At 34.5% G+C, this 72,089-nt stretch overlaps 1 protein-coding gene and 2 non-coding genes across 3 annotated transcripts; 1 reads left to right on the top strand and 2 right to left on the bottom strand.

The window, feature by feature from the left end:
• Positions 1 to 25,060: 25,060 nt before the first annotated feature.
• On the bottom strand, positions 25,061 to 25,167 carry LOC127089645 (small nucleolar RNA R71). Its single transcript, XR_007791213.1, has one exon. It is a non-coding gene; the product is annotated as a small nucleolar RNA R71 (small nucleolar RNA).
• A 2,976-nt stretch (positions 25,168 to 28,143) lies between these two features.
• On the bottom strand, positions 28,144 to 28,250 carry LOC127088849 (small nucleolar RNA R71). The gene has a single exon (XR_007790663.1). It is a non-coding gene; the product is annotated as a small nucleolar RNA R71 (small nucleolar RNA).
• Positions 28,251 to 52,985: 24,735 nt separating this feature from the next.
• Positions 52,986 to 53,963, top strand: LOC127082617 (uncharacterized). The gene has a single exon (XM_051022844.1). The coding sequence runs from the start codon at positions 52,986 to 52,988 to the stop codon at positions 53,961 to 53,963; it is 978 nt and encodes a 325-aa protein (XP_050878801.1).
• The last annotated feature ends 18,126 nt before the right edge of the window (positions 53,964 to 72,089 follow it).

The following is a 72,089-nucleotide window of genomic DNA, read 5'->3' as shown; positions in this document are numbered from 1 at the left end:
TAGTGCCTAAACAATAAAAATCTAAGAACTATGTGCAATGTCTTCATTGCACACAACTCCACAACGGAAGATCATGATAAACAGCATCCCTTGAAACATCCATAAACAACTTCTCTTAGATTCAAACTTCAAGAATTACCTGAAAAATAATAACAATAATTGGATGAGATAATAATCTCAGTGAGTTCTCCTATCCTATGGGTCCACTCGGCTCTACAGGGTTCCTACTCGATTCTAACTCAAGTATTCACCTTCCGTTACTTGTGCATCACCCGCACCTTGTAACTAGGAATTGAGTAACAGAGGGATAAACGCAATATATGGAAACATGTCACTTGAGTGCATCCACTCAACAAATCACTATTCGGATTCACGCAACATCGATCCCCAACCGGACCTACGTTTAGGCCAAGGCTTGGTTCACGCATGCCCATATGATTCGACTTTCACGGTGGATATCAGGTTCCCATATGGGACTCGAACCCACTTTTAAGAACCATCCCTCGTATGGTACTCGAACCCACTTTTAAGAACCATCACTTGTATGGGACTCGAACCCACGTTGAGTATCTTTCACCATATGGGACTCGAACCCACTTTTAAGAGCCATCACTCGTATGGGACTCGAACCCACGTTGAGTATCTTTCACCATATGAGACTCTAACCCACTTAGGTGTCCACCTTTTCCCGATGTCTGTCATGGTTGGGATTGAAACCCAATTGAGGCGCGAATCATTGGTGCCACATCCCCACTTACCATTTTACATAGCCTTGAAGTGGTATGTGCATAATCACAACTAATTCCGAATACGTGATTAGGTCTCAATAACAAATAGGACTTTCGGAGCAACGCTCCTCACCAAAATAGGTCTTTTGGAACAAATGTTCCTCACCAAAAATATCAAACAATCCTCATGATATCATATCAATTCTCATGGCATCATAACATGATCCATTCTCATACATGAATCACACATGTTCCATACAAAGCATATTGATTCACTTACCAAGTGAATACTTGTCCATGATACACACTTAGGTACCGTTGCGTCCAAGAATCACCGTATACTCATTTCCATAACCTAGATTATCTTTCTAAGTTATTAATCAAGTTATTCTCCTAGGTTTCCTCACTCATCTTTGTAAGGTTTTTAATCATGTTATTTCACCTTCAACATAACAACAATATTTAACTTTCATCATAATATAATTCATAGCATTTATAAATCACATAATATTTTATAACATGGAACAATAATAATAGCCCTTTACGTTATCTTTCTAACGCATCCGTCCGTGTCCAAAATGGAGTTATAACCCTCAATTAATTCATTAATCTATCTTAATCAAGATTTAGATTAACATTTATCCATTGCATAAGTATTCAACAACAACATCCTTAGCCTAGTGGTAAGACTTGTATCATACCAAGGAGGTCCCTAATTCAAACTCCATTGGTGACATATTTTAATTCATCAAATGTGAAAAATTCCAACTTCTTCAAAAACAGAAAGTTTAAACAATCGATTGATGCAAGGGACCAATCGAGGTTCCTTCAAGGATTTCTTCAACATAACATTTTTACCTTTCATTTTCACATAACATGATTCTTCAACAACAATCAACATTCAAGGATTTCTCAACCTCATAAACACATGTTCATAACAACAACAACCATGTTCAATCACAACAACACCATAATCATAGAAAACATGGTTAACTCATGATTCATGGAATATTTCATGAATAACTTATATTGTTATGAATTCATGTGATTAACCTCCATAACTTCAACAACAAAACACATGATCAAACACTCAAGAATTACAACTTCAACAACAACAACATGATATCAACACATAGCATGGATGAGAAGTATGAACACAACAAGTTCATCACAAATTCACACAAATCCTAACCCCCCAAACATATGTTATTTTCCCCCAAATGCTAAATCTATCTAAGAACTCACCTTGAAGATGAAAGTTATGAAATGGAGATGAAGTTGGTGATGATGAAGATGAGATGATGGTGGTGATGAACATGATCTTCATGAGCTTTTCCATCTTCTTCCTTCCTTCCTCTTCTTCCTTCCTTCCTCTTCTTCTCTTCTTCCTCTTTCTCTTTTCCTCTTTTCCTCTTTTTCCTCTTTCTTTCTTTTCTTTTTCTAATATCTCTCTTTCTCTCTTACCTACTTCTTCTTATCCTTTTCTTTCTCTTTCTCTTACAACCACACAAATATATATAACATATAATAATATATATATATATATATATATATATATATATATATATATATATATATATATATATATATATATATATATATATATATATTATAATATTAGGTAGTAATATAAAATATCTCAATTGATATTTCATATTCCAATATCAATTGACCAATTATTAATGTTATCAAAAATGTCCTCTCTTGTATTTATTAATATTGCTTTGTCCCTTTTTATTAATAATTAATCTCTTCAGAGTTCACTAGTTACTCTATTGGTCCCAATTGATAACACTTAGAGCACATAGGAGCTCTAATTATTACAATTGATAATAGATAGAGTACATAGAAACTCAATTGGTCTTAACTGACAACTAATTAAGCATTTTAAGGGAATATGGGATATTACAAATTCCTAATCCTCATGAAAATGTTGTGTTTTTTTCTTTTATGATATTGAAGTTGTTAATCGTGTTTTTTCCTCTTGCCCGATTAGTCGTGTGGTTTGGAGAATATGGTTAACCATAGCTAACCAACAAAAGCCCTCTTAAAACTTAAGACGGTCTTGTTTATGAATGAAACAAATCTTTCGCACCACAAAGCAAAAAAAAAGCACAAGTCACTCAAATCTTACGAAAAATTATTTATTATTTATTGAAGTATATAATTAATTGAAGAGAAATGAAGAAATCTAGAAATGAAAAAAACAAATATGGCGACAGACAACGGTTGCCGGAGTAGTAGTGATTACTGAAATATAGCAATAATGGTGAAAATAGACGAGGAAAGGGGAAACGACGGAGGAAAGGAGAATAACCAAGGGGGGAAGTCCTTCAGGAACCCAAACTTTGATCCCTAACATGAAGAACTTTGTGTTCAATTAATTAAAAAAGTATAGCCCTCACTATATTTTTACTTTTAAATTAAATTAAATTATATTTCCACTCATATATCCTTATCAACCGAGGGAAAACATAATTCAGTTTTGTCTATAAAAGTACTACATTAATTAACTTTTCTCTAAACCTAACTCATCTCCAAAACATAATTTGTTATGTCAAGTAGGGTTGGAAATGAGTCAGGTCGAGTCGAACTCGCCTCAGCTTGGCTCGACTCATAAAGAATTGGTTCAGCTCAAATCTCGATTCGAGTTCGACACGAAATTTTTTTAAGCTCAAACTCGACTCGTTATAAGTTCATGAACAATTTAGTTCAACTCATTAGGTTCATCTTGTTAGGTTCAAATCACTTGCTTCACAGACTTAAAAGTCATTTTTAAGTCTATATATATATATATATATATATATATATATATATATATATATATATATATATATATATATATATATATATATATATATATATATATATATTTATTTATTTATTTATTTGATAGTTTAAATTAATATTTTTTTAAAAGAAATAAAATAAAAGTTATCAAATTGGAATTTAACTTTGTCTCAAAAATATACTTATTCAAAAACTACACAACTTTCAAGAGATTCATTTGAAAGTCTAATTCAAAAACTACTCAATTGGAGTTTAAATTTGTCTCAAAAATCCATAACTTCATATAAATATTTAGAAACCTTATAAATTTAATGAAATAATACACCAAAAGTTATTAGAAATTGATGCATTTTCATCACAGAATGATTGCACCACTTGCAACCTTCTTTACACATGTTATTTTCACAAATGTCACAGTGCCTGCAACAAGGATGACTCTAAATGAGATTATCAACTTTGGAATAATCTTTAAACCTACTCTTAAAGACAATACAATCCTTCTCATATATAATCGAGTTGACTCATGAACCTAACGTGTCGAACTATATATAGTTCAAGTTCAGCTCATTTAGTTAATGAATTTAATTTTTCACCCATATTCAACTCATTTGGTTCATGAGCCTAGTTCAACGATTTAATTGTCGAACCGAGTTTCGAACTATTTTCGAGATGGTTCGGTTTATTTCCAACCCTGATGTCAAGTAATGTTGTTATTGTTTCACTTTCACAAATTGTTGTTATTGTTTCACTTTCACAAATTGGAATCTTAAAAATTTTGGTTTGAGTATTAATGTCAAGATTCACTTTACCAATAAATGGATATGCTTGAAATTTGACATTAATATTCAAAGTTAAAATTTTTATAACAGTAAAAAATTGAGAAGATATTGCAAACAATAAAGTAATTAGTGAATGGTAAAAAGGTTAAAAAGGAAAACATTACATGTTACTTAGGGAAAATGTCCTTATTTTATTTTATTTTTTAATTTAAGTCATCTAAATATTTTTTAATTTTTATTTCATTCACCAATTTGATTTTGCAATATAAGTCATCTATTACCTCAATTAGTTTATTCACGGATGAGAAATATCCTTATTTTATTTTAATTTAAAAAAGAAATAACTTATTATCTCGGTGAGCATAAAAATTCGAGGAGAAAAGTAATTCACTTTTGTCTATAAATGAATCTTTGTTGTCAATTTATAAAGTAACAACTATTAAGATATTTCTAACACATCAATCCACATGAAACATCAATGGTCTGCATGAGACCCTCATTAGCCAATTAGAACATGAATGCACAAAGATATATCTTGATGCAAAGCACTGAAAGGAAAATAGTGATTCATAGCAATTAGAATGAAAACACTGAAATGAAAATTTAAGGAAGTGTGAAAATAATCTCAGGGATGAATTGCAAGAGAAGACAAAAGTTTTAAGTTTAAGTTGGTTTCTTACAAAGTCTCTTATCTTGTACTTCCTAACGTTATTTTCTTCATCTAACCTTCATTATTTTTATACTAGAAACAAATACATGCAAAAACTACTACAAATAATACATTTCATGACAAAACTTTTACCTCACCCAACAAAAAACAAAGATAAAATGGCAAGGCGCGCCATGTTTAATTTTTAAAAAAATGAATACAACATATTTCCTCGGTTTCTAAATATAACTAGTGGGAAAAATAATTCAGGACATGCTTCGAATCCCAACAACAATAGTTTTTATTTTTATTTCTTTAAAAATGTTACCTATATTTTTATTTTATTTTTTATTTTTAACTTAATGATTTATTCATTCGGTTATATTTAATAACTGAGAGATTAGATAATCAGATTTTACTATAAAAGTACTCGCTAATAAGATTTTTCCCTAAACCTAACTTATATGTAGTCGCTCCAAACTTGTATGCATCATACTTTGGGATGGATTGCAAGACAGAAAAAATCTTCAATGTTCTTCTATCTTGAACAAAACATTTATCTCCTCTTGTGATCCAGCCTAACATAATGGTGTTGATGTTGTTATTGTATTTTTGGAATAACCTTCTTATGTTGTCAATTTAAGAAAATATACCTTAAATTATTGTTTTCCTCGGTTGACAACATTGAGAAATTTATTCCTAAACATGTTGTAAATTGCAAGCACGTGTATCTTGCTCTCTTTCTTATGAAAGCTTTTTCCATGAAAACATGTGCTCAAGTTAATGAAATCTTTGAAAAAATCTCTAGAATGGATTGTAAGTGCAGAAAAAAAATTCTCTTGGTAGGAGCAGATAACTTATCAGAAATTTGATGCATGTAAATCATTGAACTTGAAAAGAATGTGCACAAAGGGTATACAATAAAATCTAGATAACAACAAAGATTTGTTGTTCTCCAAGAATAACTTGAAAAGATTTGTTGTCCTCTAAGGATCCATTGTCAAAATTTGGATTTGTTTAAACAATTTATTTTAATATTTTGTGTAAACAATGTAATTTAAAATAAATAAAAAATAAGCAATGTGATGCTTAGGATAGAACATATTTTATTGTATTTTTTATTTAAAAAGAAAGATATTTTACCTCAGTTTTGAGTAATAAACACTGTAATTAGTGATCTTCGTGAAACCTAAAGACATTATAAAAGTATTATGAATATTAAAAATTGATAATGAAACATTTGACAAGAAGATTTTGAAACTTAAAGAAATATTTATTGTATTTGGAAAAATTTATCTATGATGGATTGCAAGAGCCTAAAATCATTTAGGTTCAAGGTTTATATTCTTAAATAATCATATAATTGAATATTTATTTTATTTATCTAACTTTTTTTTATATCAGAAACAAATGAAATCAAAAGTCATAGTTAATATATTTCATCCAACATTTGATGTTCCCCGAAATCAATGAGATGAGGACCCCCAATATTTGTTCTTCCCCAAAATATCTAGGATTTATTCTTTATCGACAACGATGACGATGAATCAAATTAAATTTATTATATAATATTATGTGTAAACAATGTAATATTCTATGTAAATAATGTAATGAGTATTTAAAAATATATATATGTTTTTCTTTGGTTTTGATCATAAACCGAGAGATATGTGATGCTAGTTTTGGAAACATAAAAAAGTTATTGTTGGAGATCGTACCAATGACAATTTTAACTATCACCTTAGTAATTCTAAAACCGAGAGGTATAATGGACAATTTTCACGACGCCCTTCTTTACCTCGCCTCTGTAATTGAGGTTAAATCAACTTTGCGTCTAAAATTAAATTTGTTTTTATAGTAGTGAAACTATTGAGCTTGATAAACATATAGGTGTGCAATAAAACTTAGAATTTGAATTTCAACAACTTCAATCGCATGATAATGAAGAAGATTTAGAATTTATCAATAAATTATAACTTCGTAGATTGAAACTAAATTAATGTTAAATTAAGATATATATATATATAAATATAAGCACATATTTAAGTAAACAATATAGTATATATAGTAGCATATTTTTTAAAAAATACAAAAAAATATTGTTGTCATGATCGGTACAACTTTTCTTCTCTAGTAAAATTTAAAGATTGTAAATTTGAAGTCTTTTGAAAAAATACAAAATAAATACACTTTATAAACCAAGTTTCTAAAAACAAGAAACAAATGATTTTGATACACAATATTTATTTAAAAAATTGCCTGAAACTTTAAATATTTAATTTTTAGAAGATGCTATTTATGTAAGTATAAGTTAAAGTTCCAGAGTCAATTAAGAAATAATATGTACATCTTTTATCTTCTTTAAATCGAGAAATATTTTAATATTTATGCTCAGTTTAGTAAAAATAGTTGTTATTTGATAAAATAGTTTATAGTTTATAATTTACTGTTGATAGTAGATAAATTAATTAAAGTGTTTAGTAAAATTAGCGGTTAACTAAATGTTAAATATAAAACGAAAATTCTTAATTAATAATAAAATATAAATTAAAATACTCAAAATTTAGTAATTTTTTTTTTTAATGTAAATATCTTTTATATACTATTTTCATACGATACAATACATCACCAAAATACAATGAAACAATGAAGCAAAACCAAATGGATCCTTATTTCTTAGAATTTGATACATAGGTGGAGTGTGGTAGCGTAATATGTGGGGATAGGGACATATCAGATCATAGAGTGGTGTGGCTGAAATTAAATTTTACAAACTGGGGGCAAAACCTATTAAGGTTTTTAATTGTTGGTATTGCTACTCATAATCTGATGGAGAGATTTAAAGTTTTAAGGGAGAGATTGAGGTGGTGGAATAAGTGTCTATTTGGGTGGGTGGATTTGAAAATTGAGGAAGAGGTTGGAATGCTTAATGAGATAGAGGCGGGGCTTGATATTATTACAAGTGTGATGTCTAAGGAAGATTTAAAATTAAGGAGTGTAACTCAAGCTAAAATTTGAAGTAATCTCCATATCAAAGAAAGTATCATCAAGCAGAAATCAATAGTTAAATGGCCAAATGAGGGTGACCTGAATACAAGATTTTTTCATTCCATGTTAATAGCTAGAATTAGGCATAATACAATATCGTTTGTAAAGTCTGGTACAGAGTTGGTGGAGAATGTTGGTAGGGTAAAAAGTATCATTAAGGAATTTTTTGATGCAACATTCAAGAAAGTTGGTGGGTTGAAGCCAAAATTGAATATGTCTCTCTTGCCTAAACTTTCTGCATACGAGAATGATGGCGCCCAGATTGAGTAAGTTGGTGGGTGCATATATAAGGTGGTTTCGAAGCTGATGGTGGCCAGGTTGAGTAAGGTTATTTGGAGATTGGTCTCAAATTATCAAAATGCGTTTATCCCAGGTATGCAGTTACTGAATGGTGTTTTGGTGTGCAATGAGTTGACTGATCTTGTGAAAAGGAAGAATCGTAGTTGTATGCTTTTCAAGGTCGACTTTGCTTAAGCATACGACTGTGTGGAGTGGGATTTTTTATTACAGGTTCTATTTGTGATGAACTTCTCTGATAAATGGCTGCAATGGATTAGAGGAGGTCCTCCAACTATAACCAGTCTATTAACGTGAATGGTGGTACTACAAGTGATTTCAAGGCCTCAAGGGGCCTTAGACAAGGGGATCCCTTGTCCCCCTTCTTATTTTCTTTGGTGGCTGAAGGTTTGGCTCTGCTGGTGAGAAATGCGAAAAACAAACATATTTTGAATGGGTTTAACTTAAATGAGGATGAATCCATCAACCTAATCCAATTCGCTGAAGACACTATATTAGGTTGTGACAGCTCGTGGTCGAATTTATGGGGTATCAAATCTATTTTAAGGGTTTTTATTTAATCTCAGGGCTCAAAATTAATTTTTGGAAAAGTTGTCTGTTTGGTGTAGGTTTTGAGGATTCTCTTATGAAAGTCACGACTCAATTCTTGGCCTATAAATCTAGAAGGATCTCGTTCAAATTCCTTGGGTTGAATGTTGGTGGGAACCATAGACGTGTGGAATTTTGGAATCATGTCATTGCTTGTTTCAGGTCTAGGCTCTCAAAATGAAAAGGAAGATTTCTCTCAATTGAGGGGAGAGTCACCCTCGTTAATGTTGTGCTCACCAACCTTCTGGTTCACCACCTTTCATTCTACTTCGAATGACAAGATAGGAATGGCATGGATTTGTTGTAATCAATTTGCAAGCCCAAGGAGTTTGATGGGTTGGGCATAAAGGAAGTGGGAGTTTTTAACAAGGAGTTGATTACGAAATGGCTTTGAAGATTCATCCACGAACCAAATGCTATCTGGAATGCGATACTTGAATCAAGGTATGGATGCTTAAAGAGTAGGATACTATTGAAGAGGGACCTAAGGAGAGTTATCCTTGAATCTTTGTGGTGGAGGGATGTGGTGGATCTGGCAGATATGAAGGAGGAAGAAGGATTTCTAAGGCAACTATCGTGTAAAGTTGGTGATTGATCCTTTGTGTCTTTTTGGAAAGGAGAATGTGCACCTCTCTCTCTCTCTCTCTCTCTCTCTCTCTCTCTCTCTCTCTCTCTCTCTCTCTCTCTCTCTCTCTCTCTCTCTCTCTCTCTCTCTCTCTCTCTCTCTCTCTCTCTCTCTCTCTCTCTCTCTCTCTCTCTCTCTCTCTCTCTCTCTCTCTCTCTCTCTCTCTCTCTCTCTCTATATATATATATATATATATATATATATATATATATATATATATATATATATATATATATATATATATATATATATATATATATATGAATGACATTGAATAAAAAAGTTGAAAAGGACAAATGAAATGGTTGATTTCATAATTCAATAAAGAAAATAATTGAAAAGAAGAAAAGTTTTTAGGTATGGCAGGGAAAGAGAAACCCCAAACAAACAACAAACAAAACAGACATAGGGACAAGAGCATATGCATTTTGAACATTAATTAACAAAATGAAATTAAGAAGCATGATATTATAAGCTGTGGAACCTGCAACAACGTGGGTTGCAGAGAACATTATGTTCAGACTTCAGACTATTATTTCATCACCCTAATCATTTATATATATTCGCCACTTCATTTCAAATTATTTATTCAATTTATATTCATATTTTTTAAATTTTGGTTTTGCCGACGTACTTATTGTTTAAGTATTCTAAATGAAAATTATTTTAAAATATTAAATATTTTAATTTTCAGTATAGTATTTGATGTGCTATAGCTCCTTGTATTTTAAAAAGTTCGAATCTATCTGAAATAATTGTAAAATGACAATTGTTTTTTGTTTTAATTAATAAATATTTTTCCTAATACAATTTTTTAATTTTAAAAATTATATATCATATCTATATTTTTTTATAAATCTAACTAAGTTTCAATTTGTATTTAGTTTCTACAAATATATCAATTTGTATTTTAATACTTTTATTTTTATTTTGATCTTTATAATTATTTATTTATTTATTTTGTTTTGGTATTTTTCTTTTACTTTAGTCTTTATAAAATTAATTTATATTAAAATTAATTTATGTAATAGATAGAATATTTAGTTTTTGTCTGTATAGTATTGATATTAATTTATATTAAAAGTGTTAGTTAGATGACCAAAAATTGTTTGTTCAACATTTAATCTCTGATAATATTTTTATTATAAAAAATAATAATATTTTTTTATTTAAAATTATTAATATATGTACTATATTTACTCACTATAGGAGAAAGCATGTACAAACATGGCTGGTTGGAATTCGTTCTCTAGTGATTGTGTAAGGATCTGATAGTGCATGTCCTTCACTTTTTTATAATAGATATGGATAGATTCTGCTTCGGTTTGATTCATTTCTATATACAAAACTAAAAAACAAAAACACACAAGAGCCTCATACATATACATATATAGATTAGTTTGGACGGCTATGTCTTATGTCAATTTTTTATTCCAGCTCTGACACTCTAAAATCTCATTTGACTAGGGTAAACATGAGAGACTTGGTTAAACATCGAATCTGCGTAAAATAGTTATAGTTTAATTATGATAAAATAAATAAAAGTTTTATTTAATTATAATTTAATTTTTATAAATTTAAAATTATATATAATAGTTTATCTTGCACACCCTCAAAAATGGTTATATCAAAAATGGTTATATTAATCTAAAATGTCTGAATATAAGTCGGTTATGTTTGTTTAAAAGTTATAATTTCTGTAATGTGCACAATCAAAGTAATTTTGTATTATGTGTAGGTATTTTTCATTGTTATATTTATAAATCTCATTTAATTGTGGGAAATTTATTTTATCTTTTAAAATACTAGATTTTTTTTATATTTTCAAAATTAGTAATCAACAAAAAAAACTTTTAAAATACTAATTAGTAACATAAACACACAATATTAAAAATTAAAACATATTCAAAATTACATAATTTTAAAATATATATATATATATATATATATATATATATATATATATATATATATATATATATATATATATATATATAAATATTTTTATAAAAAACTATTTAAAATAGTTTTAATTTCATTTTTTGAAATTTTGATATTCAAAAAAAAATTTATGATTTTTTTTTTAAATAGTAAAAGTTTTTTAAACTCAGTTTTTCTAAATTAAAAAAATAATAAAATTATATAAATATATATTATTGAAGATTAAAACATGCTCAAAATTACATAATGTTTTTTAAAAATATATATCTAAACAAATATTTTTATAAAAATTATTTAAAATAATTTTAAATTTGAGTGAGTTTTTGAAAATTTGATACTCAATAAAATTATAATAAAATAAAAGAATATCTAAATAACATTTTAAAAAAAACTATTCAAACAAATCTTTTATTTGAATTTTTTATAAAGTTCTTTATAAAATGTTTTTAAGAAAAATATGTAACACTAAAAAATTTTTTTTTTTTTATAAAATGAAACAAATGGGACCTATATTTGGTCAAAATAATATACTATAATAGTTGTCTTCTCTCATACTCATGTTAAAATATTGTGAGATATAGTTAAACATTTGTTTTAAAGAGTAAGAGTTTACCGGAAGTCGTGAATTGTTTGAGGTTAGTTTATGTATTGTAACATTTTCATATTATATTATTCGTCATTTAACAACTATTATAATTTTTCCTCTTATTATGGAGTTTCCTTGTTCCTGTATTATGATTATGTTCTTTACTTTTAAAATGCTTTTCTTAACAACTAATATGAGTTCTTTTAGTTGGATATAGGAATACGTGTTCTTAGTATGTTATGTGATTGAAACTTTGTTTGATAATTCGCATAAAAAAAGAATGATACAAGTTCCATTGCAAAGTTTGGCCAAGAGAAGTTTGATGGAAGATTTTTGTTGGCTTTTGGAAAATTCAAGGCAAGAATGTGTTTATACAATAAGAATTATGCAAGCTGTTGGTTAGCATATGAGTGTTGATTAACATTGGTACAATTTGTATTTTAAAATTAGTGGTTGAAGAACTTCTTTCTAACGTGGAAGTTGCACTATAAGTTTTAGTCTGATATTTGACATGTAAAAATTATTAAAGTGATTTAGCTTCAATTGAAATATATCTTTTATGGTAGAACATGATAGTTTTTCGAACTATATTTGTTGTTGGAGATAATGCAAAATTTCTTGGTGTAGTTTAACTTCAAGTAAATATATTTTTGAACTATGATACTCTTTATGATGGATCATGATAGTTCTTTGAACTATGTTACAAGATGCATCGGCCATAAATACTTTAATCTTATATTTTGTTTTCTTTCTCTTATATTCATGTATTAGAGTATTATGAGATGTAGTTATACATTTGCTTTAGAGAGTGTTCATGTACTAAGAATCGTGAGATGATGATAGTCTATGTGTGGTAAAAATGTCCACATAGTATTATTTATGGGTTATTACTTGACAATTATAATTTTTTTTCTCTTACTTTAGAGATTCACATTAAGTCTTTACGTTAAAATTGTGTTCTTTATTTTCTCGGTGTTTATTTTTTCGAACACATAAGTACCATGATTACCTCTAAAGACTAATGACTTTTTCTTTGACTTTATAACTTGTATCATATTAATTATTTATAATAAAATACTTTTTTTTTTATTATGTATGTTCTATTTGACACATCAACTCCATTTAAACCATATCATCTCATAATCTTATGCGTCACTTCCAAAAATTCATTTTCATTTATCTTCTTTATCTATTTGACACATCTACTCCACTCCATTTTAGCCACATCATGTCATAGTCCTATGTGACACCTCTAAAAACTCATTTTTATTTTTTAAAAGATCAACTACAATAATTCTACTCTATTGGAGGTAATGAATTCGAACCTTCACAAAGACGAAAAAAAATCATATTTAAAATAAAATGGTCTAACAAACTAATCATTACTTCAGATATGTATATTACACTAAGAGTTACTTCAACAAAGAATATTCTCTAAAATTTCAAAAGTTAAAAGAGATGTTGAAATTCAAGCACAATAAAATATTATATTTTCCTAAAATTAAAGCAATATTTCATTTATCTTCTTTATCTATTTGACACATCTACATCATCTCATAGTCCTATGTGTTAGCTCCAAAAACTCATTTTCATTTTTCAAAAGACCAACTACAATAATTCTACTCTATTGAAGGTCACGGATTCGAACCTTCGCAAAGACGAAAAAATCATATTTAGAAAAAAATGGTCTAACAAACTAATCATTACTCCATATATATATATATATATATATATATATATATATATATATATATATATATATATATATATATATATATATATATATATATATATATATATATATATATATATATATATATTACTCCAAAAGTTACTTCAACTAAGAATATTCTCTCAAATTTCAAAAATTAAAAGAGATGTTGAAATTCAAACACAATAAAATATTATGTTTTCCTGAAATTAAAGCAATATTTCATTTATCTTCTTTATCTATTTGACACATTTAGGTCACATCATCTCATAGTCTTATGTCCAAAAACTAATTTTCATTTTTCAAAAGACCAACTACAATAATTCTACTCTGTTGAAGGTCACGGGTTCAAACCTTCACAAAGATGAAAAAATCATATTTAGAACAAAATGGTATAACAAACTAACCATTACTCCATATATGTATATTACATTAAGAGTTACTTCATTTAAGCCGCATCATCTCATAGTCCAATGTGTTGCCTCCAAAAACTCATTTTCATTTTTCAAAAGACCAACTACAATAATTCTATTCTATTGGAGGTCACGGGTTTGAACCTTCGAAAAGACGAAAAAAATCATATTTAGAATAAAATGGTCTAACAAACTAATCATTACTCGAGATATGTATATTATACTAAGAGTTACTTCAACCAAGAATATTCTCTCAAATTTCAAAAGTTAAAAGAAATGTTGAAATTCAAACACAATAAAATATTATGTTTTCGTGAAATTAAAGCAATCTTTCATTTATCTTCTTTATCTATTTGACACATCTACTTGATTTAAGCCACATCATCTCATAGTCCTATGTGTTACCTCCAAAAATTAATTTTCATTTTTCAAAAGATCAACTACAATAATTCTACTCTATTGGAGGTCACGGGTTCGAACCTTCGCAAGATGAAAAAAATCATATTTATAACCTAATGCTCTAATAAACTAATCATTACTCCATATATGTATATTACACTAAGAGTTACTTCAACTAAGAATATTCTCTCAAATTTCAAAAAGTAAAAGAGATGTTGAAATTCAAACACAATAAAATATTATGTTTTCCTGAAATTAAAACAATCTTTTATATATATATATATATATATATATATATATATATATATATATATATATATATATATATATATATATATATATATATATATTAAAATAGATCCCCCTCCTAACAACCCGTCCCATTCTTTATCTATTTGACACATCTGCTCCATTTAAACCACATCATCTCATAGTCCTATGTGTTACCTTCAAAAATTCATTTTCATTTTTGAAAAGATCAACTACAATAATTCTACTCTATTGGAGGTCTCAATTTCAAATCTTCGCAAAGATGAAAAAAACCATATTTAGAACAAAATGGTCTACAAACTAATCATTACTCCATATATGTATATTACACTAAGAGTTACTTCAACTAAGAATATTCTCTCAAATTTTAAAAACTAAAAGAGAGGTTGAAATTCAAACACAATAAAATATTATGTTTATATATATATATATATATATATATATATATATATATATATATATATATATATATATATATATATATATATATATATATATATATATATATATATATATATATATATATCCTGAAACAAATATTTTTAATCTTAAAATGATTCTCACATAAATTTTAAAGATAAGTTTCTATGAGTTGATCTTAAAATACAGTAGAGAATGCAACAATATTTTACCGTTTTTATAGAGTTTACTACTACATTTTTCATATAATACCAAATAATAAATTAGAGACAAATAAAAAGATTCTTGATTTCTTGCATATGAGAATACAGAGTTTTCCAAAATATAAGTTATAGTTTAGTCTTTTCTTTTATAATATTGACCGTAGAGAGTATAGTAAAAACGACAATAATAATGTTTAAGAAAAAACACTCATTTTTAAACTAATATGACAACAACATCAAATAATTTTTTTACAATATTAATAAAATTTAAAATAATTAATTAAAAATCCATTAAACTAATATAGAAACAAGAATTTTCAATCCTTTATTCGTCAGATAACTAAAGTTTGACAACACCGACATAAATTTTATAAAGTTATTGAAAATTTTATTTGATGATAATTATAAATAAGTTTTTAATTTTATTTAACACCAAAAAAAAAACATATATTTAACAACATAAAATTAAATATCTAAATCAAAGATAAGTAAAAAAAAGACACAAGAATTAAAACAAAACAAAAAAACTTTTTTGTAGTTATTTATGTTTGCAAAACTAAATTACATATGTCTTTCTCAATTTACAAGTATGTATTTTTCTTTTAAGTAAAATGCATCTTTCTATATGTAATTAATTCATATAATTATCTCAATTATAATTCACAATATATTATTATAATATAAATTTAATATTCATATTTTAAAAAAATAAAATTTTCACATATTTAAAATTCAATAAAAAGTGAATAATTTAATTTACATCGTACGGGTCTTAATCTAGTTATAATATTATTTTTAAAGTATTTTTAGTCAATTTTTATTGTTAAATGTGACCAAAGTAATGCATATAAATTGTTATATGAGTAGATTAGTGATGATATCTCACGGTTATGGATATGAGATATTAAATCTTCATATATATATATATATATATATATATATATATATATGAATTAATTACATATAGAAAGATGCATATATATATGTTTTTATTTTTGGTGTTAAATAAAATTAAAAACTTATTTATAATTATTATCAAATAAAGTTTTCAATAACTTTATAAAATTTATGTCGGTGTTGTCAAACTTTAGTTATCTGACGAATAAAGGATTGAAAATTCTCTAATCCTTCTAAAATAATAAAGACACTGAATAATGTTGGTGCAAAGGTAGAATAAAAGATGAATATTCTATTAAGAGAATGACGGCTACAAAACATGATAAAAGTTACAATGATTGTCACCCTATTTATAAGCTAAAACTAGGGTTACTAGAATATAATAAAATACTAAAATACCCTCTAACAAACTTAGGGGCTAAGAAAATAATACAATTTAAATATGAATTAAATCTAATAAAATCTAATACCATCCCTTAATTCATATTCCATCAAAACTTGTAACACCAATTCCATCCCTTAATATGAGAAATTGGTCAGTCTTGATAGCTTTCGTCAGAACATCTGCCAACTGCTTCTGAGTGCTGCAGTGTACAACTTCTAACACTCCCCCCTGAACTTGATGTCTCAGAAAATGATACTTGGTCTCAATGTGCTTGCTTCTCCCATGCAACACTGGGTTTCTGGCAAGATTGATTGCAGACTTGTTGTCAATCATCAGCTTCAGAGGTTTGTTTACTTTAATCTTCAGATCCTGCAATAGATTCAGAATCCACACAGCTTGGCATGCAGTAACAGCACCTGCAATATATTCAGCTTCACAAGTTGACAACGCCACAACAGGTTGCTTCTTGGAACACCAAGAAATGGGACCTCCCAGAAATTTGAATAAGTACCCAGACGTACTTCTTCTGTCAACTCTGTCTCCACACCAATCAGAATCTGAATAACTCAGAAGTTCTGACTCATCCTTTCTTCCAGAAGGAAATAATACTCCATACTTCAGAGTTCCCTTGATATACCTCAGAATCCTGACAGCAGCTTGGTAATGGGACCACTTAGGTTTACTCATGAACCTACTAACCATCCCAACTGAATAGCAAATATCAGGTCTGGTATTGCACAAATACCTCAGAGAATCAACCAACTGTTTGAAGGTTGTAGCATCCACATCCTTTCCATCAGAGTCAGAATCCAATTTCTGATTTGTATCAGAAGGTGTGACAGCAATCTTACAATTCTCCAATTCAAATCTCTTCAGAAGTTCTAATTCATACTTGAGCTGATGCAAAATAATACCTTTCTCAGAGTATCTGAATTCCATCCCTAGAAAGTATGTCATTTTGCCTAGATCAGTCATTTCGAATTCATTCATCAGAACTTTCTTGAACTTGACTATCTCCTGTTCAGAACTTCCAGTCAGCAGTATATCATCAACATATAAACATACCAGAGTCATATTTCCTTCAGAAGTATGCTGAACATAGACACCGTACTCCATCTCACATTTCTGAAAGCCTTGCCTCTTGAAAAATGAATCAATCTTCAGATTCCAAGCTCTGGGCGCTTGTTTCAATCCATATAGAGCTTTGTATAATCTGTACACCATCCCTTCCTGATTCTTTTTCACAAATCCAGGAGGTTGTGACACGTAAACTTCTTCTTCTAATGGACCGTTCAGAAATGCAGATTTTATATCTAAATGTATCAGAGGCCAATTCCTGTTAGCAGCTATTGCAATCACCATTCTGATTGTTTCATGTCTTGCTACAGGTGCAAACACTTCAGAGTAATCCAACCCAGGTTTCTGTAGAAATCCTCTGGCTACCAATCTTGCTTTATGTTTGCCAATTGAACCATCTGGCTTTAACTTCTGCTTGAAAACCCATCTGACGCTGATGGCTTTCTTGTCTTTTGGAAGTTCTGTCAGGTTCCAAGTCTTGTTTCTCTCTATAGCATCAAGTTCTTCTTTCATGGCCTTCAGCCAGAGCTTCTGCTTAAGAGCCTCTTCTGTACTTATGGGTTCAGAGTCTACTAACATGGCATACTGAATAACTTCTCCTTCAGAGTCTACTTCAGTGTCTTGCAGCATGTCAAATTCTGCATATCTTCTGGGGATGTTTCTGATTCTTTGTGGTCTCTGAACTTGTTCAGAGTCTTGAGCTTCAGAGTTTCTAGCTTCAGATGGTTGACTTCCTCCAGAGCTTTGACCATCTTCAAGGGCTGACATATTTCCAGAGTCTGAATTGCCACCAGAATCTGGATTACCATCAGAGTCTGGGTCATCAGAGTCTGAATCATCAGAGTCACCTTCATCTTCTGAGTCTTCTCCAGAGTCAGAATCATTATCAGAATCAGAATCAATGTCTTCAGAAATTCTTAACTCTGACCTTTCTTCAGAGGTTCTAACATCAGAATTAGATTGAGACTTATCCCAATTCCAAACTTCTGATTCCTTCACAATCACATCTCTACTGAATTCAATTTTATTGGTTTCTGGACAATAGAGCTTGTATGCACCTGTACTGTGGTACCCTATCAGAATCATCACTTTGCTTCTATCATCCAGCTTCTGTCTTCTGGCTTCTGGAACATGTTTATAGCAAACAGAACCAAACACCTTCAGATGACTAACACTTTGCTTATCTCCAGTCCACTTCTGTATTGGAACTATTTCCTTCAACTTCTTCGTAGGACATCGGTTGAGTACATACGTTGCAGTGGCAACAGCTTCTCCCCAGAGCTTCTGAGGAAGCTTCTTCTCCTTTAGCATGCTTCTCACCATATCAAGCAAAGTGCGGTTTCTTCTTTCAGCAAGACCATTGTGTTGAGGGGTATAAGGAGCAGTAACCTCATGCTCAATTCCATTCTCCTCACAGAACTTCTGGAACTCTTTGGAGTTATACTCACCTCCACCGTCAGTTCTAAGAATCTTCAACTTCTGACCACTCTGATTCTCAGCCTTCATTCTGAACTTCTTGAATTCATCAAACACCTCGTGTTTAAACTTAATAAGGGATACCCATGTCATTCTTGTGAATTCATCAACAAATAACACAAAGTATTTATTCCCTCCAATCGATGCTACTGGAAATGGACCACACACATCAGAATGTACAACTCCCAAGGCATGTTTTGCTCTTGGAGCAGTTTCTGACGCAAATGGCAATCGTGGTTGTTTTCCTTCCATGCAAACTTTGCATGACTTTTTAGGCTTCTTAATTGCAGGAATTCCATGTACCAACTTCTTTGAATTCAAATGTTTTAAGCTTCTGAAATTCAAATGACCAAATCTTCTGTGCCACAGCTCACTCTCCTTCTCAGCACTTGTTGCACTAAGACATTCTGAGTCTGCAGTTCTGACATTCACCTTGAATGTTCTATTCCTTCCCTGTTCTGACTCCATAATCAACTTCTGATTGCAGTCATACAGCTTCAGAAGATTGTCCTTCATGGTAACTGAAAAACCTTTCTCAATTAATTGTCCCACACTCATCAGATTGCTTCTGATGCCAGGTACATACCACACGTTCTGAATCAATGCTGTTTTCCCATTGTTCAGAATCACTCTGACATTTCCCATACCTTCTGCATTAAGATATTTGTCATCAGCACATCTGATCTTTGTCCTCTTTTCAGAGTCAAAGTCAACCAGCCATTTCTTGTTTCCAGTAAGATGATTTGAACAACCAGTGTCCATATACCACCAGTCTATCAGATCCATATCATCAGATTCAGAGGCCATCAATAGCACAGATTCGTCATCAGAACTTCTGGCTATATTTGCTTCTTCTGATTTTCTCTCCTTGTTTGACCAACAGTCTCTAGCAAAGTGACCAAACTTCTTACAACAGTAACATTGGATCTTCTTCTTGTCATACTTCTCTTTTCCCTTCTGAGCATTCTTTTGTCTATCAAAGGTTGAGCTTTCTGACTTCTGACCACCATCAGATCTTCTCCTGGCTTCTGACTGCTTTTGATACCTCCTATCAGAAGTTGCTTTCAGAGCCTGCTGCTCTACTTCCCTTTCAGAAGTTCTCTCAGTCAAACGCAACTCTTGGGCTTCTAGACTGCTCTGCAGCTCTTCAATTCTCATGGTGCTCAGATCTTTGGAATGTTCTATTGCTACCACAATGTAATCAAATTGAGAGGTAAGGGATCTCAATACCTTCTCCATGATTGTTTCTTCAGAAAGAGTTTCTCCACACGCTTTCATCTCATTAGTGATCAGAATCACTCTGGAGATGTATTCAGAAACTTTCTCATTATTCTTCATGTTGAGATTCTCATATTGCTTTCTCAAGGACTGAAGCTTCACCTTCTTCACTGATGCGTCACCACCATAACATCTAACCAGTGTGTCCCACGCAGCCTTTGATGTCGTTGAATCTGCAATCTTCTCAAACACATTTACATCAACACATTGATGAATGAAGAACAATGCTTTTTGATCCTTCTTCCTTACTTCCTTCTGCGCATTTTTCTGTTCATCCGTCGCATCTGCTGCTACCGGAACATAACCATCAGTGACAAGATCTAGAACATCTTGAGCACCGAACAGTACACGCATTTGGATCATCCAACGATTCCAGTTTTTACCGTCAAATACTGGAAGTTTGGTGTTCATGTTGCCGTTTCCGTTCATCTTTCTACCTTGCACAGTACACTCAGATTTCTCACACAGTGTTTCCCAACCCACAGAATTAAAATTCTGATCAGATTTTGTTCAAGATTCAACACGAATCTAAGAATCAAAATCAAACACACAAGACCTCACGTTCACTCGTGTTTCCCGTGTTTCCCGTGTTTCCCAGTGAATCCGAACCGGAGCTCTAGATACCAATTGTTGGTGCAAAGGTAGAATAAAAGATGAATATTCTATTAAGAGAATGACGGCTACAAAACATGATAAAAGTTACAATGATTGTCACCCTATTTATAAGCTAAAACTAGGGTTACTAGAATATAATAAAATACTAAAATACCCTCTAACAAACTTAGGGGCTAAGAAAATAATACAATTTAAATATGAATTAAATCTAATAAAATCTAATAAATAATAGAGTATTACAACAAAAATACAAGGACTCAATGAAATATGACACACACAAGACTTTCCAAAATCTCTGATCTTCAAACTAGGAGAACCATCTCCTTAAATAGAAATAATCATTGACTCGAAAAGCGCCATATGGTTTAATCCAAAAACCACCTGAATCCTAAAATTTCAAAATAAATCTTCTTTAATAAAAACATATCTAAATCTTTTATTTAAAATCAAACTAAATATTATTCTGCCAAAATTATAATTTAATAAAATATTTACTAAAGTGATTTGAATTGAAATAGTATCCTTTCCAAAAATAGCAAATCATATCTTCTTAAATAAAATCAAATTCAAAGAAATTATGCACATTCATTCTTGATGAGAGCATGCAACAAATATGAACTTCAACAATTTTAAAAGCAATAGAGGAATAACATTCACCATATCAAAGCAAATATGACAAACATAACCAAAATGTTCTTATCTCCCCCTATTTGCCTCAAAATAAACAAAGGTTGAAGTTCTTATTCACAATAACAAACCGGCCATAGTAGGGAAAACAAATTCGACCAAAGTAGAACCAACAAAATCCATCCAAATAGAACAAAAACAAAACAATAAATTATCAGAACAACAAGTCACTAGGACAAACTAAAAGAGACGTCATCTGAATTAGTGACATACATATCCTCACTGCCAACTTCCTCATCAGCAGCTTGCGGACTCAACATTTTTATAAGGCTTTCACACACGCCTTTTCGCATAGTCGAAGTGATAATGATCTCTTGCAAAACTTTGGCTTCATTAATGAGTTCCTTGAGAATGTGATTTCTCACAGGCCCATACATAGTTTTCACATGAAGCATTTACTCATCAACAGCTAAATCGGATTCATCAATAAAAGGAACATTTGGATTTATCAATAAGGTCACTATTTTGACCATATAATATTCCACAAATTAAGGATGGAAAACAAATAGGAAGTTTCACAACATATGATTTAGCATGTTTCACTACTTGCTCAAACACATTTCACTAAAATCAAAGGCAACCCTAGGACTTATTTGATAAAGAAGTCCATCAAGACTTAGGGTAATACATGATCTGTGGGAGGATGGAGCCGAATTAGCTACGCCTATCTTGTACAATATTTAATATTTAATGCTCATATTAGAGGAAACCAACAAACCTTTAGTAGGCCATTCTTTTTAGACATTGTCGGTTATTTCTCTTACAACAATATTTAAGGAAGGAATGTGATCTGATGTGATCAATCTTCATTTTCCTATTTATTCATTGATAATTTCATTGTAAAATTAAAATAAGTGACCCTTCACATGCCCATTTATGTACTCAACACTTCCAATATCATTGAGTTATTTGGTCAGATTCATAATGAATTCCTTAACCAACTTCAGATAAAATTATCAATTGCATTCTTTACCTTATTTTAGTGTGTTTTGTTCACAGTTTTTAGGTAGTTAAACCATGTTTTTGTGTGTGTTTACTTTCATATTTGTGTTTTTTATGGATTTCAGGTAAAAAGAATGAATTGTGTCAAAATAGAGCTAAAACAGATCAAAATGCACGAAGGTTGCTCAAGAGAAGGGTTTATGGTACAAAAATCAAAGCCCATTACGACCAGATCGTAATGAAAATTATTGGTCATAATGGAGCCCTCATACATAAAAATAACCAACATTACCACCTACAAGCAATGGTCTTTACTGGACATAACGTGCATTACCACCTGCCTGCAATGGTCATTACTAGTTGTAATGCATCAGAGGCCAGCCTCCGATTCCATTTTTAATGTTATTGTTTTGATGGCCCTTCAATATTTTAGTGTTTCAGTTGTTTGTCTTTATCATCAAGGCCTCTTAACACAACTTAAAGACATCCTTAATTGATTTTAGGACTATAAATAGTTATGTATCTATGAGAAAATGGACCAAGTCATTTTAGATACTAGCACTCTTATTTTTATTCTATTTTTCTGCACTTTATTTTATGAAAGCTCTAGTTTGTTGTTGTTTTGTAAAGTATCTCTGGAGCATTTGGTACAGTAAGTTTCACTACAATTCCAGGTTTTTATTTTTTTTATACTGTTATTATGTTCATGTTCATGTCTATCCGTATGTATAATTTTACCTTTTCCATGCTTGAGTAGAACTTTAGGACTTAGGACATGAGGGTTGTATAGAAAATAGACCTCATGTTCCCTGATTTAAGTTATATAACGAGAAATACATGTTTGTTTCAATTTCTGTTTTTAAATGATTAACTTTCCTACAAAAGTGAGAACGAGTTAGGCTACTATTTTGAACAATTGTATTTGAGGCGACGAAAGCGTCTCAAACTAATAGAGAAAAGCTTTACCATTTAAAAGAAAAGAATAGATGTTTCTAAAGGATTCTAAAAGAACAAGATATAATGCGAAAACTCATTTGTTCATAATACCGTAATACGCTCACGAAAGTAAAACATTTTGAGTAATTTCTATATTTTTGTGCAAATTAATGATTCTCGTTATTAGCTGAATTCAAAAATTGCATGAGTAAAACAAATTGACTCATATCTCTGTTTACCAAATTTCACTTTATGATATTATTTTTATGCACTTAACGGATGTCTCAATAAAAGTAGAGTCAACTTCAGATATCAACCGAAGAATTGAAAGGTGAAGGTTTATATCCAAACTTAAAAACTAGACGAATAGATTGGTAACCTATTTGAGAAGGCACATATAAATGCAAATATATATTCTTTAAGGATACATTTGTATGCTTCGAAATAAGGTATAACCTATATTTTTCTATTATTTCTTTGAAAATTTATTGTCAAAACAGAGTTGAGAGAATTGATTTATTTGGTTTGTAATATAGATAGAATTCACAGTTCTAAGTCTTTCTTTATAATTTATATTTTAAGAAAAACCAAAATTTTAATTTTTTCACAAACAAAACTCAAACATTGATCGTCTTAGATAAACACTGATACGATATAAAATGGTACTCAAATTCTGGTCTCTATGGACGATACTTATTTTACTACTTTGATATTGTCGTACACTTGCGGCGTGTCAAGTTTTTGACGCCATTTTCGGGGACCAATTTTTCTGTATAGTTATTTTGTTATTTCACCATATAGAATAAGAAAAAATTCCTATTTTTTTTTAACTATCATTTTTGGTTGTATACGAAGAACCCGTAGTTTAGGGAACCTCACCGAACTGATAAACAAAATCAAGCATTATTTTCACGAAAGAAAATAATTAAAGCAATTAGCAATGGTGGCCGAAAATGACAACCACATACTAAAATGGTACATTGTACCCTTGAATGAAGAAATGCATTTGAGTACCGCTCATTCTGCCATAGCGGCTAATAAATTTGAATTGAATCCTTCATTGTTGCCTACAATATAGCAAAACCAATTTTCTATTTTGCCAAAGAACATATCAAATTTGCATATCTCGATATTTATGGAACTATGTGATACTCTAAAATATAATAGAGTAGACCCATTTTCTATTCGACTTAGAATTTTCCCGTTCTCCCTTAAGGGACAGAGCCAGAGCATGGTTGTAGTCCATTCCATCCAATTCCATAACGACGTAAGTTCAAAAATGTGTTCTTGACCATATACTTCTCACCAAGTAAAGTTGAGCAACTAAGGAACCATATCACATACTTTAGGCAGACGGATGGAAAATCACTTCTCGAGGCATGGGAGCATTTCAAGGAGATGATGCAAAAATATCTGCACCATGGACTCTGAAAGTGGATTGTAGTCCTTACTTTATACAATGGTTTTCTATACACGACGAGAATGACCCTAGACGATGTTATGGAAGGGGCCTTTGTGAATAAGCCTTACGATGAGACATATTGTAACACCCCGAATTCAATTAATTAATTTAATTTAATTGCATTTTATTTAAATTATTAAGTGAATTATATGCTTTTAGTTAATTTTTGGTGAATATGTGTGTAGTATATGACATCTGGTTAGGTTGGTGAGAGTGATAGAATTAATTAGAATTTTAATTAATTTTATAATCAGGAGAATAATTGAAATACTATAAATATTAGAAATAATAATTGATTAATATTATTTTGGTAAAAATTAGATTTAATTATAAGATAAATAATAAAATAAGGTAGTAAAGGCCAAATGGGGATTGAGAAAATAAGTTAGGATATGATAGGAACAACCTAAATGAGGGAAATGGGTTTTCTATTGAGAAGGGAGAAGTGTGGTAAGTTGAGTTTTCACTGATCATGAAATTGAGTTTGGGGAAAAAAGAGGCAAAGACTTGAAAGAGATTAGGGCTTTAAGGAGGAAGAAGGAAACCACCACTATTGAAAAGCTTTTTATGGAAATTCAGGTAAGGGGGGACTACTTTGTATATTGGTATAATTTATGAAGGATAGAGATCATCACCCTCCTCTAGGTTTTCTCTATTATTGTGTTTTTGAAAAGCTTGATGTATGATTATGAGAAATTGATAATGGTGATGATTCTTGATGTGTGACTATTTAATCTTGATGTAATGATTGCATAAATTAGCATGTGAAATCTGATTTTGGTATTATTATTGTTGATGTTATGTTGGTGATTGATCACACTAAATCACACTGTGTATTTGACTCGGATTGCACATGTTTTTTAGGTCTTTATTATCATTTTGCTTGTGTTATGCTTTCTTTTGTGTTGTTTTAAGGTATTTAGCTCTTTCAGGACCTTTTTAGAAGAAACGAAGCAAAAAGATCAAAAATTAGGGTTTTCGGCAAATGTTGTACTCGTGGCGTTCTGCACAGTGGCCTCCATAGGAGAAGTCATGACGCATCAACCTTCAACCAGGAGGAAACTGCCACGATCCCACGAACTTCCCCATTTACTCACATGGCGGGCGCCATGGAGGGGTGGCGGGCGCCACCTTTGAACTCCACGTTCCCACTAAAGAGAAGTTGAAGGGCACCCTGGTATTTGCATGCTGTTGAGTTCCTCTATAAATAGGTCGTTCTAGTTCACTTCCAAGACATCCAACTTAGTTTAAAACACTAAGACTATAATACAATCTGTAAAAGCGGTAATCCGTCACATCAAGGGGTTATCGCACCTTAGTGTAATTGAGTTGGAGCACTTTGATTTTGCTGTCATCTTTATTTTCAAAGTCAAAGGTTTATTTACTTCCTTGTACCAGATTTAAAGCCTCCGTTTGGAGCAGGTTCTAATTTAATGGCCTTTTTATTTTACTTGCCGTGCCTTACTTTATTTAATTCCTTGTCATGCTTTACTTTATTTAATTTCCTGCCATTGTCTTTACTTTATTTAATTTTCTCGCCATTATCTCTATTGCTCGTTTTAATTGTTTTACACGCTTTACTTGTTCTTCACGCCTTACATTTTAAACTTCTTTTCATCATGTTCAATATCGTTGAATTTGTTTGTATTATCATGTCTGGCTAAATCTTTCAAAGGTTAGAATGTGAGGATCGCGGTTAACGAGATGTTTCACATATTGCATCTGTAGAAATGTTTTAGGGGCTGTTTTGATTTTTAATTCGAGTTTTCTGAAACAAACTTGGTTAGTTTTAACTACTCAAGGAGTGCGAAAGTACCCTGGCTTAGTTAACTAGGAATTTTTATCACTTTAAGGAAAAACGATTTTTGAAACTGTTTTTGGACGCGTTGATAGATTTAAAATCAGGAAACTCGTTGGGTAAACTTTCCGAATAAAAACCACTTTTCAACTAAGCTTACGAGTCTTATTTCTTAAAAATAGGTTTACTACTTTAGCATTATGCGCACCTTTTATAAGTGACAATAAAAGGCCTTAATTTAAGGGTAAAATCGGTTCTGAATACGCGAAAGCGACAATTCCTGTTAAATGGATTCTTTTCAAGAGTAGAAAATATTGTCCCATAAGTAGTTCTATTTAGACAATCAAAGCATCGTTTAACTGACGTGAAATACATTCAAGCCTATCTTTATCTGCACTATATTTATCATTTTCTTTATTTACTGTTATTTTGCAACATCAATATCTCATTTGTACCGCCTTAGATAAACATCGTAACAATAGTAATCGATAATTGACGATTTGGTCTCTGTGGGATCGATATTCTTTTATATTACTCTGACGCAATTCGTGCACTTGCGAATAGAGCGTTCAAGTTTTGGCGCCTTTGTCGGGGACCAACTTTGTCAAATTTCGTACCCTATTGTTACACCGTCTAGACTAAGGCATTATTAGCCGGTAAATGCTAAGAACCCATAGTATCGGAAATTTAGTAGATCCTTTAGCGGAACCCGAACGTTACACTCGTACACGCCTCTTACTCATCCGAATTAAGAAAGCTATGGCCGAGAATCGCAACCGGAGACCTCTTAAGGAATTTGCCCAACCCTCTGACGAGGAGCCTAGTTCTAGTATAGTAAGCCCCCTCATTCCTGCCAATAATTTTGAACTAAAACCATCTTTACTGCAATTAGTGCAATAGAACCAATTCGCGGGTCTCGCTATTGAGAACCCAAATCAACATTTAAAAGTCTTTATCCAATTGGCCGACACCTTTAAATCCAACGGTGCTTCACCTGATGCGATTCGTTTAAGATTATTTCCTTTCTCCCTCAGGGATAGAGCATGTTTATGGTTAGATTCACTTCCAGCTAACTCAATAACTATCTGGGAAGACCTTAGGAGAGTATTCCTTGCTAGATATTTTCCCCGTAGTAAGACTGCTGTTCTTCGAAACCAAATAACTAGATTTACTCAAAACCAAGGAGAATCACTTTTTGAAGCTTGTGAGAGATACAAAGAGCTGTTAAGAGTCTGTCCACACCATGGCCTAGAACAATGGCTGATCGTTCATACCTTCTACAATGGACTCCATTATAACACAAAGATGAGCATCGACGCTGGCGCTGGTGGTGCGTTGATGAACAAACCTTACCCTGAAGCTTATGACCTAATTGAGGATATGGCCCAAAACCATTACTAATGGGGAACTGAACGAGCATCAGTAGAGAAAAAGGAGACCCAAGGTAGAATACATGAGATAAGTTCTATGGACATGATGCAAGCGAAAATGGACGCTTTAGCCCTTAAGGTCGAACATATTTCTACAAACTCTAACACCGTAGCGGTAGTCCACATAGAGTGTGAACTTTGTGGATCTAAAGGACACGAATCAGTGGAATGTAACCTTTTGAATGACCTGAACACCGACCAAGTGAATTACGCCCAAGGTAACCCATTTTCAAACACTTACAACCCTGTATGGAAGAATCACCCGAATTTTTCCTATAAAAACCAGAACCCTATCCAAAATTTTGTACCTCAAAGACCACAAGGTTTTCAAGCCCCAAAACCAAATCAACCTATGCAAGTTGTGCCCCAGAAGCCTAACCTTGAGAAGATCATGGAGAACTTTATATCAGGCCAGACTCAGCAAAATAAAGAATTCCTAAACCATAACATTCACGTAAATGAACTGATAACGCAATTAGGGACTAAGGTTGATTAGATAATTACTCACAATAAGATGCTTGAAACCCAGATCTCACATGTAGCACTAAACCAAGCCCCACAAACTACACATGTAGGACAATTCCCTGGACAACCTCAACTCAACCCTCGAGGGCAAGCTAACGCTCTCACATTACGAAGTGGGACCGCTTACGAAGGGCCTTATAACCCATCAATGAGCGAGTCCAAAGCTTCTAAAGAAAATATACCTACCAACCAAGGAAATGAACCAGTGGAACCCGAAAAACAAACCGACCAAGAAGGAGAAGCCAAGGATAAAACTTACAAACCACCAGCCCCGTACAAACCACCAATACCATATCCGCAAAGACTTAAACAAACCAAAATCGATAACCAATACCAAAAGTTTATAAAAGTAATAGAGAAGCTTCATGTAGAGATTCCTTTCACCGAAGCCATCACCCAAATTCCATCTTACGCCAAATTTCTCAAAGACATCTTAACCAACAAGCGTAGGCTTGACGATCCCAAACCCTTGGAATGCAACTTTATTTCCGAGAATAAACTTGCTAAGAAGGAGAAAGACCTTGGGAGTTTTTCCATACCTTGCATTCTAGGGAGTCATGTGATCGACAAAGCTTTCCTAGACTTAGGCGCTAGTGTTAGTTTAATGCCCTTAGCTGTGTGTAAAAGGTTAAACTTAGGAGAATTACAACCAACTAAGATGTCCCTCCAATTAGCCGATAGATCTGTTAAGTATCCTGTAGGCATATTAGAAGACATCCCCGTTAGGATCGGTCAACTTTATATCCCGACAGACTTTGTGGTCATGGATATCAAGGAAGACGACGATATCCCTATCCTTTTAGGTAGACCATTTTTATCAACAGCCGGAGCTATAATAGATGTTAAAAGAGGAAAATTAACTTTCGAAGTAGGAGATGAAAAGATAGAGTTTATTCTTTCAAAGTTCCTGATGGCACCAATCATAGGAGACGCACGTTACGCGATTGATATCATAGATGAATGCATAAGGGAATTTGATCAAGAAGAACCTATGTTCAAACCATTTTCAGACCCAAATGAAAAAGATGACGAGCGAAAGGAAACGGAACCTCACACTAACGAATGTTTGGCCGTTACTCCAGACCTTTCACCAAACTCTCAAAAACCAGCTCAAGAACTTAAGGAATTGCCCAAGAACCTAAGTTACGAGTTTTTGGATAAAGAAATAAACCGTCCAGTAATAGTTAGTGCCACCTTAAACCTAGACGAGACAAACCAACTCTTGAATGTTTTACGAAGATACCCCTCTGCCTTAGGATACAACATCTCTGATTTAAAAGGTATAAGCCCATCCGTGTGTATGCACAGGATCTCGCTAGAGGAGGATTCAAAACCTTCTAGAGAACATCAGAGAAGAATCAACCCTATGATGAGTGAGGTGGTAAAGAAGGAAGTCCTTAAACTGCTAGAAGCTGGTATAATCTATCAGATCTCCGATAGTAAATGGGTAAGTCCTGTACATGTGGAACCCAAAAAAGGAGGCATCATAGTCATGCAGAACGATAATGGCGAGCATTTGGCTAAACGTATAGAAGGCGGATGGCGTATGTGCATAGATTATAGGAAACTCAATAAGGAAACTAGGAAAGACCATTTCCCCCTTCCATTCATAGATCAAATGCTTGAGCGTCTTGCCAGACACTTTTACTTTTATTATCTGGATGGATATTCTGGATTTTTCCAAATACCCATACACCCCGAGGATCAAGAGAAAACAACCTTCACCTGTCCTTACGAAACATTTGCTTACAGACGAATGTCGTTTGGACTCTGCAATGCCCCAGCTACTTTCCGATGTTGTATGATGTCAATCTTCGCAGATTATCTCGACGGAATTATGGAAGTGTTCATGGATGATTTCTCGGTATATGGGTTTGACTTTGAGAACTGCCTCATTAATCTTGAGAAAATCCTAGAAAGATGCGTAGAAGTTAACCTTGTATTAAACAGGGAGAAGTGCCACTTTATGGTTAAAGAAAGCATAGTGTTAGGACATATAATATCTGAAAGAGGCATTGAGGTCGACAAAGCAAAGATAGAAGTGATAGAAAACCTTAACCCTCCTAAGACTGTTAGAGAAGTCCGAAGTTTTCTTGGACACGCCGGTTTTTACCGACGCTTTATCAAAGATTTCTGTAAAATAACAAAACCCCTGACCGACCTTCTGATGAAAGACGTTGAATTCATTTTCGATGAAAAATGTATCGAAGCCTTTAATCATTTAAAACAAGCGCTAATTTCAGCACCCATTTTACAAACTCCGGATTGGACTCAACCTTTTGAAATAATGTGTGATGCTAGCGATTTCGCTGTAGGAGCTGTTTTAGGATAAAGAAAAAATAAGAAATTACATGTGATATATTACGCTAGTAGAACCCTAGATGCCGCTCAACTCAATTATACGACAACAGAGAAGGAACTCCTAGTTGTAGTTTTTGCAATTGATAAATTTAGGTCTTATCTTGTCGGATCTAAGATTATAGTCTATACAGACCATGTCGCTATCCGTTACCTTCTAAGCAAAAAGGATGCGAAACCTAGGTTACTCAGATGAATCCTTTTGCTACAAGAGTTCGACTTAGATATCCGAGACAAAAAAGGAATAGAAAACGTAGTTGCTGACCATCTTTCCAGACTAGAGCATTTGAAGCCAGACCATTTACCTATAAATGATGATTTCACCTATGACAGATTGATAGCTAAGTTAGATACCGTTCCCCCTGAACCTGATAGAGACAACTTTGGAACAGTTTCAAAGATTAGCAGAGTACCATGGTACGTTGATTTTGTGAATTATCTAGTCGCTGATATCATACCACCTGACCTCAATTATCAACAAAAGAAGAAGTTCTTTAAAGATGTAAGACATTTCTATTAGGACGAACCACTCCTTTTTAAAAGGGGAACAAATAATATCTTTCGACGTTGCGTCCCGGAAGAAAAAGTCAGAAATATCATAGAGCATTGTCACTCTTCACCCTATGGTGGACATTCAAGCACATCTAAGACATACGCTAAGATCCTTCAAGCTGGTCTTTATTGGCCAACACTATGGTGTGATGTCCATACTTATATTGTCCAATGTGACCGGTGCCAGGGCGCTGGAAACATCTAAAGACGCGACGAAATACCTTTGAAGAATATCCAAGAAGTGGAATTATTTGATGTTTGGGATATTGATTTCATGGGACCTTTTCCATCTTCGATGGGAAAAAAGTATATTTTGGTAGCCGTCGACTATGTGTCCAAATGGATAGAAGCTATAGCCTCACCCACTAACGACACAAGAGTAGTCATCAAGTTGTTTAAAAACAATATTTTCCCCAGATTTGGAGTACCACGACTTGTCATAAGTGGTGGTGGATCACATTTTTAATCCAGGATATTCGATAAACTCTTAAGAAAGTATGGAGTAAAACACAGAGTAGCAACACCATATCATCCCCAGACTAATGGTCAAGTAGAAGTATCAAACAGAGAGATTAAGCAAATCTTGGAAAAAACTGTTTCAATATCCAGAAAAGATTGGTCTGAAAAGCTAACAGAAGGATTGTGGGCTGACAGAACTGCTTACAAAACCCCTATTGGAACTACACCATACCAGTTAGTCTATGGAAAGTCATGCCACTTACCTTTTGAACTTAAGCACAAAGCATATTGGGCCATCAAGACCCTGAATTTGGATTACCTAGCATCTGGCGAGAAGCGAATCCTCGATATCCACAAATTGGAGGAACTCCTCCAGAACGCTTACGAGAATGCCATTATATACAAAGAAAGAACCAAATCATGGCATGATAAAAGGATTGTGAAAAAGGACTTTAATATAGGCGACTCTGTTCTCCTTTTCAATTCCAGATTATGACTTTTTCCAGGTAAGCTGCGTTCGAGATGGACAAGCCCCTTTAAGGTTTCCAAAATCCTCAAATCTGGAGCAGTTGAAATCCGGAACAATTCCTGTAACCCGTTTGTGGTAAATGGACTAAGACTGAAGCAATACCAAGGAGGTGACATCCCCACAGAATTCCCTGGCCATACTCTGATCGATCCTCCGGTTCCTACCTCAGAGATATAAAGTTCAAATCGTCAAGCTAACGACGTTAAACAAGCGCTGCATGGGAGGCAACCCATGCTTTCTTTTTCCTTTACTTCACTATTTCGATTTATATTTTCATATGTTATATATATATATATATATATATATATATATATATATATATATATATATATATATATATATATATATATATATATATATATATATATATATATATATATATATATATATATATATATATATATATATATATGTTTAGACACCAGATTGCAGAACTCCGAGGATCCGAAGTTGAGGAGACTCCATTATTCCCTGGACATTGATGATATCACCGATCGAGAGATGCCGTTTGCTTTACTTATTTCCCATTATTAGACTTATTATTTATGCTTGTTTTTCTTTTCTTTTTGACTTTATGCTTGCTTTTCCTTTCCTAGCATCTCTCGATCCGTGACTTATTACTAACTATTCATATATATATATATATATATATATATATATATATATATATATATATATATATATATATATATATATATATATATTACTATTATTATGTTTTTATTTTCTTTTTACTTCACTTTATTTTTTTATTTTATCATTTATCAAACTTAATCAAAATAAAAAAGGCAGCATATTATGGAAGCCTATGTACACCCCCTTTGCAAAATAAGGAAAAAGTTGAAGCCCAAGAACAAGAAATAAGCCCGGCCCAAACACCAAATCCGGCATCATGGCGGGCGCCATGGGGTCTGTATCATTTACGGGACAGAACCCCTAAATTCCCCATTTTTGCCTTCTTCAACCTCTCAAAACCCATTTTTTCCTCCTTCCACCTCCATTGAAGTCCACGAAAATTTCCAACATCATCATTCTAACTCCAACCCATTATCATTCCCAAACTTCACTCATCAATTTCCTCCACCAAAAACCCATTACAATCCCATTTTTACTTCCTTACCATAAAAACCCATTTTTTCTTCACTCACCATCAATGACTGGAATAGAATTCCACAATATCATCCTTCGCGGAGGGAAACCCGGAGAGTGTCAGAACAAAATTTTATAGAAGTTGCAAACACAGAAAATTCTCGCCACCAAGTATGTAGATGAGGACTGTTTGTATACTTTAGGGACGTATCATAGTTTTTTTCATATGCTAGATAATTTAGGACTGCATGAGATTTTTTCTAATAAGGAACCCACCTATGATAGGCTGACCAGGGAATTTCTAAGTTCCCTAATTTACACCGTTCATCCTGGCACTGCTAGCGCGGTTGGTACCATATGTTTTAGAATGTTCAACATTGAATATGAGTACACTACCGACGCCTTAGCAGGTTTGTTAGGAATGCCTTACAGAGAGGGTGCCATTTGTGAGACACCCTTAGATACAGAGTGGGCACTCAAAGCATTTAACTTTTGGAATAGATTATCGAATGTGGGTGCCACTTCTTTTGAAGGAATTTTAGCCTCCACTATTCATAACCCGGCCATCCGTATTTTTCTATATCTTTTGGCATGTACTATTTTTGGTCGGGAAAATTCTAATAAAGTAAATGCTCGCGAGTTGCTATTTTTACAAGGTTGCCTTACTAATCGAAGGATCAATCCTGCTCCTTTTATGCGTGCACATATGTCCGCCATTTTGAAAAAAGGAGGAACCATTTCTTTTGGTGGATTAATTACTTCTATTACTAGAGCACTAAATCTCAATGATGAGTTAGCTACCTTAGAACCGCTCCCTCACCGCACCATTAACTTGAAATTTTTGAAGGATATGAAATTGTGCAAGGTGCGGCGAGCAGGAGGTTATAACCTCATGATCCATGGTGTAGCTATACTGAGTGTTATTTTACCTTACTCTCAGTGTACAGATGTACGACATGCAAGGAACTGGACATATGATCTCGATGCTCCTCCTTTTACAGGTCCTTTGCCACCTAATGTCCCTATGGACGATGGGCAAGGGATCGATGATGAGTATGACCGGCGCGACCAGTCCCCTGCTCATGATATTCCTACACACACTGCATCACCTGCACACATTACACCTTCTTCTTCTGAAAATTTTGCAGGTACCACTCCCGATTTTTACATCATTGAGGAGATGTGGCGCGAGCACCTGGCTCGGGAAGAAAGGCGTGACGCCCTTCTAAACACCACAAACCAACAATTGACTGATAATATGAGTTTTATGGTAGCCTCCCAGCAACGCACAGAGCAAGCACATCGGACTATCACGGAGTCCTTGCTTGCGATCACTAATGAGCAACATCGCCAACAACAGGCTAATGAGCGGCACTTCGCACTTATCGAGGCCAACTAGGGGTATCTCTTAGGTCGCTCTAGGAAGCTGCAGGAAGGTCTTAGCCATCATAGCAGGAGTCGTCGACCCAGGAATCCTGACCAGGACGGTGACGGTACCGGTGATCAACCTTAGTTCTCTCTCTTTCAGGTTACTCCTACCCTATCTCATATCGAAACATTGAGGATAATGTTCGGTTTAAGTGTGGGAGGAGATTTTTATCGTTTTCCTTTATTTTCAGTATGTTTTGTGTGTTTTAGTTGTTTGCTTTTCTTTCAATAAAATAACATGTGTTTGACGAATTATCTGTGTGGTGTATCCGTACTTCTCCCATTTCTTTAGCCTTACCAAAAATTTTGTGAGCAAAGAAAACATTGTATTTTGAATATTCAGGCTATAAGACAGGTTTATGACATGATGTAGAAGACTTGGGAAAACTTTTTCTAAAAATCGATATCGTCTTGACACCGTAGGCTTCATGATTATAAGAGTCGATCCCGATACCCCATATGCTGTGGCCCTAATTTTTGTTCCAAATAAGTCCTTAAGTAGTTTATCCTTGCAGTCAGCTCCGGCTTAAGCATGCTCTACATAGGGGACTAATGAAAATAAGTGAATGATCATACAAATTTCTGCTTTGTTCTCTAGTTGTATGAAATTCCGGGCTAGGTGACTCTCACACGGTCATTTAACCCAACAAAATAAAGAGGTTTGTGAAACATGCAGAAGAAAAATAAAAAGGATATATGCCTATTGTTGGTTGGTTCAGAGGTATCTGGTGCTGAACTTGGTAGGATGGATTATGATCCAATCCCCCATAACTACACTAGGGTTAATTAAAGGGGCTACACCAACTTATGTACCAGAGCCCCATGCTTAAGATCATAATCACTAACCGGTCACCTTACTATGAGTATGTACGGATAACGGGCTTAATGTGATTGCACCTGAATGAAAAGGACTTGAAGAAGATGAAAAGAAGGCCTAGGTATGGTGGGGTGATATGGATTAATTTGTATAGGAACGAAGCCTATGACCACATTTGCAGAAAGTGTCACTACAATATCCTTGAATGAACTTATAAGCCTTTTTAGCCTTGAATTAACTCTGGTTGATACAGTTTTTCTTGCATGAGCTACAAAGAGTTTTGCTTGAGGATAAGCAAAGGTTTAAGTGTGGGAGAATTTGATCACACTAAATCACACCATGTATTTGACTCGGATTGCACATGTTTTTTAGGTCTTTATTATCATTTTGCTTGTGTTATGCTTTCTTTTGTGTTGTTTTCAGGTATTTAGCTCTTTCAGGACCTTTTTAGAAGAAATGAAGCAAAAAGACCAAAAATTAGGGTTTTCGGCAAATATTGTACTCGTGGCGTTCTACACAACGACCGCCATAGGAGAAGCCATGACACATCAGCCTTCAACCAGGAGGAAACTGCCACGATCCCATGAACTTCCCCATTTACTCACATGGCGGGAGCCATGGAGGGGTGGTGGGCGCCACCTTTGAACTCCACGTTCCCACTAAAGAGAAGTTAAAGGGTACCCTGGTCTTTGCATGCTGTTGAGTTCCTCTATAAATAGGTCGTTCTAGTTCCCTTCCAAGACATCCAACTTAGTTTACAACACTAAGACTATAATACCATCTGTAAAAGTGGTAATCCATCACATCGAGGGGTTATCGCACCTTAGTGTAATTGAGTTGGAGCACTTTGATTTTGCTGTCATCTTTATTTTCAAAGTCGAAGGTTTATTTACTTCCTTGTACCAGATTTAAAGCCTCCATTTGGACCAGGTTCTAATTTAATTGCCTTTTTATTTTACTTGCCGTGCCTTAATTTAATTAATTCCTTGTCATGCTTTACTTTATTTAATTTCCTGCCATTGTCTTTACTTTATTTAATTTTCTCGCCATTATCTTTATTGCTCATTTTAATTGTTTTACACGCTTTACTTGTTCTTCACGCCTTACATTCTAAACTTCTTTTCATCATGTTGAATATCGTTGAATTTGTTTGTATTATCATGTCTGGATAAATCTTTCAAAGGTTAGAATGTGAGGATCGCGGTTAATGAGATGTTTTACATATTGCATCTGTAGAAATGTTTTAGGGGTTGTTTTGATTTTTAATTCGAGTTTTCTGAAACAAACTTGGTTAGTTTTAACTACTCAAAGAGTGCGAAAGCACCCTGGCTTAGTTAACTAGGAATTTTTATCACTTTAAGGAAAAACTATTTTTGAAACTGTTTTCGGACGCGTTGATAGATTTAAAATCAGGAAACTCCTTGGTTAAACTTTCCGAATCAAAATCACTTTTCAACTAAGCTTACGAGTCTTATTTCTTAAAAATATGTTTACTACTTTAGCGTTCTGCGCACCTTTTATAAGTGACAATAAAATGCCTTAATTTAAGGGTAAACTCGGTTCTAAATACGCGAAAGCGAGAGTTCCTGTTAAATGGATTCTTTTCAAGAGTAGAAAATATTGTCCCATAAGTAGTTCTATTTAGACAATCGAAGCATCGTTTAACTGACGTGAAATACATTCAAGCCTATCTTTATCTGCATTGTATTTATCATTTTCTTTATTTACTGTTATTTTGCGACATCAATATCTCATTTGTACCACCTTAGATAAACATCGTAACAATAGTAATCGATAGATTGATGATTTGGTCTCTGTGGGATCGATATTCTTTTATATTACTCTGACGTGATTCGTGCACTTGCGAATAGAGCGATCAATGACGATGAACATGAATGTGATTTTCATAATGCATTGTTGGCAATGTTAAATTGGTTAAATTAGATGTTAATTGTTAGTTTTAGGATGTAATACATTAGATAATTGATATGAGGTGTTACATTTTTGAAATAAGTTGTTATAGCATGTTAGGGTGTGTTTGGGTGGTATTTTTGAAAAAATATCTTATGTCAATCAATTGCACCATAATGTCAATCAATTGACCCTTCTAAATTTTTGAAAAGTTGAAAGCAGTTATTGATTAATTGGGAGAATCAATCGATTGCATCAAGCCAATATGTGAAAAATAAAAGAAAAAATGTATAGGAAAGTGAGAACAATCGATTAATACTGTTAAAAAACATGAAAAATAGGTCTGGGAGTGAGAATAATCGATTGATGGTCCCTTTCAATCGATTGCACATATGTAATTTTAGTCAAATAATATTTTGATCATAACTTGAGATTCACGACTCCGTTTGAGGCGAGGTTCGAAGTTTTAGAATGCTAACACGTAACAATTTTCCCCAATAATGGTTTAGGGAGATGAATGTGAATTAATGATATTAATATAATGTTTTCTTTAGGTGCAATGTTGTGAATGTGTAATTCATTCAAGATGATTTGTTATGATGATTAATGATTAATTATGTGGAGAGTACATAATCGTTGTTTATTATGGTGGTAGTTTTGAAGGGGGAGTATGTCGTTGCTATGTTGCATGTTGTTTATGGTTTGAAGGGGGATCATAAACATGTTGTTCTTATTGTTGAATAAATTATATGTCATACATAATTTATGTTGTTGTTGTGAAAGAGGCGAGTTACGAGTCAAGAAAGGTGAATGAGTAACTTGTCCAGAGTATAGAAGGGTGGACTTGGAGCTTACCTTCATTTATTTATCGTTATATTGTATTTTAGTAGTTTAGTACTATGATCTTGTAACACCGGGGACGAGACGATTTTGTTATGTTTTGAGTTAGTGTCGAATTGTGATGTTAAAGTTTAATACTTTATTTGAGAGTTTAATTTGAATTTGTTATCATGTTAATTTCTGTTGCATCTTGTTAAATGTTTTTGAAAGTTTTGTTGGTTGGTGTTTGAGCTGGTTGGCCCGTCCGACCAGGTTTTGTAATTTTTATTTATTTCCTAGCATGCGACATGGGTGTGAAACACTATCAGTGTCGTTTGTTTTTCTAATCGCTTACTAGCATGAGCGTGATTGAAATAAGTAAGAGACTCCCACTTCTATTAAGTGTTACAAGTGTGGTGTTATAGGTCATCGTGAAAACGAGTGTACGAGTTCTAAGAAGAAATGCTACAAATATGGACAAACATGACATCTTATTGCTGATTGTAAGAGTAATGTCATGACTTACTACAATTGTGGAGAGCAAGGCCACCTTAGTACTAACTGCTAGAAGCCAAAGAAGGCCCGGTCTAGAGGGAAGGTTTTACCTTTATCAGGATCAAAACCTACTAGTCATGACATATTGATTTGAGGTATGTGTTTTATCAATGGTGTTCGAAGAAGTTTATTTCTATAACTATTCTGAAGTTTCGATGATAACAAAATGTAAGAGAACAATTTTCTACTCTAACCAGTTTGTTGAGTGTGTAGAAAAATTTGGAACAAGTTATGACTCTTAAGATGTATAGACTTTGAACCTAAGAAAATAAGCATTCAAACAAGTCAACTATGATTTATCAAAGTCAACATTCTGAACAAATGTTCTCAAGACTGACTCTAATATAAAAGGCTCTGACTATCTGCTTATGAAGTCTCAAAATCCACCATCCAAAGATTATGAAGTCTCACCAAAGATTCTAAAGATAGAACTTGGAAATGCTACTCAAGCTTCAACAACAAATATCAGAAGCCTCTGAATGGAAGTTGTCCAAAAATCAACAAAAGATTTGATGTGATAGAAGTACAGAAGCAAATATACTTTTTTCCATAAAGTAATGTACTTTGTGTCAAAGAATTCTTCCATGACCAATCATCTTTACCAACTACATGCTACATCGCCACATTAGCGTTTTATTTGAAGTGATATTCTCCAATGGGTACTTAGAGGATATTTTTATCTTCACCTCCAGCAGATCTATTTTGCATCTATTTAAAAAGGACTTTGAAGATTGAAGAAGGTGACGAACATATACTTGATACAGGCACTAAACTACATCAATGCTCACACTCATAAACAAATAAGAAATGTTGCTTATGCATATACACTTAGAACAAAGATCATTGAAGATTCTTGTTAAGTGTAGAACTTGATTGTAAACTTGTGTATCTGCTTTTCAGAAGCATCTATAAACACAAAAACTCTTATTACAATTTTGATTGTAATCCCCAAGAGACCAGGTTAGGTCGGGCTCTTGATAAGTCAATAACATGTTGTTAATGAGGAATCTTCTTAAGAGATCAAGTAGGCCAGGCCTTTAGGAATCACTGACCGTCAATTTTCTTAGGAGATCAGTTGGGTCAGAATCGTGAAGAAAGTGATTTTGGTTATTTTGTTCATTTTTTTAATGGTTATTTTGGGTTGCGAAAAACTATCATTCTTGAAACCCAATTCACCCCCCCCCCCTTTCTTGTGCTTTCATAAGCCTATATTAGCATCAGAGCGTCGTTTATGGTATTGACGACTTTGTGTCAAAACACTTAATTATGTCAGATAAAGATCCACCTTTCTATTTGAAACACAATGACATATACCAGTGGTGAGAAGTCAAATACAAACAATAATGATCATTACTTTGTTAAACCTCCAATATTTGATGGAGAAAAGTTAGATTACTGGAAGGAGAGAATTGAAAGTTTCTTCCTTGGATATGATGTAGATTTATGGGATATGGTAGTAGATGAATACACACATCATATGAACCCAGGTGGTGATAAGCTTGACATAAGCAAATGAGTGAAACTCAAATGAAAGATAACAAAAATCACCATAGATGAAGAATTTTTTTTCTAAATGTTATTTCCTACAATGAGTATGAAAAGATCACAAATAGAGACTCAACTAAGTCTATATTTGATTCTTTAAGAATGAGTCATGAGGGAAATGAGCAGGTGAAATAAACTAAGGCACTGTCCTTGATTCAAAAGTGCGAGGCTTTCAAAATCTACAAAGATGAAACTATTGAAAATATGTTCTCAGGGTTTCAAACTCTTGTTGTTGGTTTGAAATTTTTGGACAAAGGCTATGCAACTTAAGATCATGTAATAAAATCATCAAAAGCCTGCCAATAAAATGTAGGCTAATGATAACAACACTAAAAGTGTTAAAGGATCTAAAACAATATAACTCTGGAAGAGCTGTTAAGTTCTCTGAGAAGTCATGAGATCGAGCTAGAAGAGGATGAGCCTCAAAGGCAGAAAACATTTGTGGATCTAAATTCAAAAGCCAAAGCTCTTCAAGCTAAAGCAGAAAAATCTGAAGAAGAGTCTGATTATGAGGATGAGTTTTCTCGTTTGTCCAAAAATTCAACCATCTCTTGAAGAAAAGACATAACAACTTTAGAGGTTATAGAAGAGGAGGAAGATGTGAGTCAAACTCTGGACATGATAGGCCTGGAATAGACACAGAAGGAACCTACTTTGAGTTCGGAAAACCATGTCACTGCATGAATGAGTGTCCTAAACTCATCAAGGAAAAAACTAAGGTATGATTCTCCAAATAAAATAAGAAAGGTCTAATGGAAACATTGGACGAATTTGACTCCTTAGAAGATTACTCTGAAGAAGTACAAGACAACATAGCGTCATGGTTGGCACTGAAGATTCAGAACCATAATCAAATTCAGAATCAAAAGAGCTATTTTCTCAATTTAATCGTACTGAACTTGAAATAGCCTTGGTATAAGTGTTTGAAAAGGTCAAAATATCCAGGAAAAACACATGAAACATGAGAAGATTCGTGCTGATGATTTTTTAGAGCATAGTGAGTTGATAAAAGAAAACTCTTCTTTAAAAGAAAAAAAATGATGTTTTAGAAAGAAAAAAATATTGCTCTCAGAAGCAAAAATTAAAAACTTGAAGAAGAAACTCTTTTAGAATCTCCTATCAAATTTTAATGTATGTCTAAGAAATATGATACAACTTTTCAAAAAAAATTTAGCTAAAAACATAGACAGAAGAAAAATGGCTTCCTTGATCTATGGTGTAAGCAGAAATGGGAGAAGAGGACTTGGTTATGAGCCACCCAAACACTCTAGGGTCAAACTAAAATCTAAACAAAAGGCCATAAAGACAAAGGCTTTATATTCTCATTTCATTTACGGTCACACACACAACACTGATTAAGCACACAAACCCCGAGGTGATACAACCTCTAGAAAGACTAACCATAAAGGACCCAAAAAGAGATGGGTACCTAAAAATAAAATAATCTATATTGTAGATATCCAGTCATGGTACCTGGACTCTAGGTGCTCGCAACACATGACGGAAGAAGGCATATGTTCAAAGAGTTAGAACTTAAGCTTTGAGGCTCAGTAGGCTTTGGAAGAGATCAGAAGGGTAAAATCATTGGTACTGGAGCCAATTAAGTGAAGGTCTAATGCATAACTTATTGTTCATAACTTATTGGTTGAAGGCCTAATGCATAACTTATTGTCCATAAGTCAATTAAGTGACAATGGCGATCACATTATCTTAAATAAAAATTTGTGTAAAGTTGTTAGTTAGAAAGATGGTTTTGTAATCGTCAGAGGCAAGAGGAAAAACAACATTTACAAAATCAAACTTTCAGATTTAGAAATCAAAATGTTAAATTTCTTATGTCTGTGAATAAAGAGCAATGGACCTAGCATAGAAGGTTGGGCATTGTTAGCATGATAAGGATCTTTATGCTTAACAAGTTAAACCTTGTCAGAGTTCTCCCAAATATGAAGTTTGCTTCATATTCTCTTTGTGAGGCATGTCAAAAAGGAAATATTTCTAAAAATCTATTTCAAAGCTTAAAAATATTGTTTCCACCTCTAGACCTCTAGACCTCTTGCACATTGATCTGTTTGGGCCAGTGAAAGATGCATTAGTAAATGGCAAGAAGTACATATTAGTTATTGTTGATGACTACATCATATGAACTTGGGTAAAGTTATTAAGGCACAAGAATGAGTCACATTTTGTGTTAACAACCTTATTCTCTCAAGTTCAAAATGAAAAGGGTCTAACAATTTTTAAGATCAGGAATGATTAAGGTGGTGAATTTGTAAACAAATCCTTTAAGAAATTCTTTGATGAACATGGAATTTTACATGATTTATCCTATCCTAGAACTCCTTAGCAAAATGGAATTGTAGAGAGGAAAATAGAGCATTACAAGAAATGGTCAGAACCATGATCAATGAAACTAATATGGTAAAGCACTTATGGGCAGAAGTCGTGAATATAACTTGTTACATTCAGAACAAGATCTCTATACGACCTATTCTGGTTAAGACTCCATAGGAATTGTGGAAGAACAAAAAGCCCAACATTGCTTATTTTCATCCATTTGGTTGTACCTGTTTTATTCTCAACACAAAATATAACTTGAACGAGTTTGATTCTAAAGCTCAAAAGTGTATCATGTTAGGATACTCTAAATGCTCAAAAGGCTACAATGTGTATAACACTGAAACCAATATCATTGAGGAATCAATTCATGTTAATTTTGATGATAAGCTTGACCTTGGAAAGTCAAAGCTAGATGAAAAACTTGTAGATCTGAAGATCACATTCTTAAACCCTAAGGGTATTCAACTTGAAATAGAATAATCAACATCTGAAGTTGTTGATTTATCAGATGATGTTGACACACCAGCACCTTAGAAGAAGCTCAAGCAAATACTATATCACTCTAAAGAACTTATTCTTGGTGATTGTTCGCAAATATTATGAGTCTATCAGAATAACTAACTGCAAGTGTACGGTCTATCGCGTAGTTTTAAAAGATATCAATCCCACAGAGACCTAACTGTCAATATATCCTTTCCAGTTGCTACAATGTTTATCTAAGGCGAATCAATTAAGCAAAAAAGATATGAAATAAACAACTTTAATAAATTCAGACAAATAATACCGGGATGTGGCTCTCATCAAACAACATCACTCTAGATTGCTTCTAAATAGGATCACTATACGGGGCAATATTTTCTACTTTGAAAAGAATGTAATTGAACAGGGATTGTCACTTTCGTGTATTCAGAACCAGATTTGACTCTCTAATTTATACCGTCCACTGTCACGTGTGACCGATGCTTTTTGCGTTAAAATAGTAAACTCTATTTTAAGAAATCAAACTCTTTACTCAGTTGAAAAGTAATTTTGATTGGAAAATTTAACTTAAAAGGGTTCCAGGCTTTCTCTCTGGTAACCGGATCCTAAACCTATAAACGCGTCCATAAATAGTTTTAAAACCTCCTTCTAGAAATATTATACTTTCTAGTTAATCAACAAAGTTCTTTCGCGGTATTCATTATTCAAAAACAAACCAATCTTATTCTTTAATGTCATACGACTTTCGATCTTACCCGACGTTTTCATGGCTCTACTTTCATAGTGACAGATTAAATTGAGTTCAGAAAAATTATATTAAAACCAAAACAACTCACAATTGAAATCGTAAAGAAACAACAGTTAGAGTACCGTCAAGTGACGATCCTCACATCCCAGCATCAATAAATTAGCTGGACATGCTTATGACAAACATGAAAACGTAAGTTTGAAACTTAGAAGTAGACATTGTAGAATGGTAATTTAAAATAATACGGTGCGATAAATAAGACTTGGAAATAAAAGAAGTAGTGCGAGGCGAGGAAAATAAAGTGCGAGTAAATAAATAAAACGGTAATAAAATGAGAAATATAATAAAAATATGCTCCAAACGGAGGCTTGAATCTGGTACATAATAAATTGATGAAGACTTGTAAAGAAATATAAATGGCGGTAAGATTAAAATGCGGGAAAATAAAGTGCTCCAAACTTCGTACAAACTCAATACTCTCTGGTGCTATACTCCCTCGATGTGACGAGTTATAACTTTGATCGATAATTCTAGTGCTCAAGATTGTGCTAAGCTTGGATGCCTTGGAAAATGAAGCTTATCACCTATTTATAATGTTCCAAATTCCAAAATATCAAGTGGAAAGCTTCTTCATTCATGGGAGAAAATATAGGAGTGCATGGAGTGAGTGGGAGACCAAGCAAGTCCATTTTCTAACTGCCTGGCCTTCACAAAGGATGACGAATGCTACCTTCCTAACGTGTGGAAGAATGGGTCAGTCTGCCCGTTGGTGAGTGAGACATGTCATTTCTCATATGACATTCTCCATGGCGAATGCTATGTAGGTCGCCTTGTGTGTAATTTCCCAATTTTTTCTTCATTTTGCATCCGAATTGCTTCGTTTCTTTGCACATGGCTCCTATATGGTCAAATACCTGAAATGCAGACAAAATACCCACATAACACTGGAAATAGAGGTAAAACAAGTATAAAACGAGTCAAAATAATGGTGTAATTTGCTGTTATCAAACTCCTCCATACTTGAACCTTTACTTGCCCTAAAGCAAACATTTATGAAGAAGAAAATAGTGGTGCCTTTGTAACTGTTCTAGGCTAAAGATTTTAATCACTCAAGGTCATATTGATAGGTACTAACTCGCAAACCAAGGGTATCGTAACTGTCGTACCCCAATTTTGACCATCCTTTTTGTCCTTTCTATACAGATCACTAACATATTTAGAGTCCCATATGGGTCACCGGGTCAACTCCAATGACCTAAAAAGTCAAAGGAGAACCGTGTTGACTTTTAGTTCCTCACAGGGACTTAATATTGATTTAGGGGTATAATAAGAATATCATCATACTAGAGGTATATAGGTTAATATTAAGATGGAACAATTTATGACATTATTATTGGTTAAACGGGGTTAATATTATTATTTGCTAAGTTATATTTTTACTAATTGGAAAATATATTAATATTGGGATAAATTAGGAATAAATCAATTTTTCGTCAAGTTATTATATCGAGGGAAATATTAATAGGATAATTGGGTTTATTAGAATATTAAATTCTTACTAATGGTGAATTATTATTATTAATATTATTTTTATTATTAAATTATTATTATTAATAGTATTATTATTTATTAATATAATTATTATTTATTAGGATTATTTATTATTAGGAATATTATTGATATTATGTCTAAAAAATATTATTATTATTATTATTATTATTATTATTATCGTTATTATTTATTAGATTATTATTATTATTTGATTATTACTATTATCATTAATATTATTATTATTATTGAATTATTATTATTATTATCATTATTATTATTATTGGATTATTATTCTTAATATTATTCCTATTATTTTTGGATTATTATTATTATTGGATTAATATTATTATTAACATTAATCAGTTTTATTTTGATGTTATTGGCCTTGGGGCCTTTTAAATCGAGAATCAGACAAGGCTCAATCTAGGGCCCGTTTCAGTTGGGTCAATTGAGTAACCCAACTCCACATTTTAGTTGGGTCAGGTAGGACCCATATTCCCTGGACCGGGTCAAGCCCATGTCCCGAACCCTATTCATCTTCTTCCCCATTCAGAAACCCTAATTTTGCGTACAGAATGAGCAATCAAATATTTCCATTTTTATTCCAAAACATTCAAATCTTGAATTATATAATCAAAATTAAACCAAATACATTACAAATATCAGCTACAATTTGGAACCCTAAACCTATTTTTGAACAAAATCAAAATCTAATAAAACTACAATCAAATCAGATTCAAAAACTTCATAAATTAATCAATCTAATTAAAAATATTAACCTAATTTGAATCTATATAAACCTAATGATTAAAACAGAATGAGGACGGAGAAAAACCCTAAAGATAATCCTCAACAATCTTGTTCCTACAATTCATGAAACCTCACCAAATATCCAATCAAATAGAAGTTAACGTTTAATATCTAAACCCTAACTCTCTTAAGTTAAGCCTCGATCCAAGAACCTCGCACAAAATAGAAAAATTAAGAAGTTAAAAGGGGAAAGAGAAGCAATAAAATAAAATGAAGAAGAAGAGAAGTGATCTTACCTCATCACCAGAATAAACCTCCATTATGAAGGTTGGTCTTCGTAATCTCACCTTTGCTTTGAATTGTTGTTTGTGTGTATACGTTGTGGATTTACATTATGTTTGATTTATGGGTTTATGGGAAATTAGGATTAGGGTTCATCATATGAATCCTAGGGTTCTTCATGTTAGGGTTAGGGTTCCACCCATATAAGGTTAGGGTTAATATGTTGAACCCTAGGGTTCATCTGGGAAATGAGTTAGGGTTCTTCGATTTGAATGCGTTTTTGGGTTGAAGAAGTTGTTAGGGTTCATTTGGGGAACCCAGGTTGAAGGGTTCTGGAAGATTGTTGATGAACACTTGATGATTTCGGTTGAAGACCAATCGGAATCTATGGAAGGTGGGGTTTTGGGTGGTGGCGCAAGGTGGAGAAGGGTGGCTCATCGTGAGAGTTTAGAGAGAGTTGAGAGAAAAGCAGAGCATAGAGAGAGAAAGAAGAGAGAAAAATGAGAGTTTGTGAATGGGTGACGCTCATATACCCTCTCTCTCTGTTGCTAGATCTAAGACGCGTGCCCCCTGATGGCCACCCGATGAACATACTTTGACATATCCCGAGCGGGTAAATCCACGATGCACCTTTGTTTCACCTCAATCTCATCCCTCAATCTGGAAGACTTGCTTCGTTATCCTATCCAATGTGTGGGAGTCGATATTGTTGACTCTTTAGTCAACGTATCAGACGCTCCTGGTCGAGAGTCCACCATTGACTCTCCCAGGGCGCCTCTGGATGCAGTGGGCCCAGAGAGGCCAATGAGCCTCTCTCTATTTCTCTTAGCACCCCCAAACTCCAGCTCAATTGCTAACCCAGTTTAAAATGCACACCCTTTCGTTTTTTAAATTTTAAATTAATTATTAATTTTCATTTATCCATTTAATTTTTAGTTAATTAATTATTAATTATGATTTATCCATTAATTCAAATAAAAATAAAAATTAAATTTTTGTTATTTTAATTTTGACATGTTTATCTAATTAATTAATTATGATGAAAATATTTTAATTGATTAGGTTTTTTATCAATTATAGTAGGATTAATTAAATCATGAATTAGGGCATTTAATCCGGGATAATTATTAGGGTTTAAGGGATATAAAATGGAATAAAATCTGGAAAAAGGATATGTCTTATGACATCCTATTTACATTATTTGTATTATCTTTAATTTGATCTATTTTTGTATTATATATTTAATATATTATTACTAAATTAAATGACATTCTCAAATTAAAACGGGATAAAGACGTTGGGATATAATGTGGGATAAAGGGGTTACCAAAGATTAAATCGGGATAAAAATTGGAATAAGGGGGTTATCACATAACTATGACTCCTATTTTATTTTCTTAAATAATTTAAAGTGAGATTTTTGCAAGGGATAAAGGGATAAAATCAATTCAACTTCATTTCAAACCATAAGACCTCTACCCTAGTGTATTGAGGCATTTTCTAAAAAACACTTCTCCGCCCCCGATGCGTGAGAATTTTCAAGGGATAAAAATAACCAATCAATCAACATTTTCAAGAAGAACTATAATACTATGATCCCTCGCCTAATGCGGAGGTACGTAGGCGTAAAGTTATAAAGTTTAGCGAGTACAATTATAAAAAACCTTTTTGGGTCTCTCATCCATTTGAATGTAATACCATCTTTAAATAAACAAATAACTAATAATTAATAAATATTAAATCAAACACCTTAGAAACATACACTAGCCATAGAATTGTAGGAGGATCCTATTGAGTACAATTGAGGTAAGGGGTGCCTAACACCTTCCCCTTACTTAACTGACTCCCGAACCTAGTATCTCACCTTAACTATTAGGTTTTATCATTATTTCCCTTGTTCCTTATGAACGAATAAAGGGTGGTAGCGACTCTGTCATTTTTCCAACCGTGACAGCCGGCATCTCTGCCAGGGAATTCTTATATTATCCCTAAAGAGAGTCTGTCCTAACCTCCGGTTCTAGGTTTTTGTGTGTTTTCTTGGTTTACTTGATTTTTATTTATTTATCTATTTTTACTTCTTTTCATTTATTCATTTGTATTTTACATTCTATTCTCCTTGTTACTCTCTTATATTAAATTGTCATTGGTTGGGATTGATACTATGTGAGAAGCTAAAACCTAAGATCGAGAAAAAAATATAAGCTTAAGTAAGGGGTCGTTCTGTCTTGGCCATCTGGGTTCTCATCTCGTAGGGTCTTTGATGATGATCCGCCCAAAATAGATCAATTAAAAAGGTTTGTCATGAGAAGGCCAACACTTCTTCATGATAAAACTTTGATTTTGGTCCATGACTCTGGGGACCTCTTCTAGAACCCTCTTAACTTAGGGTAACCTTATGTGATCAACCTGTAAAGGTCGTTACTAAGGTCCCTTCTAGACGAGAATTATCCCGAAGGATTACCGTAGGAAGACTTGCTCCTTCTCATGGTAAAGCAAGGGTATAATCCATGACTCTAGGACTATTATCTTAGCCAAAGCTTTATATCCTACAAGTGATGGGATTGGGTAGTCTAACCTTAGATCTAACCTAATCTTAAGCAGCCTACCCAACATAAGGCATACTTACATGATCACCCCAACAAAAATATTTAAAGTTAAGAGACGTTCATATCATCATGCCATTAACATCAAAATAAAGCTTTTACATATATTTACCATCCTTTGGGGAATTTCAAAATTTGTTGTAGGTACTCAATGGAAATGAATAAAAGGATAACTCTCCGCATCAAGGCAACCATGCCAGATATCCAAAGTTTAAAGGTTCTTCAGGGGCTAATTCCCAACTCCATTCAGCGGAAGTTTACACTCAAATACGGGGGGATTAATGATCTCTTGAGAATCCTTGTGAAGGTAGAGGCAGTCACTACCTTAGCTCAATTCTACGATCCACCCTTGCGGGGTTTCCTCTTTTAAGACTTTCTCCTAGCCCCCACGCTAGAATAGTTTGGGTTATATGTAAACGTCCTAAAAGTAGAAAAGGACCCTACATGGAAATGAGGAAGAAGATAAAGCCTATAGACTTGGCTATGACTTTAGGGATATCCCCTGAGGACCTTATGTCATATTACAAAGAAGATAGGGATGCCCAAGGTCTCAGAAGAAGTTACTTGGAGGGGGTATCCCGGAGAATGGCTGGGGCAGAAAGGTGGGGGTCTTATATTGACGTCGTGGCTTTAATAATGTTTGGGATAGTCCTCTTCCCTAAAGTGAGTGACTTCGTGGATGTCGCTGCCATCAGTATCTTTTGGACAGTGAAAAATCTAGAAATAGATCTAGTGTCCATGTTACTCACTGATGTCTACTATACCATGAGCATCTGCCATAATAGGGAGAAGGGATCACTACGCTATTACATTCCATTATTGTACCAATGGTTTGCCTCACATATTTATAGGGACATCCATCTAATAGAGACCAAGGGTAATCACCCTTGGGCTCAAAAAGTAGCATCCCTCAATGAGGGATCGATCCTCTGGTATCCGAAGAAGATAGACACTAGGAACATAATTATTAGCCGTGGGATTTCTCCCAATGTACCCCTCATTGGTTAATCATGTACTAGCTCTAAGACAATTGGGTCACCCCATATGGGAGAGGCCTAAAGAAGACGAGATAGAGGAGTTTATCTTGCATGGGGGAGAGTCTTCATTTATATAACTGCTTAGGAAGGTTACTCGAGCGTGGGAAAAAGTGCATGTCAAGGACAACAAGCCAAAAAGGAAGGGTATTTCGTCCGAAGAGTCATACACCCCTTGGATTAAGGGAAGGATTTGTCTAGTTAAGTTGCCTTTCATAATTGACCCGGCTTACGTCCCAGACATGCCTAACCCTATTACAATGTCCACTGAAGAGGTCGGTCGTCTTAAGCTACAAAATAAGGAAAGCCTAGAACATAATCTTTACGACGCGGCCTATGAAAAGAACCAGATAAGCTACAACCTGGAGCTGAAGGACAAATATCTCCTTGAGAATATGGAGGAACTCCATACTGAAAGAAGTAAAAGACGAAAGACTTTGGGGGGTTTATTCAGTGTTGGAGTTAACTTTGAAAATCTAAACGGTAAGTTAAAAGAGGCCCAAGCTGAAGGTCCGATGTGGAAGAGGGCATAAGAGTTAACCGTATGGGAACAACAGGAAAGAGAAAGCATTATAATGACTCAGATCTATGGATTCGAAGAGGCGCTTACGAAATCCCAGGCTATTGCTGCTAGGAAACAACAACTAAGGATAGAAGTTGAGTAGATGCTGCCACTTAATTGGAGAAGGATCTACCAAGAGATTTTGAACCTAAGAGAGCAGGTGCATCTTCAAAATCAAGACCATGAAGTCCTGACAGCTCAGGTCGCACAGTTAGAGGGAGAAATCCAGCACCTAAGGGACCTCTCTGCCGCTACTCAAGTCATTATTCAAGAATAAGGTGACCGAGCTGAAGCATGGAGGATCGAATATTCCAATTTGGAGGAGTTCGCCAACAACTTAATGCGGGACATTCCTAGCATGTACATAAGAGTTGATGGCGTGGAAAACTTCTACAACACTTCCCAAGAAGTACTCGAGTTTATCAGGCTATATGATGTCATGTTGTAAGATTTTAAAGCCCACTTGAAGAGGGCCATGGAGGCACCACTCTAGTTTTTATTTTCTTTTGAGAATTTGTCTTTCCGTTTTTTTATTATTTCTTGATGTATTGTTATAAGTGGGGCATCACCCCCGTACAAACCTTTACTTTGGATTTATGAATAAATTTATTTCTATGATATTTACAATCGTGTTCATATTCCTAAAAATGTGTGACAATGGATTTTGAATGTTCCCTAAAGAAATAAAAACAAAATATTTTTGCATACATTATCATGCATTCATGCACACTTAATTTCATAGGCATTGAAAAGAAAACAAAGTCACTTTTCCTCGTACTTTCCCAATATCTTCAAACATAACAACCTGAGTCTCTAAACTCGAGCTCAACGTAAGAAGGCCATGGAGCAACTTGAACAGAGTCGGGCAACACTTAGGGTGGATATGGACTCGGTCAAAGGGAATATGGAGGAAATAAAGGACAAGATGGATCAACTCACCAGAGTCATTACCAACATGTTGGCAAGGGAAACTGATACTGACAAAAGGAAGGACATTTCCACGTCCACACCCCTACCTGGAGATGGTAACCCTCTACAAGGGTTTATTTTTGACATCCAATGTGGTGAAGCTAAGGATGGTGTCTTTCATCTTGAAGGGTCTACCCTAACTCTTGCTCACAATGAGGCATCCCGTCCCATACACATACCAATTTCGTAAGACAACTATGTGGATCTAAGCCAATAATATAAGGAGGAAGATCCTAGGGGCATGGTCCAAGAAATCAAACTAGTTACTCACTCTGCTTCCACTATTGGGGAAACAAAAACTGAAGACAAATATAAAGTCCTAGAAGAAAGACTGAAAGTGATTAAAGGCTTCAGTATCGTTGGAGTTGATGCTATGGGGATGTGCTTGTTACCAGACATAGTTATACATCCAAAGTTCAAAACCCTGACTTCGAGAAATACAAGGGCGTCAGTTGCCCAAGGAACCATCTCAAGATGTTCGTCAGAAAGATGGTTTCTAATGCAGCAAATGAGAAACTAATGATGCATAGCTTCCAGGACAGTCTAAGTGGGGCATCCTTGGACTGGTACATGCAACTGGAAAGAACCCATGTCAAGACTTGAGGGGACCTAGCTAATGCCTTCTTAAGACAATAAAACATATAATTTTGATATGGCTCCCAATCATATGCAACTTCAAAATCTTTCCCAAAAGGGAAGTGAATCCTTCAAGGAGTATACCCAAAGGTGGAAAAAACTGGCTTCCCGCGTACAACCTCCACTTTTGGAGAACGAGTTGGTTGACATGTTCATGGGCACCCTGCAAGGCCCTTATTACAAAAAGATGACTGATTCAATATCTACCAGATTTGCTGACTTGGTAATAATTGGGGAAAGAATTGAGAATGGCTTGAAAAACAGTAAGATCGGAAAACCATCCTCGAATCAAAAGAGTAACAAAAGGTACTCCAACAGTAACAACTCAAAGAAAGGTGAGACCAACGCTGTCACAATCGAAGGGAGTTCTCAGGTGGCTTACAATTCTTACGTAGTTGCAGTGGGCCCTAATCAATATCCACAACAAGCATATTCTATGCCTCAAGCACAACAGGCTAGAGCACTGTCTCAACAAAATCAAGAAAATGGGTATGCCCAGAGGGATCAACAAAGGCCAGGGAAGGAGTTCGACCCCATACCGACAACATATACTCAGGTCTTTCCATACTTAATTCAAAAGGGATTGGTAGAGATTAAACCTCTGGCACCTCTACCAAATCCTCTTCCCCGTGGGTACGATGCTAACGCCAGGTGTGACTTCCACGCCAGGTCACCAGGACATACTACTGAAAAGATTTTGACACTTAAGTTCAAGGTACAAGACTTATTGGATCGCAAGATTATCTCTTTCGCTCTAAAGGGTCCAAATGTGAAGGGAAATCCAATTCCAGGACATGATGGTCCAACTATCAATGCGGTAGAAGGACTAGACAACACCGTTATGCCCCAAATGGTAGATCAGGTGAAAACTCTCATGTCAAGGATACGTGAAAAATTGTTTGGTTACAAGGAATTCAAAGAGGTACATGCTAACTGTAAACTTTGCCTCGTCAGTCCAGACACATGCGGGAAGATGAATGAGTGTCTTCAATAAATGATGAATAAAGGTTTGGTTCAAATCGGGTATACTAGGAAGATATAAGATGTCTCATTTATATAATCTCAGGGACACACACCTGTTGAGATCCCTTACTAGCAAGTGGAAACTCCATCACCATTTCAAATATCATTTCAAATGCCTTCCCATACATCAATACAAATACCAATTCCAAATCCATCTCAAGTTCCATTTCAAATACCTGTGAAGTCAGAGGACCATATTGTCTTCCATATTCCTGCATTGTTCCCATTCGAAAGCACTAAGCATGTACCTTGGAATTATAACTCTACATCATATATAAGATACAAACCTATAGTGATAGAACCAATAGTCACTAATATTATTGGAACTGGGGGCATGGCCTGGAGTGGGAAAGTGTTTTCTCTTGAGCCACAATTAAAAGAAAAGACAACTGAAAGTTCAAAAGAGAAGAAAGCTGAATCTTCCAGGAAGACCATACCTCAGGAGAAGCCGGGGAATTCTTAAGGTTGATAAAAAAGAGCGACTACAAGGTGGTAGATCAATTAATCCAGGAACCATCCAAAATATCCATACTATCTTTGTTGTTGAGCTCTGAAGCCCATAAAGAGTCCTTGTTGAAAATATTAAATGAAGCCCATGTTACTCAAGATATAATAGTAAATCAATTCGATAATATGGTGGCTAATATCACCGCCAGTAGTTGTTTGGGGTTTAGTAACGATGAGTTACCACCAAAGGGACATGCTCATAACAAAGCCTTACACATATCTGTCAAATGTCAAGATAGTCTCCTATCAAGGGTATTGGTGAACACATAATCATCTCTAAATGTCATGCCTAAAAATACTTTGGGAAAGCTAAACAATGTAAGAACTTCCATGAAAGCTAGTACTTTGGTGGTCAAGGCTTTTGATTGATTGAAGAGGATGGTAATTAGAGAGGTTGATTTACCAATAACTGTGGGACCTCATACCTTTATGGTCACTTTTCAAGTAATGGACATCAATCCATCCTATAGTTATCTCATAGGACGACCTTGGATCAATGCCGCAGGAGCTGTAACTTTAGCCTTACACCAGAGGTTGAAATTCATAATCGACAATAAGCTAATAATCGTCCAAGGGGAGGAGGACATGTTCGTTAGCCACCTTTCATCCTTCAGATACATAGAAGCGGATGGAGAAACATTGGAAATACCTTTTCAATCCCTGGAGATTGCAGCAGTCAGTCAAAGAAAAGAAAAATCAATATCCCCATGGGAGAAGATGTCCAAATTGATTGAGGGTAGAGATACCCAGGGCTGAGGCAAGTTGCTAGAGATACCAGAGAAAAAGGATTGGCTCAGGCTGGGTTACAAACTAGCTAATGAAGGAGTTCAGAAGACAGATCAGAAGAAGCTTTGTACACTTCAAGAGACCTTCCACAATGCGGGATATAGGGATGAAGATCAAGTGGTTGTGGTTTAAGAAGAAGAAAAAGGGATACCCAACTTGGTGTGTCATTGTTCACCAAATGTACCTCTCAGCAATTGGAAGACCATCAAGATCCCGAAGATGATTTTCAGTTCAAAGTAATTTACTGTTTTCAAAAATAATAATAAGTCCTTTGATATGCTCAAGGAAAATGAACAAGCTTTGTAGGGCCACCTTCGTTTCAATTACTTATTTATGAATAAAATTGCATTTTTTTTCAATCAAGATCCTTTTCCTACAATTTAAATATTCTTTACAAAGACGAAAATACCCTTTCATACTCTTTCATTTATATCAAATCATCTAAAAGATAATAATATATAAATATCTTCCTCACGCAAATTAATTAATGAACCTATTGAAAATGACACTGTTATAATCCCTTATAACTTCGAATTCCCAATTAACCAAGCGGATGAAGGTGATGAGGACAATTATGAACTTCCAAAAGAGTTAGCAAGACAGTTGAAGCAGGAGGACAAAGAAATTCAACCTCATCAAGAACTAGTTGATGTGATTAATTTGGGGACTGAAGGAAACAAGAAAGAAGTTAAGGTCGGCGCTTCCTTAAAAGATGAAGTCAAGAAAAAGCTGATTGAGCTCTTACATGAATACTCAGATGTGTTTGCTTGGTCATACCAGGATATGCCAGGGTTAGACACAAACATAGTCGTACAAAAATTACTACTCAAGCCAGAATGTCCTCTAGTCAAGCAAAAATTGAGAAGAACCAGGACAAGCATGTCTCTCAAAATCAGGGACGATGTCAGGAAACAACTCGATGATGGGTTCTTAGGTGTTGCAAAGTATCCATAATGGATAGATAACATTATTCCCTTTCTAAAGAAAGACGACAAGGTCAGAATATGTGTAGATTATCGGGATTTGAATAGAGCCAGTCCTAAAGATGATTTTCTATTACCACACATCGACGTACTGATAGATAACACCACTCAGTTCTCAGTCTTCTCCTCATGGGTGGATTCTCGGGTTATAACCAGATAAAAATGGATCATCCAGACATGGAGAAAATCATGTTTATTACTCCCTGTGGCACCTTCTGTTATAAGGTAATTCCTTTTGGATTAAAAAATGTTAGGGCAACTTATCAAAGGGCCATGGTGACCCTGTTCAATGACATGATCCATAAAGAAATAGAGGTCTACATTGACGATATGATTTCCAAATCACATACTAAAGAGGATCATATAGTCAACCTACAAAAAGTATTTGATCGTCTAAGAAGTTCAAGTTACGTCTGAATTCAGCAAAATGTACCTTTGAGGTCAGATCAGAAAAGTTATTAGGGTTCATAGTCAGCCAAAGGGGAATTGAAGTCAATCCTGATAAAGTAAAATCTATCCAAGAAATGCCAACTCCAAGGACAGAAAAGGAGGTTCGAGGATTTCTGGGGAGATTGAATTACATTGTTGGGTTCATCTCACAACTTATAGCTACGCGTGAACCAATCTTCAAGTTACTCAGGAAAAATCAAAACATCGAGTGGAACGAAGGTTGTCAAAAAAGCCTTCGACAAAATCAAGGAATACTTACAAGAGCCACCTATCTTGGTACCACCAGTCCCAGGAAGACCACTTATAATGTACCTAACGGTACTTGACAACTCAATGGGATGTGTACTGGGACAACAAGATGAGACCGAAAAGAGGGAGCACGCCATCTATTACCTAAGCAAGAAGTTCACTGATTATGTATCCTGATATTCACTCTTGGAGAAGACTTGTTGTGCCCTAGTTTGAGTTGCTCGGTGGCTCAGACAATATATGGTGTGTCATACTACTCTATTGATATCCTGACTGGATCCTATGAAGTATATCTTCGAGAAGCCTGCAGTAACTATGAGAATAGCCTGATGGCAAATGTTGCTAACATAATACGACATCCAGTATGTCACACAAAAATCTATAAAAGGGAGTGTGTTAGCGGATTATCTCGCACAACAGCCAACTGAAGATTATCACCCTATACAATTTGACTTTCATGATGAAGATATTATGGTAATAAGGGATTGCGAAGGCCCAGGTCCCGATGAAGGACCTGAACCAGGATCGTGATGGAACTTGGTATTTGATGGTACCTCAAACGCAACCGGACATGGAATTGGAGTCGTCATAACCTCCCCAACAGGATATCATATTCCTTTCATGGCTAGGTTATGCTTTACTTGTACAAACAACATGGCAGAATATGAGGCGTGTATCCTAGGGATTGACGAAGCCATCAACTTAAGAATCAAGATCCTAGAAGTATATGGAGACTCAACTCTTATCATCAATCAAATCAAGGGAGAATGGGGAAATCATAATGCTAAGCTAATCCGGTACCGAGACCACATCCGTAAGTTGATAACTTACTTTGATGAGGTTACCTTCCATTTCCTTGGGAGGAGAATCAACTAGCGAACGCCTTGACCACTTTATCGTCCATGTTCAAGATCAAATGGTACAACGAAGCACCAACTATAAGAATTCATCGTTTGGATGAGCCTGCATATTGCATAGTCATAGAGGTAGAAGCGGATAATAAACCATGGTTTCATGACATCAAACAATTTCTTCAAAAACAAGAATATCCTGCAAATACCTCGAGTGGGATAAGAAGACACTCCGAAGACAGGCTTCTCAATTCTTCCTTAATGGGGAGGTACTTTACAAGGGGAATCATGACATTATTTTACTCAGATGCTTGGATGGGTATGAGAAAGACATGCTTATCAAAGAAATTCATGACGGATCCTTTTGAACTCACTCCAATGGGCATTCCATGGCTAAGAAGATTCTCTGGACAGGATATTATTGGTTGACTATGGAGACCGACTCCTTTAAATACGTCAAGAAATGTCACAAGTGTCACATCTAGGCAAATAAGGTACACGTACCACCTACTCCCTGAAATGTTTTGACTGCCCCATAGTCGTTCTCCATGTGGGGTATAGACATAATCGGGATGATTAAGCCAAAAGTGGCGAACGAACACCGATTCATTCTGGTTGCGATCGATTACTTAACCAAGTTGGTAGAAGTTGCTTCCTACACCAATGTGACAAGACAAGTGATCACACAATTCATAAAAAAAGAGATCACTTGTCTCTATGGGGTTCCTAACAAGATTATCACAGATAATGGGTTGAATCTAAAAAACAAAGTGATGGATGAGTTATGCGAGAGTTTCAAAATCGAGCACCATAACTCGTCACCCTATCGACCAATGATGAACGGCGCAGTTGAAACAACCAATAAAAATATCAAAAAGATTATCCAGAAGATGGTGAAGACCTACAAAGACTGGCATGATATGCTTCCTTTTGCACTACATGGCTACAAAACTTCCATCCGCACCTCAACAAGAGCAACTCCCTTTTCTCTAGTATATGGTACGTAAGTTGTACTCCCTGTTGAAGTCAAAATCCCTTCATTAAGAGTCCTGATGGAGACCAAATTAGACGAAACAGAATAGGTGAAAACCAAGTTTGATCAATTAAACCTCATAGAAGAGAAACGCATGGTTGCGGTATGTCATGGGAAGTTATATCAACTAAGGCTCAAGAAAGCATTCGACAAGAAAGTTTGTCCCCGACATTTCGAAGAAGACGAAAATCCTACCAATCCATAAAGATCCCCGCGGAAAATGGACCCCAAACTACGAGGGACCATATGTCGTGAAGAAGGCCTTCTCTGGAGGAGCTCTGATTCTCACCACTATGGACGGAGTTGAGCTACCACGAGCTATAAACTCAGATGCAGTCAAGAGGTACTATGCCTAGAAAAACAGGATAAAAAGCCCGCTAAGTTGAAAACCCCATCTATACTAATGCATTTCCCCGAGCAGGGACACTTATTGGCCTCCCCTAGTAAGTAACACTCCCATAAGCACCTTTTCAACAAAGGACTTCCCCAACAAGCTTATTCATCGCAAGTTTTCCAAAGTGTATCATGTAGTTGGTCTGCTTGAATGATCGTTATCAACCAGGGAGTATGTATCCACCTCTCATATCCCCAGCTTATCAACCCATCTCACATGTGGGATAAGCTCCATCAAACACATCATAATTTTTACTAGAAGTTTCAGGGATTATATCAAGGGGTTGTACCAAGGGATTATATCAGAGGATCGTATCAAGGGATCATATCAAGGGGCTTATCAAAAATTACATTATAGGATTTTATCAGGGTTCATCAGGGGTTCCACCACAAGTCGGCTTGGAGGCCAGCTGAGCGTCATGGATTGTTCAAATCCTCGCTCGTTCCAAGGATCTACTAACATCGTGGTCAAATTAGGGTCTCTCTCTATATTTAACCATCTCAACCATGAGAGGATGAAGGCTCACTGTCATCATCATCTCAGTTGGGAGCTGATTAAATAGGGGCAACTGTCATACCCCAATTTGACCATCCTTTTTGTCCTTTCTATACAAATCACTAACATATTCAGAGTCCCATATGGGTCACCGGGTCAACTCCAATGATCTAAAAAGTCAAAGGAGGTCCGTTTTTACTTTTAGTTCCTCATATGAACTTAATATTGATTTAGGGTATAATATGAAATATCATCATACTAGAGATATATGGGTTAATATTAAGATGGGATAGTTTATGACATTATTATTAGTTAAACAGGGTTAATATTATTATTTGCTAGGTTATATTTTTACTAATTGGAAATATATTAATATTGGGATAAATTAGGGATAAATCAATTTTTCGTCAAATAATTATATTGAGGGAAATATTAATAGGATAATTGGGTTTATTAGAATATTAATATTCTTACTAATGGTGAATTATTATTAGTAATATTATTGTTATTATTAAATTATTATTATTAATACTATTAAAGTTTATTAATATAATTATCATTTATTAGGATTATTTACTATTAGGAATATTATTGATATTATGCCTAAAAAGTATTATTATTATTATTATTATTATTATTATTAATATTATCATTATTATTTATTGAATTATTATTATTATTATTGGATTATTATTATTATTATTGGATTATTATTATTAATATTATCATTATTATTATTATTGGATTATTATTATTAATATTATTACTATTATTATTGGATTATTATTATTATTATTGGATTAATATTATTATTAACATTAATCAGATTTATTTTGATGTTATTGGTCTTGGGGCCTTTTAAATTGAGAATCAGACAGGGCCCAATCTAGGGCCCGTTTCAGTTGGGTCAATTGAGTAACCCAACTCCACATTTTAGTTGAGTCAGGTAGGACCCATATTCCCCGGACCTGAACAAGCCCATGACCCGAACCCTGTTCATCTTCTCCCCCTTTCAGAAACCCTAATTTTGCATGCAGAATGAGCAATCAAATATTTCCATTTTTATTCCAAAACATTCAAATCACGAATTACATAATCAAACTCAAACCAAATACATTACAAATATCAGTTACAATTTGGAATCCTAAATCTATTTTTGAACAAAATCAAAATCTAATTAAACTACAATCAAATCAAATTCAAAGACTTCTTAAATTAATCAATCTAATTAAAAATCATGACCTAATTTGAATCTATATAAACCTAATAATTAAAACAGAATGGGGACGGGGAAAAACCCTAAAGATAATCCCCAACAATCTTGTTCCTGCAATCCATGAAACCCCACCAAAGCTCCAATCAAACTGAAGTTAGGGTTTAATATCTAAACCCTAACTCTCTTGAGTTAAGCCTCGAGCCAGGAACCTCTCACAAAAGAGAAAAAAGAAGAATTTAAAAGGGGCAAGAGAAGCAATCAAATCAAACAAAGAAGAAGATAATAGATCTTACCTCGTCACCGAAATAAACCTCCATTCTGGAGGTTGGTCTTTGTAATCTCACCTTTGCTTTGAATTGTTGTTTGTGTGGATATGTTGTGGATTTAAATTATGTTTGATTTAGGCGTTTCTGGGAAATTAGGGTTAGGGTTATGAACCCTAGGGTTCTTCATGTTAGGGTTGGGGTTCCACCCACATAAGATTAGGGTTCATATGATGAACCTTAGGGTTCATTTGGGAAATGAGTTAGGGTTTATGTTTGGTTAGGGTTCTTTGGTTTGAATGCATTTCTGGGTTGAAGAAGTTCTTAGGGTTCATCTTATGAAGATTAACGAGAATCTGGGGAAGGTGGGGTTTTAGGTGGTGGCGCAAGGCAGAGAAGGGCGACTCATAGGGAGAGTTTAGAAAGAGTTTAGAGAGAGTTGAGAGAATAGAAAAGCGTAAAGAGAGAAAGAAGAGAGAAAAATGAGAGTTTGTGAAGGGTTATGCTCATATACCCTCTCTCTCTGTTGCTGGATCTTAGACGTGTGGCCCCCTGATGGCCACGCGATGAACATACCCTGACTTTTCCCGAGCGGGTAAGTCCATGATGCACCTTTTATTTGACCTTAATCTCATCCTTCCATCTGGAATACTTTCTTCGGTCATCCTATCCAATGCGTGGGAGTCGATCTTGTTGACTCTCTAGTCAACGTATCAGAAGCTCCTGGTTGAGAGTCCATTGTTGACTCTCCCAGGATGCCTCTGGATGTAGTGGGCCCAGAGAGGCCAATGAGCCTCTCTCTATTTCTCTTAGCACCCCTAAACTCCAACCCAATTGCTAACCCAATTTAAAATGTACCCCCACTTTCGTTTTTTTAATTTTTAATTAATTAATTACTTAATTAATTATTAATTTTAATTTATCCATTTAATTTTTAGTTAATTAATTACTTAATTAATTATTAATTATGATTTATCCATTAATTCAAATAAAAATAAAAATTCTATTTTTGTTATTTTAATTTGGACATGTTTATCTAATTAATTAAGTATGATGATAATATTATAATTGATTAGGTTTTTTATCATTTATATTAGGATTAATTAAATCATGAATTAGGGTATAAAATCGGGGATAATTATTGGGGTTTAAGGGATGTAAAATGGGATAAAATCAGGAAAAAGGGTATGTCTTATGAAATCCTATTTAAATTATTTGTATTATCTTTAATTTGATTTATTTTTGTATTATATGTTTAATATATTATTACTAAATTAAATGATATTCTCAAATTAAAACGGGATAAAAATATTGTGATATAATGTGGGATAAAGGGGTTATCAAAGATTAAATGGGTATAAAAATCGGGATAAGGGGGTTATCACATAACTATGAGCCCTATTTTATTTTCTTAAATAATTTAAAGTAAGATTTTTACAAGGGATAAAGGGATAAAATCAATTCAACTTCATTTTAAACCGTAAGACCTCTACCCTAGTGTATTGAGATATTTTCTAAAAAACACTTCTCTGCCCCCGATGCATGAGAATTTTCAAGGGATAAAAGCAACCAACCAATCAACATTTTCAAGAAGAACTACGGTACTCTGATCTCTCGCCTAATGCGGAGGCACGTAGACATAAAGTTGTAAACTCTAGCTAGTACAATTATAAAAAAACCTTTTTGGGTCTCTCGTCCATTTGAATATAATACCGTCTGTAAATAAACAAATAACTAATAATTAATAAATATTAAAGCAAACACCTTAGAAACATACACTAGCCCTAGAATTGTAGGAGGATCCCATTGAGTACAATGGAGGTAAGGGGTGCCTAACACCTTCCCCTTACTTAACTGACTCACGAACCTAGTATCTCACCTTAACTGTTAGGTTTTATCATTATTTCCATTGTTCCTTAGGAACAAATAAAGGATGGTGGCAACTTTGTCATTTTTCCATCCGCGACAGTAACAACACATTCCGCGTTTGCGATTATAAATCTCCTCCCTATACAAACTAATTCGTATCATGTCATTATGCACATGCCTAATTTACACGTCCCACTTTTCGTCCTTTTTCATTCAGGCGCAATCACATTAAGCCCGTTATTTTTTCACACACAACAATCGAACCTGTTAGTGACCATGATCCATATTATGTCAAAAACTCTGATGAATATGCAATATTCTTAGAGGTTCCACAGCCGTAAGGTTAAATGACTGGGTGAGGGTTACCTAACTTAGAAGGCAGATTCCTTCCTTTCTTTTTCTTACTTTTCCATATTTTTTCTTCTCTTTTCTTTCTTTTTATTGTGGGATCATTCACATATTTTCATCGGTCTGCTTACTCAATAGTAATTCAGATGGTTTTGATTGGTAGGATAAACTACTCAAAGACTTATTTAGGAGCGAGATTTCAAGGCCGTGACATAACAAGTATCCAAATTGATCTCCATAATTAGGAGAGTTACGGTGTTAAGACGATACTGATCTTTTGGGGTTTTTCCAAATCTCTATAACTTATTCATAACTTGTCTAATAGCCATGAAATTTCAAATAACACTTGTTTTCTTAAAAGGATTTTTTTTGCATGGCTCATGAAATGCAAGAATTAATAACAAGCAAAAACCACACATAAAGACTAAAAAGAAATAAGTTAATCTAAAAAATAGGGTGGGGGGGGGGGGGGGGGGGGGGGAAGTAGGGGAAATAATCAAAACATGCATTAAATATTAGAAAAATGAGCGAAAATCCAAAAGTGCATAATGGAAATGAGTAAAATAACTGCACAGAAAATAAAAGTAGAGTAAATCTAATGATGGTGAAAATGAGTTCCTCCCCTCCCCCCCCCCCCCCACACACACACAAACATAAGAACTAAGCATTATCCTTAATGCCTAAAGATATGAGGATGGCTTAGAGTTTTTGATAAATGTAGTCCATCTGTTCCTGCATAGAATCTATGAAGTGATGTAGAACGTTACTGAGAGTTGAGATATCAATTTTTATGGCAGTAAGTTCAGCGATAAGTGGGTCATGATTAATGGGTTTAGCCTAAGGTGATAAAGAGGCTTCTTCAGTAGAAGTTAACTGGTACTCTGATTGATTTCCCAAAAGGTATCGCCAATTGTCACGGTTATGTACGTTAGTCCTGTCCGGGTTTGGGATAGTGAATTGGTGTACTGGTTCGTGAAGGACTAGAATCTTATAGGTATCGGGTCCTTCTTGCCTCATTAATCCTCTATTTAGGCAATGATCAATGTTGATCAGGTTATAACCACAAAAAGATTTTAGATGCACAACTTGATTACGAAGGCCTAAATCTATGACGATATGGGTGAACATACTGCCGACATAAATATTTTCGACAACCTGGGCGACTATTTTGGCTAAACCCACCATCAAGAAAGCAACAAAGTGTACGGAGCGGGATTGAAAAATACTGAATATGAGAAATACCTATTCTTTATTGACAGGTCCAATATTTTCAGCTTTTCCAAAAAAGGTTTGGGCCGCAGCTATCTGGAAATACCTAATGCTAGAGTTATGGATTAGAAGGGGGTTCATTCTTTCATAATCAGGTGGATAATCTTCAGTAATGCTACCCTAGAAGAAGTCGAGTTCCCATTGCATATCATCACCTACTGGTACTTCGGTGTAGGCTTGGGGTTCACACTGAAAAGGTAAAAGTCTGGCAAACTCATTATGTGTGACTCGGTATTCCTTCCAAAAGAGTCGGAAGGTAGCAAAGCCCTGGACTCGATCTATTCCTATGCTAGGGTTGTATCGGTAGGAGCTTAGGAATTCCAATGTTAGGTTCTTATAGGTTGGGTGTTTGTGCACAAATAAACGGTCCAACTGAGTTGGTTAAACATGTATTTCACACTGTCACAAAGACCTAAAGTTATTAAGATAGGGAAGTCAGGGTATCTGGTTGGTGAAATGGTTCTTGTAGCCAAGACTTCATAGCGTTTTCTTTAAGCTTCGTTTTTGAAAATAACTCACATGTTATCAGTACCTTCTATCTCTAAATGATTAGTAGAAAAAATTAGTCTGAGTTGGGCCTGTAACATAATCAATCAAAAGTTAGTCTTGTTAGTAGGAGTAAAATAAAATCACCGTTATTCAAAGAAAAGAAAAGTGCAAAAATATAAAAATAAATGACAATGAAACCGTGGGTTGCCTCCCACTCAACACTTTGTTTAATGTCGGTAGCTCGACATTGGTCTAAATCAGGCTGTTTGTGTAGCAAATGATGGTTCGATTAAGTTATGGCGAGAATAATAGGTAGGTATATCACCGTTGGTGTAATGTTTCAGTCTTTGTCCGTTAACCATGAATGGGTCAGTTGATTGACTTTTAATCTCAACTGCACCAGAGGGCATGACCTTTGTGACTTCGAACGGTCTGGTCCATCTGGAACGTAATTTACCAGGAAATAGGTGTAATCTAGAGTTGAAGAAAAGTACTATGTCGCCTACACGAAATTCTTTCCTTGCGATACGCTTGTCATGTCATGCTTTGGTTCACTCTTTGTAGATTATAGTATTTTCATAGGCATCGCGTCAGAGTTCCTCTAATTCTCGGATATCTAACAATCATTTGTTTCCAGCTTCTAAATAGTCCATGTTTAGGGCCTTAATGGCCCAATAGGCTTTATGTTCAAGTTTGAAGGGTAAAGTGACATGATTTCCCATAAACTAAATTGAAGGGTGTTATTCTTATAGGGGTTTTAGAGGCAGTTCTATAAGCCCACAATGCGTCTTGAAGTCTAGAGGTCCAATCTTTCCTGGAAAGTGAGACAGTTTTTTCTAGAATTTGTTTTATTTCTCAGTTTGATACTTCTACTTGTCCATTGGTTTGTGGATGATAGGGTGTAGCTACTCTATGTCTCACGCAATATTTATTCAAGAGTTTTCATAAATTCTTAAAATAAAATGAGATCCACTATCGCTTATAACTAGGCGAGGTGTTCAGAACCTAGGGAGTATGTAGTTCTTAAACATCCTAATTATCACTCTTGCGTCATTGGTAGATGAGGCGATGACCTCTATCCATTTTGACACGTATTCGACATCAACGAGTATGTACTTGTTTCCCATAGATGAAGGGAATGAACCCATAAAATTGATACCCTAGACGTCAAAGATTTCTGCTTCCTGAATATTCTTTAGGGGCATCTCGTTGCGCCTTGATATGTTTCCAGTGAGTTGGCACCAGTCGTATTTAATTATGAAGGTATTCACATCACGCTATAAAGTTGGCCAGTAAAGGTATGGTTGGAAGATTTTAGTGTAGGTTTTAGATGTGCTGGCATGTCCTTCATAAGGAGCATAGTGGAAATGAGTTATGATATTTGGTACCTCCTCTTCAGGAACACAACGACGAAAAATATTGTTTGTTCCTCTCTTAAAGAGAAGGGGTTCGTCCCAGTATAAATGTTTCACGTCATGGAAATTTTTATTCCTCTGTTGGTACACCATTACTGAGGTAGTATATTAGTCGTGAGGAAGTTTACGAAGTCAGCGTACCAAGGTACATTGGTCACTACACGGGAAGATTCAATGTTTAGCGCTACCTCATCTAAGGCTTTTTCATGACTTATCCAATTGCCGACTGATGTTATCATCCTATCATATGCAAAGTCATCATTGATAGGAATATGGTCGGGTTTTAGGTACTCTAATCTAGAGAGATGGTCAGCTACAACGTTCTCAGTCCCTTTCTTATCGCGGATCTCTAAATTAAATTATTGTAATAAAAGGATCCAGTGAAGAAGTTAAGGTTTTTCGTCTTTTTTTCTCAATAGGTATCATATGGCAGCATGGTCTGTATATACGATGATTTTAGCTCCAACTAAGTAGGATCATAATTTGTCTATTGCAAATACCGCAGTTAGGAGTTCCTTATCTGTTGTTGTGTAATTTAGTTGGGCTGCATCTAAGGTTCTTCTAGTATAGTAGATCACATGTAACCTCTTATCCTTTAGTTATCCTAAGACAACGCCTACAACAAAATCGCTAGCATCACACATAATCTCGAAGGTTGGTTCCAATCGGGGGGTTTCAAAATAGGTGCATTGATTAGTGCTTTCATAAGAAGATTAAAATCTTCTAGACATTTTTTCGTCAAAGGTGAATTCAACGTCTTTCATTAGGAGGCCGATTAAAGGTTTAATTATCTTGGAGAAATCTTTAATGAAGCGTTGGTAAAAATCGACATGTCCAAGGAAACTTCGGATTTCTTTAATTGTTTTGGGTGGTTGAAGGTTCTCTATTATCTCTATCTTAGCTCTATCAACCTTAATTCCCCTTTTTGATACTATGTGTCCTAGGACTATTCCTTCTGTCACCATGAAATGGCATTTCTCCCAGTTTGGCACCAGATTAACTTGTACGCATCTTTCTAGGATTCTCTCTAAGTTATTCAGGCAGTTTTTAAAACTGGATCCGTATACCGAGAAGTCATCCATGAAAACATTCATAATTTCATCTAGGAAGTCTGCGAATATGGACATGATGCATCTTTAGAAGTTTGCAGGAGCATTACAGAGTTCGAATGGCATTTGTCGATAAGCAAAAGTGCCATATGAACATGTGAAGGTTGTTTTTTCTTGGTCATCTGGGTGGATGGGGATTTAGAAAAATCCAGAATATCCGTCTAAGTAACAGAAGTAAGAGTTCCTAGCTAAACGTTCTAGCATTTGGTTAATAAATGTAAGGGGGAAATGATCCTTTCGGGTTACTTTGTTTAGCCTTCTATAATCTATGCACATGCGCCATTCGCTTTCTATGTTTTTTGCTACCGATTCTCCTTTCTCATTTTGTACGACTGTGACACCTCATTTTGTACATGCACATGACTAACCCATGTACTATCGGAGATTTGGTAGATAATTCATGCATCTAGAAGTTTTGATACTTCTCTCTTGACTATGTAACTCATTATAGGATTTATCCTTCTTTGGTGTTCTGCAGAAGGTTTAGAATCTTCCTCTAGCATAATCTGGTGCATGCACACAAAGGGACTTATTCCTTTTAAGTCGAAGATGGTATAGCCTAGAGTTGCAGGGTATCTTCTTAAGACCTCTAAGAGTTGATCAGTTTCGCCTCTATTAAAGTTGACATTTACTATAACTTGACGGTTGTGTTCTTCATCAAGAGACTGTATCTCAAGTTCTTAGGCGGTTCCTTAAGCTCTATTGCGGGTTTCTTAATGCTTAGCATATGATCAGGGATAAGTGTTAATGATTCATTAAGGCTATCTTCTATGTAAGGTGTAACTGACTTAAATCCATCATCCGTTATGGGCGTCGAAGGTAGTTTTATTGTTTCGATATACTCCTCTTTTTCTAATTCTCCTATGCATTCATCAATGATATCAATTACACAACAAGAGTCGTCCATGGCGGGTGCTTTCTTAAATTTGGATAGGATAAACTCTACCTTCTCGTCACCTACTTCAAAATTCATATTTCCTCTTTTTACATCTATCATGGCTCCAGCAGTTGATAAGAATGGTCCGCCTAGAAGGATACAGATTTCTTCGTCCTCCTTAATATCCATTACGACAAAGTCAGTGGGGATATAGAGTTGTCCTATTCTAACTGGGATATCTTCTAATATACTTATCATGTATTTAACTGATCGATCAACTAGTTGAAGGGACATCCTAGTTGGTTGCATGTCTCCTAGGTCTAGTCTTTCACAAACAACTAAAGGCATCAAACTTATGCTTGCTCCTAAATTCAATAATGCTTTGTCTATAACATGTCTTCCTAGAACACATGGTATCGAAAATATTACATGATCTTTTTGTTTCTTGGCTAATTGGTTTTCGTCAATTGTGTTGCATTCTAAGGGTTTGGGATCATCGAGCTTGCACTTGTTTGTTAAGATATCTTTTAGGAATTTGGCATATGATGGTATTTGGGTGACGACTTTGGTGAGTGGTATCTCGAAATGAAGTTTCTCGATTATTTTCACGAACTTCTTGTATTGGGTGTCTTTTTTAGTCTGTTTAAGTCTTTGCGGATATGGAATTGGTGGTATGTAGGGTGGCGGTGGTACTTACGTTTTATTTTCTTGGTTATCATTCACTGCCTCCTTATCATTAATATCCTTCTTCTTTGTTTTTCAGGTTCTACGGGTTCCTCTTTTCGTTCTTCTAAGGTATTCACAACATTTTCTTTTGGTGGTTCTGAAATTTTAGGCCCATCGTATTCAGTTCCGCTTCGCAGCGAAATGGCGTTAGCATGGCCTTTAGGGTTAGGTTGAGGTTGTCCAGGGGATAATCCTCCTAGTGTAGCCTGAGCAGCTTGTTGTTGTGCTACTTGAGAGATTTGGGTTTCCATAATCTTGTTGTGGGTCACCACAGAATCAACCTTGGTTCCTAATTGAGAAATTAGTTTATTAATATGGACATTTTCATTCATGAATTATTTATTTTGTCGAGTTTGAGTCATGATAAAATCTTCCATGATCTTCTCAAGGTTTGACTTCTGAGGTGTAGTTTGTATCGGTTGTATGGGTCTTTAGGCTTGGAAACCTGCTGGTCTTTGAGGAGTAGAGTTTTGGGAAAAAGTAGTTATTGTCCTTATAAGAGAAGTTTGGGTGATTCCTCCATCCAGGGTTATAAGTGTTAGAATAGGGGTTTCCTTGGGCATATTTGGTCTGGTTTGGGTTTGTTTCAGTTAGTAGACTTCACTATGCAGTCACATGTCCTGGTGTTCCACAGATTTCACATTCGGGTTGCACTGCAACTACGGTAGTTGTAGGGTTTATGACTAAGCTTTCGACTTTCTGGGTTAGGGCGTCCATTTTGGCATTCATATGCTCAAGGCTGCTAACCTCATATATACCTCATTTAGTCTCTTTCTCATCTACTTGTGCATGTTCAGTACCCCATTGGTAATGGTTTTGAGCCATGTCCTCAATGAGTATGCATGCCTCGGGTATGGTTTGTTCATTAGCGCACCACCGGCGACAATGTCGATAGTCATCTTAGTGTTATAGAGAAGTCCATTGTAAAAGGTGTGGATGATTAGCCATTGTTCTAATCCATGATATGGACAAGCTCTTAGTAGCTCCTTGTACCATTCGTAGGCGTCAAAGAGGTACTCACCATCCTGTTGAGTAAATATGGTAATTTGGTTACGTAGGACGAGAATTTTACTAGGTGGAAAGTATCTAGCAAGGAATACTTTCTTTATGTCATTCCAAGTAGTTATGGAATTCACTGGAAAGGAATCTATCCATGATCACACTCTGTCTCTGAGGGAGAAAGGGAATAAATATAGACGTATCGCCTCAGGAGCAACGTTATTGCATTTTAGTGTGGCGGCTAGTTGAATGAAGACTTTTAGGGGCAGGTTTGGGTTCTCTATTGGGAGACCAGCGAATTGGTTTTGTTGCACGATTTGCAACAAAGCAGGCTTCAATTCAAAGTTTTTAGCTATAATAGTTGGGTTTGCAATACTTGAATGAGGCTCTTCGTTAGAGAGTGGGGCAAACTCTCTGAGTGGCCTACAATTTTGGTCTTCTTCCATTGCTCTTTTGAATCCTTGGAGCAAAACTCGAGCTCTTACGTACTTTTTTGGTTCAACTATTGGATCTTCTAAAGTTCCGGTACTGCGAGTTCTTTGCATTGACCGACGAGGGTTTCCTTAATCTAGAGGATGTAACAACATGTTGCGAAATTTGACGGTATTGGTCCCCGGCAACGGCGCCAAAAACTTGTTCACGAATGTTATGAGTCTATCGGAATAACTAACTGCAAGTGTACAATCTATCGCATAATTTTAGAAGATATTGATCCCACAAACACCTAACTTTCAATCTATCGATTCTAGTTGCTACGGTGTTTATCTAAGGCGAATCAATTAAGCAAAGGAGAGATGAAATAAATAACTTTAATAAATTCAGACAAATAATACTGGGATGTGGCTCTCATCAAACAACAATACTCTATATTGCTTCTAAATAGGATTGTTGTACGGGGCAATATTTTCTACTTTGAAAAGAATGTAATTGAACAGGAACTGTCGCTTTCGTGTATTCAGAACCAGATTTGACTCTCTAATTTATACTGTCCACTTTCACGTGTGACAAGCACTTTTTGCATTAAATAGTAAATCCTATTTTAAAAAATCAGACTCTTTACTCAATTGAAAAGTAATTTTGATTGGAAAATTTAACTTAAAAGGGTTCCAAGCTTTCTCTCTGGTAACCAGATCCTAAACCTATAAACGCGTCCGCAAATATTTTTAAAACCTCCTTCTAGAAATATTATACTTTCCTAGTTAATCAACAAAGTTCTTTCGCGATATTCATTAATAAAAAACAAACCAATCTTATTCTTTAATGTCATACGATTTTCGATCTTACCCGACGTTTTCACGACTCTACTTTCATAGTGACCGATTAAATTGAGTTCAGAAAAATTATATTAAAACCAAAACAAGTCACAATTGAAATCGTAAAGAAACAACAGTTAGAGTACCGTCAAGTGACGATCCTCAAATCCCATCCTCAATAAATTAACTGGACATGCTTATGACAAACATGAAAACGCAAGTTTGAAACTTAGAAGTAAACATTGCAGAAAGGTAATTTAAAATAATATAGTGCTATAAATAAGACTTGGAAATAAAAGAAGTAGTGTGAGGCAAGGAAAATAAAGTGAGAGTAAATAAATAAAGCGGTAATAAAATGCAAAATATAATAAAAATCATCTCCAAACGGAGGCTTGAATCTGATACAGAATAAATTACTGAAGACTTGTAAAGAAATATAAATGGAGGCAAGATTAAAATGCGGGAAAATAAAGTGCTCCAAACTTCGTACAAACTCAATTCTCTCTGGTGCTATAA

The sequence above is a fragment of the Lathyrus oleraceus genome, chromosome 5, assembly GCF_024323335.1.
Source record: "Lathyrus oleraceus cultivar Zhongwan6 chromosome 5, CAAS_Psat_ZW6_1.0, whole genome shotgun sequence".
Lineage (NCBI taxonomy): Eukaryota > Viridiplantae > Streptophyta > Magnoliopsida > Fabales > Fabaceae > Lathyrus > Lathyrus oleraceus.
The sequence above is the reverse complement of the archived record's forward strand: the minus strand, read 5'-3'. Positions and strand labels throughout refer to the sequence as shown.

Excerpts from the sequence above, each read along its gene's own strand:
- LOC127082617 (XM_051022844.1), top strand. The coding sequence starts at position 52,986 with ATGGCTCCCAATCATATGCAACTTCAAAATCTTTCCCAAAAGGGAAGT.